This window comes from Numida meleagris, chromosome 11 (genome assembly GCF_002078875.1).
Source record: "Numida meleagris isolate 19003 breed g44 Domestic line chromosome 11, NumMel1.0, whole genome shotgun sequence".
In the NCBI taxonomy this organism is placed as follows: Eukaryota; Metazoa; Chordata; class Aves; order Galliformes; family Numididae; genus Numida; species Numida meleagris.
The window spans coordinates 13,062,481-13,133,543 of record NC_034419.1 but is presented as its reverse complement, the minus strand read 5'-3'; the positions used below and the strand labels follow the sequence as shown (position 1 = coordinate 13,133,543).

At 44.9% G+C, this 71,063-nt stretch overlaps 4 protein-coding genes across 6 annotated transcripts in view; 2 read left to right on the top strand and 2 right to left on the bottom strand.

The window, feature by feature from the left end:
- Positions 1-9,767, top strand: part of CADPS (calcium dependent secretion activator) — a gene marked incomplete at its 5' end in the record, with an annotated part of 176,719 nt that extends 166,952 nt beyond the window's left edge. Inside the window, 2 exon segments of the mRNA XM_021409345.1 lie at positions 6,598-6,702; positions 8,181-9,767. Coding sequence (XP_021265020.1) covers positions 6,598-6,702; positions 8,181-8,360 — 285 coding nt within the window. The 3' untranslated portion in view covers positions 8,361-9,767.
- FEZF2 (FEZ family zinc finger 2) lies at positions 19,373-26,670 on the top strand. 2 transcript variants are annotated; one of them, XM_021409347.1, is made up of 5 exons: positions 19,373-20,352; positions 20,666-21,519; positions 21,598-21,732; positions 21,835-21,967; positions 22,355-26,670. In XM_021409347.1, exons 2-5 carry the CDS (start codon positions 20,722-20,724, stop codon positions 22,615-22,617), a joined length of 1,329 nt encoding a protein of 442 aa, XP_021265022.1. In that variant the 5' UTR covers positions 19,373-20,352; positions 20,666-20,721; the 3' UTR covers positions 22,618-26,670. The 2 variants fall into 2 exon arrangements, with proteins under 2 accessions (XP_021265022.1, XP_021265021.1); XM_021409346.1 differs by having other exon boundaries at positions 19,373-21,519.
- C11H3orf14 (chromosome 11 C3orf14 homolog) lies at positions 29,096-43,123 on the bottom strand. Its single transcript, XM_021409348.1, has 5 exons — positions 42,966-43,123; positions 41,765-41,844; positions 40,931-41,054; positions 36,171-36,245; positions 29,096-33,474 (listed from the first exon to the last, which is right to left on the bottom strand). Exons 2-5 carry the CDS (start codon positions 41,815-41,817, stop codon positions 33,322-33,324), a joined length of 405 nt encoding a protein of 134 aa, XP_021265023.1. The 5' UTR covers positions 41,818-41,844; positions 42,966-43,123; the 3' UTR covers positions 29,096-33,321.
- PTPRG (protein tyrosine phosphatase, receptor type G) overlaps positions 64,454-71,063 on the bottom strand; it is a 379,675-nt gene continuing 373,065 nt past the window's right edge. For both annotated transcript variants that reach the window (XM_021409043.1, XM_021409044.1), the window contains exons 26-29: positions 70,528-70,674; positions 69,574-69,716; positions 66,388-66,523; positions 64,454-65,731 (exon numbers count right to left, since the gene is read on the bottom strand). In XM_021409043.1, coding sequence (XP_021264718.1) covers positions 65,585-65,731; positions 66,388-66,523; positions 69,574-69,716; positions 70,528-70,674 — 573 coding nt within the window. In that variant the 3' untranslated portion in view covers positions 64,454-65,584. The remainder of the gene's footprint in view (positions 65,732-66,387; positions 66,524-69,573; positions 69,717-70,527; positions 70,675-71,063) is intronic.

Genomic DNA, 71,063 nt, shown 5'->3' with positions numbered 1-71,063 from the left:
TTTGCTTTTGTGTGCTGTAGAGCTGTATGAAAGACGTAATCTTCAGTGTGGTTTCAACGTGCCTAGAGAGCGTGTGCGCGTCAGGAATCCCGTGTGTTGGAAAAGTGACCTAAGGATCCGCATGGCGAGCAGCAGCGGGCAGGAAGGGAGCTCTCCGGTTCCTCTTTGCAGATCCCGTTCTGTTGTTTCATGGTCTTTGGCAATAGCGAGGGAGCATCTGATCTCCACAATATTGGTGCGTATCCAATTGTTGGTGAACATCAGAAGTTTTGAAACACGGTCGTGAGAGAGAGGAATATCAGCTTAAGGCTGAAAGGCTAAAAAGCGGCGAGCCCCACACGTAAATGCCATTATGCACTTAATGAGGCAGGGCTTAAAAAAATCAGCCACACAAGTTGGTTTTATCAAAGAAAACGTATAAATAACAACCGGTGATTCAAACCGCCTCACAAAGGGAGTAGCGGGGAAGGGAAGCGAGCACTTCACTTGTGGCATTCAGATAATAGTATTTACTACACTAATCTTTCTGGCTTAGCGATTGACAATCAATATATTATCATCAACAAGCGCTAACGCAAACACAAAGCTTCCATTTCTTTTCTAACCGCGTCCCCTAAGTCCCTTCAATTTAATTAAAACCGGACAGCCCTCCTTGCGGTACAAATTAAGAGCTAAAATCATATTAAATATTTGTTCTGCGAGGAAACAAAAGTGTCAGCTTGTGCTACCGGGTTTGGCTGCTTTTTTTTTTTTTTTTTTTCCTCCTTTTTCCTTTTTTTTTTTTTTTTTTAACACGGAGGGGAAAAAAAATCCCAGCTCCTCAAAGTTAAAATAAAGTCTCTCTCCCTCCCCGTCTCCCAAGACTACTGTCTATAACATGTTGTTCCTTATAGAAAGTGGGATATGGTGGCATTTGCTTGATTAACTTGCTCAACAAAAGTGACAGCTGCTGTGGGTGCATGTAGCTAAGCTGCACAGCGCAGTTCCGCCTTTGTACATCTGTCAGCAAAAAAGGAGGAATAAAGAGTGAAAAGAGACAAATTGGTCCCAAAAGGCAATCCATTCAACTCAGGAGGTTTGCTCTATTCAAGCACTCGCTGGGAATCTCAAGTGCTAGGTAGCTTATTCAATTTCATTCATTCTTTAGAATGAGCCCACAAGTGTTTAATTTCTTATTCTGTTGAATAAAAAGGGGGAGCTTTTTTTTTTTTTTTTTTTTATTGGAAGCATTAATTGTAAGACTAGCTGATCAATGCCCGCGATATTAACTCATTGCGTGGTTTCTGTTGGCTGTGTGCTCGTGGCCCCACGGCCGTGCCGTGCCAACACCTCTGCTCCGGGGTTCCGGGTGCACCCAGAGCATCCTGCAGGGTCCCCGAGCCTTCGTCTTGCATGACGTGGTGGAGCTGCTTGGCAGCACGGTCACCCCTTTGTTCATGGTGCTGCCCATGGCCTCAAAGCCAGGGTGCTGTGAGGCACGGTGGGTTTGGTTCTGTGTGCCAGAGGGGGTTCTGTGGCCAAAATGTTGACCTGGAAGAGCGGGTTCAGGGGACCCCTCGCCATCAGCACGCAGTGATGCACAGAGAATGGCTTTTGTTGAGTAGTGGGAAGAGAATCACAGAGTTGTGGAATGGCTTAGGTTGGAAGGGACCTTAAAGCCCATCCCGTTCCAACCCCTGCCATGGGCTGGTTGCCTCCCACCAGATCAGGCTGCCCAGGGCCCCATGCAGCCTTGCCTTGGGCACCTCCAGGGATGGGACAGAGAAGTTTATGAACAAGTGTGATGGAGATGGCTGTGTGGGCAGGTCTGTGTCCCATCTGTGCCATCCCTGATCCAACATGGGAGGATCAGAGCCATGTGCGTGGGGCCATGCTGGCAGCACCACCTCTCTGACCCTGTTAGTGCAGGGCTGGGACGGGGCAGAGCACTGGACCAGCCACCGCTCCATCCTGGCAGCATCGCAGCAGGTTTTGGATCATGTTCTCAAACCCAGGTTGTCTTCACTGCAGTTTGTGTGGCAGCTTCCCAGAAACTCCCCTTTTTAAAGAAAAGAGTAGGAAACTCTGTTGGCCGCGAGTCTCTGCGCTTCTTGCTTGCTGTCATCACCGAGTTTTTAGAATTGCAATGAGTGAGTGGGACCAACAGCCAAAAAGCCATTGAAGAAGGTTGGGGAGGAAAGCCCCAGTAGTCTACATGAGCCCAGAGGGACATGCATGGTCCTTCCACTGCTGCCATTGAGCAGCCCGGGCTGTGGGTGCGCACAGTCACTCAGCTGTCATGGACCGTCAGCTGTAAGTCATGGGCCAAGCTGCTGGCCCAGGGGATGGATGCAAGGAGTTGAGGCACAAGGAGTTGGGATTTTCTAATTTATTTTTTTCTTTCCTGGCTGATCAAGTTGCTTTGAGAGCAGAATTGGTTTTCCTTTGGGAAATGAGACCCAGCGTCGACGCGTTGCTCTCTCCTCCCCTTGCCGTACCCCCGGAACACCTTGAATTCAAGGCTTCATTTCAAAGCTGCCTTTCAGCGTTGCAAAACAAGCCGGTGTCTCAGACAAAGAGAGGAGCCAGCCGGCGTTCGGGGTTTCCTTGTGCCGTGTGTGTCACGGTTTTAAATAGATTTGCCCTGCTTGGATTGGTTCTGGTTGGAAAGCGAGTACTGAAAGTAGAGGTCATAGGGGAGAGTTACTATGGTAATTGAGTAGTATCACCAGTAGTTTTGCTCTTATGAGCATTAAAGTACATAATAATAGACAAACAACAGTGGTTAAAGCTAGCAGGTAGGATTACTATGTTCTTTTGTCAGAAGTATATAATGTCTCGTAGTCAGTTTTAAAGACTTCTCAACCCCCAAATCCACCCAGCAGTCACCTGCTGAGTAATTTTGTATGCCTAATCTCTAGCCCTTAACTACAAGCTTTCTGCTAATTTGAGGCAAATGGGTATTTTTGACACTAAATAGGGCAGTAAAGAATCCCTGACCTAGAAAAACTCCATTCCGAGGCACTGAGAGCAGAAAAATATTCTTTCAGCATCCTTGTGAGACCTTTGCAATGACATAAAATAGCTTTGACTACACTGTGTTGCAGCCTTCGATTAATGGTTTGCAGAAACTTGCTGAACATCCCCACTACAACTTCCCCCATAAAACTTGTCACTTCAGATTGCCATCAGCCACCACAACAATAATCATTTCATGCCTATTGCTAATTGCAAGCACAGCTGAGGCTCAGCGGGGTGCTCTTGCACAGTCCCAGGCCTTTATACCAGCCTCAATCTGTTGTATGGCACTTGTTCACACACAAAAAAACTACCAGTAAAGGCAGAAAGAGGCAGAGTCACAGGTTCCTTGTAATCCCTCTGCTACCCTGCTGACAACCCAGCCCTATAAGCATTCCTGGTTTTGTCCCGCTCTTTACAAAAGCTGAAGTGACCTTAAGCTACTAGTATGTAAGCTTTTGAATGAAGAATACAGCTCCTTCAGGTGCCTTAAGAAGCAGTGTTGCATCTGGCTTACGAGATTCTGTTTGCCGCACCCCTGGGGTGAGCTGCGGCTTCCTGTAACATGTAAAATATGAGTGTGAACTCAAGGTTCATGGCAAGGAACAGGAGGTCATGCTTCCATTCAGCTCGCACCAAAGAGAACGGGGCCTTGCAGATGTTCCCGGCTATGTGTAATGACACCACCTCCCGGAAAGCAGGAGCCCAGCACGGGGTTGGTGGGTTTTTTTTTTGATGAAATGTGCCACACTCAGTGTGCTACTTGCAGATTTATTCATATCAATTTTTGCCATTTATATATTCAGAGACAAGCTTGCTATTTCAGCAACTTATTGATCATGCATTTGCATTCCAAAAAGGAGAAGAAAGAAACTCAGAGCGAGCCGACTGCTCGGGCAGGTTGGGATGCACGGGCAGCACTCACAGCCCTGCGGTGCTTCTGCTCCTCTGCTGCTGTCCTGCAGCATCCCAGCTGCCACGATGCACCTGGTGGTACAGGCTGCTGTGAACAGGAGGGGCAAACCCCACAGTGGGGTTACATTCCTGGCCGTGCAAATGGGACATCTGCTCGCTGTGGCCAGGCTCTGGTGCCATCCTAAGGGCATTTGTTTGCCTTTCCTCTGCTGTTACCCAGGTCACGCTGCGTCGTCCCTCGCCCCGCACCCCTTGGACTGTGTGCAGGTTATCTAGGGGATGGCAGATATCATCTGTAACAGGGTGGGTGGCTGCGAGTTACAGTTGGGCTCCATGGACCCACGGGAGCATCGCTCTTTACATTCCACATTGAGTTTTGAGAAACACATTTATACCTTGGTGCCTGGGAATGCGTTGCAGCCCCATGGGAAGGGCACATTTGGGCTGTGCCTTCTGCACCTGGCACGTGGGGACGAGCCCCAAGGAGCCCCGTGTCCTGGGAGGACATCAGAGCCCACCACTGTTGCGCTCTTTTGTCTGAAATCATCGCATTCCCATTCGGGAGCATTTGGCTTTGTTGTTGTTGTTGTGTTTTTTTTAATAATATAATCATATGCAAATGTTATCCTCTTCGGAGGGTTAGTCATGAATCAGAGGGCTTGTGCGTCTTGTAGCGCATTAACACTAGTGATAGCTAAAGGGAACATTTAATTTATGGGCTAACTTATTTTTATGAATATGCAGGGCTTAAATTCAGCAGTTGGTGCGTGCTCTATGAAGTGACGTGACGGTTTTGTGTATCAAGATCAATGAATTACACTTTGTCTTTTTTTCACAAAGCAGAAAGTCTTTGGAGTAACTCAGCTCTGAGGAGGAGAGCTCCTTCCATGCCGCTGAGCAGCACGTGGCTGAGCCCCCACAGGGTGGGATTCAGTTCTGTTTCCCATCTGTGCAGGTGTGTGTGGCACAGGACAGACGTGGCAGGACCTGCCCCTGTCCTGTTCTGGGGCTGCACAGAGCTTCATGTCACAACTGAGGCCCCACTGGCACCGGGACCTTAGGGACAGCTGGCCACAGCCGACATTGCTCCTTCTTTCCTGCCCAAATTAGCGTCATTCCTGCTCTCAGCACTCACCAGGTCACCATCCTGCAGATGAAGGGCCAGCAAAAGCCTCTGCCCTAAGCTGGCTCAGCAGGAGATCACCACTTGGAATGTCTTTGGTGGCTCTTCCATCCCTTTATTTCCTCCATTTTATTGAGAAGTGCTGTAGAAATAGAAGTACAGTTAGAGCAGCGTTTGTGGCAATAGGAGGTTAATACTTCATTCACCATCATGATATGTTCAGGTCCAGGTAGCAGACAGGACACCAGTTCCTACACTGTACAGCTCTGGGCTGATGAGGGACAGTGTAAGTGCCATGCCATAAATCATAGAATATCCCGAGTTGGAAGGGACCCATAAGGATCATCCAGTCCAACTCAAGAAATACCATAAAGGGGAAGTCTCTTCCCCATGCAGCGTGCCAGGTCCTGGAGGGGGATGGCAACTACTGGGTGTGTTGCCGTCTGGTTTGATAACCTGAGCCCACATTTTGGCTACAGTGTGCACTCTTAGCTTGTATTTGCTGTGCTCGGCCTTGTGTCAGCTTGTGCACGTGGCATGCAGAGACCGACACCAAGGAAAAGGTGCAGTGATGGGAGGAAATAATGCCTGAGACAAACTGATGCAAGGCTTTAGGTTAGTAGGGAGGAGGTTTCATTGCCAGCTAACCTGGATAGAGCTTGATTGGGATTTTTATAAATCAATCTGTGGTTTTTTTTCCTCTTTAATTGGTTCTAGATAAATTTCCACAGCGCTGCAGTACAGGGTTTTGACCTGTGCATGTGTAAGAATAAACAAGAGTCAGACCGTTCCTGTGCACACTGAGCTGTGATGGTCCCTGGGCGCAGCCCATTTGGGAGCCATCTGTGGTGCTGAGCACACGGAGAGGTGTCATGATCCCCACCACACCTGGCCCTGCTTCTGCCCCTCCCGAGGGCTGTGCCAGCCCTGCTGAGTGGGGCACTGAGCTGCATCCCGCACCGCAGGGCTGGCAGGCTGCTGCCACGCAGCTGCAAGCCTTTCTCGCAGGCAGGCAGCAAAATTTCAGCCCCTGGAGGGGCCCTGCGAGCTCAGCAGCTTGAAAACAAGCTCATTTGCTTGCCGCTTTGCCATCTTTCATAACCGTGAGGCCAAAACCAAAGCGTTTCCCGCGCCGCTCCCATAGATGCCTGCACCAGCACGCCCTTGCCCTGCAGCTCCCCAGGGCTGCTCGAGGCGACGCGCAAGCGGTAAGTACCTGAGCGTAGTCCTAAAGGCAGGGCTGCGCTCACTGGGGCAGGGAACGGGTTAAAAACCGGACCGGGCCAAACTCCCACCACTGCTGCCAAGTCAAGTCAGTGGCGAAATAGGATTAGAGAAACCGCACGGCGTTGCTGGTGGCCGCTGCCCCCGCGAGTGAGATTTGCTGTGGTTGTTACTAAAAGTTAAAAGCTCGTGCATGGCAAATCTGTGTAAAAGAGGGTGCCTGTCTCCCCCTGGAAGTCCGTCCCACCCCGTTAGCGGGCTGGCGGTGGGGAAGGTTGGTCCCGCTGCACGCTCGCTTGCAGGGCGCGGGTGCTGGAGAAGTGCTGTCTCTCTTGCAGCAATGGTACACCAGCTCGATGAACGTCGTCTGCACCTGGCTGACGGACCGCATGGACCTGCAGCTGCACATCTACCAGCTGAAAACGCTCATTAGGATAGTGAAGGTAACACCTGCCGGGCTTTCGTGACCGTCTTGCTGCTGAAAGGGGCGCGTGTGCGTGCAGTGTGTTCTGATAGGGAAGCGGGAGCCGGCAGCAAATGCAGCCCTTCGTTAAGGTGCTTAAAAATGAAGAAATTTATCAGATGGATAAGCAGGAACTTGAAAACAGAATATGCATGGAAGCAAGAGCAAAGCAAAAGAGGGAACATAGTGCTGTCCAGCCCTACCTGTACAATAAGCACACCGAAACCTTCTCGTGACTGATCCAGTTGGTCTCCGGATCTAACACGGGTTGAATCAAACCCCACGTCTTTTAACACTGCTTTCCTAGAAACATGCAAGCCCGGCTATGGCTTGTTATTAGTGTCAGGATGCAAATGAGGATTGTTCTCATAGTTAACTGAAGTTGTTTCTTTTACAATGGGTGTATATAGTCAACTCTTAAGAGAGCCCAAAGGTGAGATAACATACCCTGAAAGTAACGTTTTTTTCTCTTTGAGTGCACGTGTATGTGTGCGTGTCTTGGACTAATGATAATTATTTCAGTGTGAAATTACAGTGGTTTACATGAAATATAAGAACCTAAAATGATCAAAAATACATTTACCCCCTTCTGTGATCTATCTAATGCTTTTTTTGTCTAGTATTTTATAATGTTTATGGTCTCGTGTGCAGTGAACACATTGAAGGCATGAATAAATTAGAACTGAACAGTATTAGTGTGCTTTTCATAACTGAAAACAGCACAGGCAAATTATTTCTCCTTGTCAGCTAGCAGAGGAAAGCTTTCCTCCTGGTGCTTTATTTATACCAATATTACTCTCAGAAGCAGCTACAACACATCCAAGGACTTTCTGCAAGTGTATAGCAGTAAATAGTTTCCGCACACAGCACATAATTAATGGAACTCAGGGGCCAGAGTTTTAGCTTGTGGAGGCAAGAAGTTTTAAAACATAAATAGAAACTCAGGGACATTAACCCTAGTAATGAGGGAAGTACAGCTGACTGTGGAAATGCAACTCCAGCTTCGGCATAAGGTGAAGAAAGAGAGATTTGAGGAATGCATGCTGTGTGCTTATGTTTATACATGAACAATTTTCTCCAGTATCCTGGACTTTGCTTATTTAAATCCAATATTGTAGGCAAGATTATTTAATGCAGAGCATTCCAGGAACGTTAATCATGTCTGCAGCTATAGGCAGTGAGCGTTCTGCTGCGCGAAGAAAAATAAGTGCCATTACAGGCAGCTGAGTGCATCTAGGAGCCAGGACAGTTGCTCTGAGTAGCACTACTCTACTGCTCCCACGTGTTGCTAGACCCCAGCACGCTTTATGGAAAGCTCCACCCCAGCCTCTTCGGGTGGTGGCCCCAAAGCATGGGGACACAGGGACACGGGCTCACTCCCGTGGTACAGCCAGGGAGCTGGTACCAGCCAGAGCTCTGTGCTGCCTCCTCCTCCCCTAGTGCCTCTCTCCTCTTTAGAAAACGTACCGGGATTTCCGATTGCAAGGCGTGCTGGACTCCACCTTGAACAGCAAAACCTACGAGACCATTCGGAACCGGCTGACAGTAGAGGAGGCCACGGCGTCGGTCAGCGAGGGCGGAGGGCTCCAGGGGATCACCATGAAGGACAGCGATGAGGAGGACGAAGAGGACGACTAGGGCAGCTGGCCTGGAGACCGCCGGGCCGCCCGGCGTCCGTGCATGTACCTCGTCCATAACTCAGTTAGCCACATTAGGAATCCTCCGGTCAGCTCTAAACGCCCGTGAGAAGTTTACCAATACAAATGCCATGTTAGCTGTGTGGTAATAAGGTTAGCACCTCTCTTCGATTCATCGGTTTCCCAATTTCATATCTGTATGTTCATAAGCAATATTGGAGCACCATTGTTTAATACTGTTAATGGAGAACTACATAGAAAACATACTAGGTGTGTCCCTGTTATAATTAAAGTTTAAACAATGCTTCATTAATGTACTGTATATACATTGATGGTAAATTGTTGTGAAGATGAGTGAATCGAGTCCTTTCATTTCTTTGTTTCTCTTCTGTGGATGCCAACTGCTTAAAATTAATAAAAAAAACAGCTTTGTTTTTAAAAGAAAAATGAGGCAATTACAAATGATTTTTTGTTCTCTCTGTTCATTTAAAATCCAGAAAACAAACAAACCCAGACAGCCGTTTGAATCATTCTGCATCCTTGTTAATATCCCAGGCTCTTCCCTTCAATATGCAGTTAACTCCATGAAGGCTACATCCCAAAGGATTAGTCATTCTAATTGCCACACCAGATTAATCCTATCATTATGGATATATCACGCCACATTACAAGTCCAAAGCAGTTGTTTTATGTTGACATTTGCTCCTCTCAATGTTACACTTTTGTTTAAATTTCAAATAACCGTGTATGTACAAAGACAACTTGAATTACAACCTTAGACTATACAAATGTGTTTATAATAATATATTGAATATTTATTTCAGTAGATTGTAACCATAATTTACAACTCCTCTGTTTAACAATGGTTTTTATATATGTCATGTACATTGCATTTTGAGCAGTAACTGCATGTCCATCAGTCCCCCTTCCAGAGCTTTTCTTTCTGTGTAAAATAGTGATAATCCATCTTGCTTTTTTTGCCTTATACAAGCCGACAGTTGTAAAAGTGTGAGAACTGTGGCTTCTCAATAAATAACTATTCAGATGTCCTAAGAATAAATTATGGAGTCTTTTTATGTCTGCCTTAGAAAAAACAAAAAAGAAATAACAAGCTGAGATGTAAGAGCCCCCACCTCTCGGAATAAAGGCATTTTCTTTTCTCATGGGTGTTTTTACAGTTTATTAATTGAGAAGATGGCTTCCCAGTTTATTTCCAAAGGTCAGGATGGGACCACACTGTGTATTCCCCAGGTACACGGGCATTTTGGCTGTCAGCAACCCAGTTGTTTCCACCATTGTCTGCACACTGCACCCAATCACCTGTATTTGGACATTTAATTGATGGTCTGCTCTGGTACAGCCCCCACAATTACACGGTAATTAGCCTTGCTCAACACTTACCTTGCACAAACAGGCTTCAGTTTGTATCTTCTCCCGACAAAGCCACTGGCAGCAGCCTGCAGGGCATTTACAAACACAGGGCATATGGACAGACTCCCAGCTGAAGCTGAAAAGCAGGCAAGAGAGAAGCAGAAGAGCTGATATCCTTCACCCCCACACAAGGCAACCTGTTGCCACCATGGGGAGTGAGGACACAACTTTATCACCCACAAATGAATGATGGGCATATGCTGGAAAGCATCCTGCCTGGCATAAGGAAGCATCAAACCAAAGCATCTTCCAATGCCCAGGAGTCGCAGACACTCTCCAGACAACTGGAAGAGATGGAAGGTGTTGGGTCCCAGTTGGGGCTCAGATGGCTATGGAGCCCTGCAGTGCTGGGTTTTGGGTCCTTTCTCTCCATGGCAGAGTTTACCCAAAGCTCTGGAGGTGATCTGCTGCCCCACCTGGATCGCCATGCCTGATACATCCAACACTCACCTGCCCACAGTGACTTATGTCACCGCCTCTTTGGGACAGGGCCATCAGCAGGCTCTTTGCTCCCCTCTGGGTGGTGGCCATGCACAGTTAGTAGTGCTTGTATGGGATAAGCCATGTGGTGCACTAGCATAGAGAAGCTACAAACCCCTACTGTAACCCAACAGATCACTTACTGGTTTTTGCCCATGACACAGGCAGAGGGGAGAACCTCTGGGGACCAAGCCTTACAGACATCTATATATCTATTTTCAGGGACATGGTTTAGTGGACACAGTGGCGATGGGTTGATGGTTGAACTATGTGATGTTAGAGGTCTTTTCCAACCTTAATGATTCTGTGATTCTATCCTGACATCTCTATGCTCAGGACCTTGAAGCACACCCTGAAGCCCAACTAAAGCCAACCTCCTGAGCTATGTGTATGCACGCTTGTGTCCTCTTCTTGCTCTCCCTCTCCTGTCCCAGATATATCTATGAATAGCTTCAGCTCCAAGAAGAGGCAATGGGAAGGCCTTACTTGTGGCAGTCAACAGACCGGTAGCAAAAAGAACCAGGGAAGATACAGATTTGTAGCTCCACTCCCAGTCACGCAGAGCTGAGTGTAATGCTATAATGGGATGGAAAGCACTGCAATAATAGCAGGGCGGCAAAGTCTTTAGCTACAGGAAATGAGAATGAGCCCAAATACAGCAGCTGCAGAAATGAAGGAAAAGAGCTGCTTACCTTTGGAAGGCCTCAGGTACGCAGGGATCACCAGCAAGATACCCTTACCTCCCCTGCCAACCCTTACATGGGATCTGGCTCCACCCCTTCCAGTCACTCAGATACATTGCATTGCATGCACCTGAGCTCCCCTGGGTTGGCCCTGCCTTCCCACCAGGTGCTCCATCACTGGTTCAGGCCATGACTTAGCATTTCCGCTACAGTGAGAGAAGCAGCTTGATTCTGCTCTGGAACAGGCTCCTCCTAATTTTTTTTAATACGTGAAATATTTATTGGGTGAAAACACAGCCCACTTCCACCTGCCACCTTCCAAAACAGTGAGCCCTGCTCAGTTTTTTGAATGAAGAGTGTGGGCACAGCCTTCGGGAGCTACTCCCTGCTGTGCATCACTCCACACAGGTGCTTCCCTGAGACAGCAGTGATGGACACATGTCTCTGAGTTTCTCTGTTGTCAGAAGGGGTCCTGTGACAGCTTCTCACATGTCCTCAAACCCCAACACAGCAGCTCAGAGACTCTGCAATAACCCTGAGGATATGGCAGGTGTGAGCACATGGCCACAACAAGGAAGCATCCAAAATGGTTTGGTGTTGTCTGAACAATGTAAGCCTGGGCTTAAAGCCTCCTTGGCCACGCAGTATGCTTTGGTTCGGACTCAGGCTCCTGTAGGGTAAAGCTGCAGCTCAGGCAGCATTTAAAAGGCTTTGCTGATGGATGGGAGCACTCTGGCAAACCCAGCTAGGAAACGCAAAGGTCTGCTGCTTGTTTCACTTCAACCCATCGCTGCGACGGAACAAGATCCAACAGTCAAAGGACTTTCTGCCAGTACAACTGCACCTCGATGAAGAATCTGCCAGTACAGTTATGTCAATCAGTTTTGGGGAAAGAGGAAAATTTCATTCCTCTGCCAGCAAAATTTTAAATGATAGATCAGGCCAAAACTTCTCTCATATTTACAGGGAAGTCCAGCGAAAATATCCTTTGACAGACTTACTTAAAGCATGTGGCATGGAGACTGAAAATGCTATCAACTATTTGACTGACAAGTGTCAGCAGCTGTTCATCCAATTTGTTTTATATTTCAGCAACTAACAGATTCTTTCCCCTCTGCTGTAAAGCATGTCTCTTGGCCCATAGGCATCTTAGAAATTGCTTTTCTGCCTCTCTAGTGACCAAAACGTCAAAAATATTAGAAGACAATTTGGTTTCAGAAGCATAAATAGGCATGCAGCTAAGCAGAGATGATTTTGTCAATGTTCAGTCTGTGTTCTTTTTTAAAAAGTCACAGCAAACCCAAGGCAAAAATTACTCCTCTAAGCTTTAAAAAAAAATGCCAAAGCAAACAAAGCCCCCAATAAATCAGTACAGGTTAAACCACAAAGGAAAAAAGCACTGATGGAACGGCCAAGCAGAACACTATTGAGCTATATTCCAACCTCTGTGCTTTGTGAAGTTCAGTACTATCACCCTCATCACGTTTTTGCTCAGAAAACTTCTCCATGGTGTCACGATCCAACACAGCCACCTCCACGTCAAGCTGAGGAGAGTCCCCCACACCATTCACAAAGCTCAGCCTTCTTCCTCTCAGCTCCAGCAATGCCTTCAGGATCTATCTGATGCCCGAGTGTGTATAAGATAAGTTCCAGTTACTGAATTACAGGACAGGTTACAGTTACAAGTTCAATTCTGAACTTGGTGGGCTATAAAACTGGTGGGATACCTCTCTCCATTGAGCTGCGTTCGGCGGGATTCTCTTTATCCAAGCGCACTGAGGCTCCTGAGCTAAACACGGAGTGCTATTTTCTTCAGCCTTTCTAAAAGATACATATTCCATTGCAAGTTGTAAATCTGCATTTGTTGTAACTATGCAAAATATGGGAGAAAAAAAGTGCAGAGATTATATGCAATCTGCCAGCAGAGTTGTGTGCCATGAGGAAAATGCCTCACAGGTCAAAACAAAGAAAAACACTGAGCAACAAATTAGTTGCAGGCAGTAGCTAATATGGAGATCAAAAGATTAAAATCAACATGCAACGATGAAATCACTGGAATAATAGGAGCACTTAAGAAGATTAAGTCAATAACAGAGTCCAGCAGTAAAAAAAAAAAAAAAAGATTTTGATTATACTGTAAAATTTGATATTGGGAGAGCAAAAGCAATTACAACCACGACATGCTTTGCTCTCCCCGCCTTAGACCATCTTGGCTCATTTCCTATGCAAGGAATACAGTTGTTGAAATAAACAGAAATGTTATGACTCGAGCGCTCGATTCAAAAACAAACCAGGTGGTCAGATCAGATTGGGGACTGACAAGAGGGGCCTGCGTGGCGAGGACTTGTTGCAGATCCTGGAGGATGCGACAGCTGGGGGGGAACAAAGGCCGTCCTGCTTAGGACTGCGTTCAGCAGAGAGCTGATCCCCGGGGTCCGTCCCGGGCTATCAGAGCCTCCCTACAGCCACCTTCAGCAGGGACAGGGGTCAGCCAGCGCACAGCCCAAGGGGGATTGGGAAGGCACCGCTGATGGGTGGCTAAAGCTCACCGCAACACACCTGCCCTCGGTGGAACCAGCCAGTAGGGAGGGATGAGCCATGCTGGCCGTGGGATGTGGGCACCAGAAGTCTGAGAGCCCCTGGGGGCACTGCGATGCTCTGCGTTGTGCTAAGAGCCGGAGCAGCTCTCTGTGCTGCACAGCTGATGGCTCGCCCGCGTTTCTCTACGTTGTTTAGTTCAGTATCACTAGCCCCACTGCTGCCCCCAGCTCCAAAATCACAACCGCAGCTCGTAATTAAATCAAATAAATAAATTATTGGGTATCCTTATGGAATTTGTGGGTGTTCTTGAGCATCCAGGGAATCTTTGGGTCACAGAGTGAAGTTTTTTCCTGCAATAAACAGGTCTGGGCAGTTTGAGCTCTGATTTTTGGCAGAATGCTTCAGTGGTTCTTCCAGCTCGCATCCTGTGGGGCTGAAATCACACACACACAAAAAGAGAGATTCTTGATGCGAAGGGTTGCAAAGCAACAGCTCCACCACCCAGCTACCGTCAGCCCAAGCAAAGGCAAACGCAAATATTGACCAGTATGAACCATGGTTCAGCCAGTAGGACAACACTGAGTGGGGAGCTGCAAAATGACTGCAGAATGACAACGGTAATTGGCTTTGGAAAGGTTCTCCCTCTATTTGATTTTTTTTTCCATTGAAAAGCATGGAATTTTGAAAAGGAGATGTTTTTCTACCTCATTAAGGAGAGAATAATTCAAAACACGTGGGGGTTGCCCCACTTAGGGTTTTTTTTTTTTTTTTTTTTTTGGCCATCCCTCTTTCAAGTGAAAAAGGGAAGGAATGGAAACACAAAACAGGAGTGGGCTTCTACCCATTCTCACTGCTTTTTGCTCCTTTTTCTGAGATGTTTTCAGTAGGAAAGTGAGAACAAGGCCATCCCCCCATTATATTCTCCTTCTCTACTTCCTCCCACCTTTTCTCCTAAATAGCAAATACGGGAAAAAAAAAATAGAAAATTTTAAAAGCTCCCACTCTTTCAAAATGAAAAAGTACCACATTTCTAAACATTGGGAAGGGACATCTTTCAGTTTCAGTCTTCAGAGATGAAATACAGCACTGATCCACTACCGCAATGTGGGAATGACTCTTTCGAGCAGTAAGGGTGGCCACCACCCTATGGCATCTCCTTCCTTCCCTCGCTGGCCAAGTGAGCTCCTGGCATGGGGAGGATGCTGCTGAGTCCTGGAGCACAGCGGTCCAGCAGAGGGACCTTCACCCACGGTGCTACCATGCCTCACGGCAGCATGTGGGGCACAGAGCCCGGTCGGGATTGAGCCGTTCGTAACCATTCCTGTTGACAGCAAACTAGAATAGGTTCTGGCTCACATTCCCCGAGCTACGGAAGGAGGAATGAGCAGAGAAAGGAGTTCATTCAACTGCTTCTGTTTGGCAGCTCTGCAGGACTCTCCGCATGCACAGAAAGGGATGTGGCAAGTGGGGAGGTGCCATTTTTAGAATTACATAAGCCGCTCCGGTTGCCATCAGGGCACTCTATGTGCAGTTGGTGCCGTGGGGTCTTACCAACCGCTCTGCACTGGGGCTGCTGCCTCAGCTTTAGGAGCAGGTCGGGTAGTGGTTCCTCCAATTAGATACAGGTTAAAAATGCCAGTGCTACTGTGCCATCGCTGGCAAAGGTGACCAGCCACTGTCCTCCCAAAAATCCCATTGTGTTTGTTCTGGGACCCTCTCAGTGCCCCAAAACCTAGTCACAAGATTCCACTATGCTGCATTACAAAGGGACAAGCAGTCAAACAGGTAAGTGCCCTGTCACCCAGCTCAGCCTTTGTTCTCCTGATATCCCCATTCGTGTCTCACTAATTCATCCAAAAAGAGTCTGTCTCCGAGCATTGCAAACTGAACTCCAGATAAACACCTTGGGCCATCCCCGGGCAGTGCCTCGAGGCTACAGCCGCCGCATCGCTCAGAGGGCAGCACCACAACCCTACAGCCCAGCTCCACCCTTGGCCCTTCCTGCTGCACCTGGCACAAAGTCACCGAGACACAAAGCCACGGAGCCCCAAAGCCACAAAGATATGGAGATATGGAACCACAAAGCCACGGAGCCACTTCCGAAACTGCCTCTTGATTGGCAAAGGTAGCCCCATCCTAGCTGAGAACCGAGAGCTGGCTGTATGATTTCATGGAATGAATGCTTGGAGTAATTTTCCATAAATCCTCATATTTAAGGATCTTTTACTAGCTACTCCTCAGCTCTTCCTTGAGCTTCACATCTTGCACTGACAGCAAAGATGTGCCATAGCTCTGAAACCACAGATAAATTTACCTTTCCAAAGATCTTCCCTGACAGACTGCATTTTGCAGAGAGAGTACAGGAATAATCCCAAAACCTATCTGCGAAAAGCTGAAAACTGACCAACTTTGTCAGAACACAATTACGCCACAGTAGGAACATTTTCTACAGCATTTGGAAGGAAGAAAAAGAGCAAAAGTAATTTGGAGTGACCCACGCTGTAATCCTTATCCGCTGTACTACAAAATGATGATGCAGAAAAGCAAAGGTTCCATGGAAGGATACACAGGAAGAAATGATCACGGATCAAGACATTTAAGTAATAGGCAAATCTATGTAAAAAAAAAAACAATGAGGTGACAACAAATCCAATCTGGGTGGGCAAGGTGGCTCGTGGGGAGGAATGTGGCCCTGTGTATATATGCTATGGGCTTCACCCTGCTTCAGCTGGTAGTGAAAATGAGGGGATGACATCAGGAGCAGATTTGGACCCTGAGTGGGTTTTTAAAGACTGCTCTGCTCTGCATGGAGCGGCCTCACCTTGAGCACCGTGCATAGTTTGGGCAACACAAAATAAGGAGGACACAAAACTACCACAGAGAGCCCAGCGGAGAGTTACAGAGATGGGGAAGGGCCTGGAGGGAAGGATGTATGAGGAGTGGCTGAGGACTCTGGTTCGTTCAGTCCAGAGAAGCAGTGGCTGAGGGGAGGCCTTGTGGCAGCCTGCAGCCCCCTCATGGCTACAGGGAGAGCTGGAGCTGAGCTCTGCTCTCTGGAGACTGCGACAGGGCCAGGGGGAACAGCATGGAGCTGCATCTGAGGAGGGTCAGGTGGGGGTTGGGGAAAGGGTATGCACTAGAGGGCGGTGGGCACGGAAAGGGCTCCCCAGGGCAGTGGGCACAGCACCAGCATGCTGGAGTTGGGCACTGCTCTCAGCCACAGGGTTTGGGGCCATCCTGTGTGGGGCCTGGAGTTGGACTCAGTGATCCTTGCACCTCGGGACAACCTAGGATCCAATGATTCCGTTCTAATTGCCTGGGCTGCTGGCTCGCCCGGGTGCCCTTATCTTCTGCTCTTTAAAAAAAAAAAAAAAAAAAAAAAAACTTTTTTTAAAAAAGCACTAAAAAATGTACTGTTATGTGTACATACATATACGTACAAAGCAAAGCAGCGCAGAAATCAAAGCCACCATTTCAGAAAGAGACCGAAGCGTAACGCTAACAACTTTCGGCAGCTTCCGCTGCGGAGTTTAAGCAGCTGCCACGTTAAATAACGAGGAGGATCCCAAGTTATCTCCCAGCGGAGCAGAACCCAGCCGCGCAGGCGGGGCCGGACCGCGGGATGCCGGGCGCCCGTCGTGGGCGGTGGGACGCGGCTCGGTTCTGTTGCTGGGCGCGGCGGAGTCACCACTGGAGGATTTCGATGTCAGCGCCCGAGGAGGGTTTGGGGCCGGGGCTGCGGGGTGAGGCTGTTCCCAACACGAAAATTGGCGTTGGGTTAAAAAGGAGGGGAAAGGCAGAGAGGTTTGGGCACGGAGTCGGGCCGCCCTGTCGGGCCGGGCACCCGGAGTCGTTTTTCTCGGGAGGCAGACGCAGGAAAAAAAAAATAATAATAACTGTAAATAATAACTGTTAAAAAAATGCGTGTGTTCTAAGCGGCTTTGCGACGCGCTGTTCCCAGAGTAAAAAAAAAAAAAAAATCCTCAAACCATTTCTCTCCTGCAAATGTCGGGGGTGAGGGATGAAGCCTCCGAGGGGGAGCAGCCGGCGCGGAGAAGCGGAACGCGGCTCGAACCCCGCGTCCCATCCGACGTGCGGGACCCCCCGACCCCCAGAGCCGCTGACAGCGGCCGGAGCTCGCCCTGCAAAGAGGGCGAAGGCGCGGCGGTGGGCAGGGCGCCGTGACTGGGGCAGCTGTATCAAAGTCAGTCGTTTTTAATATGCTTGCCGGAACAGCAGAAGTCGAATCGATAGAGACAGCCTCCAGCTGTGCCTAAACCTGCGATTTCAATTAAAATACTGAGCTTCGATGCCCGGGTCTTAACCGCGATCCCGAAGCCCGGCTGCACAAGGCGTGCGGCACCCGGGCACGTCGCGGCCGGGAGCGACGGCACGGCCCGGGCCGGCCCCGGGCTCCGCGGGGGCTCCGCGAGGGCTTCCTCCGGGGCCGTGGGAAGGAGGCGGCCCCGGGGCTGCCGCTCGGGGTCCCCGCCGCGGCTCCTCGCCCCCGAGGAGCCCCGAGGCCCGCGGGTCCCGCTGCCTCCGACTGGGCGAGGTGCGGAGCTGAGAGCCGGGGGAGGCCGGGCCGGAGAGTGCCCGGGCCGGGGAAGGGCGAGGGCGGCGCGGGGAAGCTGGCAGCGAGCTCCCGGCCCCGGCTCCGCAGCCCTCTTTTATCCTGCCCGAAATCATCTCGTTTACAGAAAATATTTGTTTGCACTATTAGTTGGTACTGGAGTTAATTACTCAACGTGTGAGCGGGGAGTAATATGGATAAAAGCAGCCCCAGTGTTTATTGTGTGGGTGAGCTGTTGAGCGGTGCTTGAATAAACTGCAATTAGGGTTAGATAGAGATTAATTAACATGTGAGTGGCAAGGTGTAAAATAGTTCCCAACCCTCCACTCAGTATAATCTGCAGGCGAGGAAAAGAAGTTTGTGGAGGCTAATTAAATACTTTGCTGAAGCCGGCGAGCCCCGGCAGCGAGCGGAGCCCCGCCGCCTCCTGCCCGCCGCCCGGCTCGGGGCTCTCCCGCAGCCAAACATCGGGAGCGGATCGTCTGGCTCTCCGCAGCCCCGTCCCAAAAAGCGGGATGGCTCCCTCCATCCTTTACAACCACCGCTAGGGCAGGGACGTCGGCTGCGGGGACGCCGACACCTGGTGCTGCAGATGCGGGATGACCCCTCGATGCCGGCGGTCCCCCCCGAGCCCCGGGCACAGCGCTCGCCTCCGCCCGCCGGGAGCCCACGGGCCGCCGCTTTCAAAGTTTGTTTCTGCAGCGTGTTGTGGTTCGCAGGTGAAAAAGCCGTCTGCAAACAGCCGCCAGCGAGCTGCCCCGGCGGGGAGAGGAGGCGCGGCTTTGTCAGAGCCGCGCAAAAACCGCCGAATTCCTCCAAACTTTCTTAGGCGTGCGAGGGAGGTGGAAAAAAAAAATATATATATATATAATGTGTGTGTGTGTGTATAGGAGTCTTTTCATTGCTTGCTTTACCTCTAGCCAGGCTCAATCTAAACCCCTCGCTCCCCCCCCCCTCCGAATCCCCCCCCCAATCCCTTCCCCCGGCTAATCCTCCCCTTTATTTTAGAAACACACAAAACCAGGTTCCACGCAGCGCTATAGTGGCTCCCAGTGAAAGAGAATGGAGCGCTGTGAATCGCTGGGGGAGAATCGCTCGGGCTGAATGGCCCCGAGAGGGTCCGGCGGGGCCGGGCCCCTTCCACCAGGTGGGCGCGGGGCTCCCCAGCTCCCGCTCCTCACGTCGCAGCGTTCTGCGAACCCTCCCCTCCCGCCCCAACTCGTTCTAATTAGAGAAGAAGGGAAGGAAGGAAGCCCGGCACCCGGCCGCAATAATGTCGTGTATTTGGAGAAGGCGGGGGGGGGGAGCAGGAGGGGGGCAAGAAAATGATTAAAAGGGAAAGGGAGATGTACCCGCTTGCACGCCCAGGGGTGCGGGCTCCTCTCGGGGTGCCCGCTTGCAAAACTCCCGTTCCCAGCGCACGGCCGCTTTTCTCTTGTTGCCCTTTATTTTTTTCTCTTTTCTTTTCCCTTTTTTCTTTCTTTTTTTTTTTAAACAGCGCAAACCCAGCCCCGGAGTCGACCCCCTCCGCGTTTATTTAAGGCTAATCACCAGCCACTCTGCGAGGAGAGGGGGGTGGAATTAAACTTAGTTTAATTAACATTAATACACCGTCCTAATTAATGGGTTGGCTATTAATTTATACATGCTGGGGAGGCTCGCAGATAAGTGACAATTTATTAATTATCTTCCAGCTCGGTTGCAACGGAGCTGATTGCAGATGGGTTGCCAAAATAACTCGAGCATGGTTGCGTGGTAGTTGCTTTAGGAAAAAAAAAAAAAATTCATTCTCCCCCTTCTTCAAAAAAAATAAAAAGCAAAAAATCCTCACGCTCACTCCGAGCGGCTCCTCTAACCCCAGCGAGAACTGGAGCACTCTTTTCCACCCAACTTGTGAATCGCACTTGCCTTCTAATTTGCCACATGCAAAACGATTCCTCTGCTTTGCAAGTTGCTTTTTAAGAAGGGAGAGAGAGAGGGGAAAAAAAACCCAGCTCGCACACGAGCGATTTGAGCGTCTTAAACTGGAAGGAAATCGTGCGTGGAGGAGGGGGGGGGGCTTCTCTTCCTCTCCCTGCCCCAACCCACCGCGCTCCAGCCCGGCGCCTCGGCTCGGGGAAGATCCATGGTGGCATCCCCATGTCATCCTGCTCCAAGTGACTTCATGTGATGTCAGCTTTAAATGTACGAGGCGGTGAGCTGACGCTCGGGAAGATGTTTGCTATCAAAATGTGACTGCGGCCGCACCGCGCTGCTTGGATGCGTCTCGTCGGAGCTGGGCTAAGGTAAGGGGTCCCGAGGCTGCCCCGCGCCCCTCGCCCCGTCGGTGGGGCTGGGCAGGGCGGCAGGGGCTGGGGGAGCTTCTTCTGCCTTTTTTTTTTTCCCCTTTTAAATACTAACAAGGTCTAGCTCGCATGTTACTTTAGCGTGTTCCGCTTAATGAGCAGTAATCTGGTACCCTACGTGCCATTGTTCTTGGATATGTTCATTTGAATGTAAATAGGGAGGGGGTGCCGGTGGGGGGGGGAGTGAGTGCGGGGGGGAAGAGAACAAGGTGCTTATTAAATTGATTTGTCTCCTGGCTTTTCTGGAATGCAGAGCCGAGCGCAGGAGCGAGCGGCCGCTCAGCCCAAGTTCCCGCACGGCGCAGAGCCATGGCGAGCTCGGGGTCGCTGGAGACGGTCATGCCTTCCCCCTGCCCCCGGCACGACGGCCGGGCCGCCGCCGCTAACCCGTCCAAGAGCCTGGCCTTCTCCATCGAGCGCATCATGGCCAAGACGTCGGAGCCCAAAGCAGCCTTCGAGCAGCGGCACGGCGGTCCGGGGCCGGAGCCGGAGGCGGGCAAGAAGCCGCTCAGCCTGTGCTCGCCGCTGCCCTGCGTGATCCCCATCCCTCCGCTGGGCTACGAGGTGCCCTCCAAGACTCTCCTCAACTACTCGGAGCTGTGGAAGAGCGGCCTGCGGGGCGCCGGGGGGCTCTGCAAAGCCAACTGCGGCGTCTGCTGCAAGGCAGAGCTCGCTCTGGGCCAGCCCAGCGGGCGGCTCATCAAGCCGCAGGTCATCCACCAGGCGGGGGCCGTGCCGGCCGCCCCCCGCTCCCTCTATTACTTCAACTACCTGGATGCCGCCTACCACCCGGCCGACCTGCTGCACGGACAGCTCTTCCCCGCCGGCCTGCTGGGCCCCCCGCCGCCGGGGGGGCTCTCGGCTCACCAGAAGCTTTTCCTGCTGGAGAACGCCAAGCTGGCGGGGCTGGCGGCCGAGAAGCTGCCCCCGCCGCCGCCCTTCGCGCACAAGGAGCGGCTGCCGGGCCACCTGGACCAGGTGATGAAGGAGGCGGCGGCGGCGGAGCGCGGCGGCCCCCCCAAGGGCCACGCCAAGCTGGGGGGGGGCGGCGGCGGCGGCGCGGCGGAGGGCAAACCCAAGAACTTCACGTGCGAGGTGTGCGGCAAGGTAAGGGGAACGGGGCTGCGGGAGGGGTCGGAGCGCGCGGGAGCGGCCCCGCCGCGCCTCACCGCTGCTTCCCCGCAGGTGTTCAACGCGCACTACAACCTCACCCGGCACATGCCGGTGCACACGGGGGCTCGGCCGTTCGTGTGCAAGGTCTGCGGGAAGGGCTTCCGCCAAGCCAGCACCCTGTGCCGGCACAAAATCATCCACACGCAGGTAGGTGGGGAGGTGAGGGGCGGAATGGGGTAGGGGGCGGCTTCTCCCCGCAGCCCCTAACTGGCCTCTCGTCCCCTCCCGTCCCCCCCCCTCCCCGCGCAGGAGAAGCCCCACAAGTGCAACCAGTGTGGGAAGGCGTTCAACAGGAGCTCCACGCTCAACACCCACATCCGCATCCACGCCGGCTACAAACCCTTCGTCTGCGAGTTCTGCGGCAAGGGCTTCCACCAGAAAGGTGAGCGGGGCCGGGCCGGGCCGGGCCGGGGGGGGGCTCTGTCATCATTAGCGGGGATTAAGCGGGCCCTGCCCGGCTGCGGGAACGAGGGGTGCGGGCCGAGCCGCTGCCGCCGCCGCTCCCAATTACTCTCCTAAACCGGGCCGCAGCGCGGGGACCGTGGCTGGGGCTCCCGAAATGCTTTTTAAATGAGAGGTGCGGGGCCGCGGGCCTAATCCCGGGCCCTCTCCATTTGCCGCGGGTCACCGGGCTGACCCTGCCCTCATTTGTGGCACGGCGATGACGCGGAGTGGCTCTGACAGCGGGACGGGACGCGGGGGCTCGCTTCCTGCCCCCCTCACCTGGCGCCCTCGGTAACCCCTTTCCCACCTTCCTCCTCCCTCGCAGGCAACTACAAGAACCACAAGCTGACCCACAGCGGAGAGAAGCAGTACAAGTGCACCATCTGCAACAAAGCCTTCCACCAGATCTATAACTTGACTTTCCACATGCACACCCACAACGACAAGAAGCCCTTCACGTGCGTCACTTGCGGCAAAGGATTTTGCAGAAACTTTGATTTAAAGAAGCACGTCCGAAAGTTGCACGACAGCGTCTCCAGCGCTCCGCCGCCGCCGCCCCGGGACCCAGCGCGCAGCGGGCAGAGCTAAGGGCCGTCCGCGCTCCCGGACCGCCGCTACCCATCCCAACTGCAGCCTTCGCTTCTCTGTCTCTTCCCCAGCGAGCTCAGCCGCCGGTAGCAAGCGACCCCGAGCTGCAGCTGTATATAAGAGGAATCCTATTTAACGGCGCTGCGGGCCAAGAGGGGCCGGGCCGGCCGCCCCCCGCCAGGACAGCGCTCTTTATACGTGTCTGTAAATCTCCATTTTAAATGTACGCTCGAATAAGTGAGGAATATATATATATTATATATATATAATCTATCATGGGACAATAAACCGGCCCTTCGTAGGTGTCTCATTTCCCGCTCCGGCCCCGAAACCGGGAGGAGCGGCACAGCCCGGCCCCGTGGGGGACGCGGCATGCGGGGCCCGGAGGAGCCCGAGCGAGGGCAGGAGGGGGCCGGGCGGGGCCGCCCCCAGGAGAGGGGCGCGGAGGGGCCCGGAGCTTCCCGGGGCCGCTCTCGTTCCGGCGCGGTTCGGCCGCTCCTCGGTGCCGTTCCCCGCATGCAGATGAAGTGATCTCACGCTCGCTTTCCGAGTAATGACCCAAATTAAGAGAGAAAACACAGACCCTTCAAACCGCATTACATTAATCTAATCACTCCCAGCAGGCCTCAGAAACTCTTTTTGATCAGAATACGGATAATCAAGCACTTGGATTACACTAAATATTCCCTTCTCAGCTCCCCCCTTTCCCTACTTTTAATATGCGAGTGTCTATTCCGGCCACGTCGTTAGGAACAATATTATTCTAGCGGAGAAACGAGGCTGATCTCTGCGTGCTGCTCGGGCCGGGCTCGCCAATGAAGCGGGGAACGAGCGCGACACCCGAATGCCTGGGGACGCCGCGACGGGGAGTTCACCTTTCCCCGCTTAATGGAGCGGTTAAACGGAGGGAGGCGAGGGCGAGCACAGCTCCGCGCCGAGCGCAGGGCCGGGAGGAGACCCCGTGCTGCGCCTTTGCGGGATGCGGTGCCGGGAGCGGTGCTTCGAGCCCCCCCGGAGCCGCGCAGCGCCGCGCGTCCCCCCGAAGGGCCGGGACTGATCTCCTCCTCACTCGAGTTTTGGGTTTTTTTTCAATGCCAAAACGATCGCTTTGATGGTTTGGAGCAGGTGGGGCGCGGGGAGCAATGCGCATTGATCCTGGCAGAGGGGAAAAGATCGGGGGAAAATTTGTTTTGAAAGATTTTTGGGAGAGTTTCGGGTTAGAAAGAAATTAATAATAATAATTGGAATCCCCGTCAGCGCCGTTGGAAATCTTAGGAGCGAGAGAATCCGTCCCCAAGCGAAGGGGCTGTAGCTCAACCCCTCGCAAGCGGATCGCGGCTGCAAAGCGAGCCCGGCGCCAGCAGCCAGATGGGACGGGCCGGGAGCAGCAAGGAGGGCCCCAGAGGGGCTGCGGGAATTGGAGCCACGGCGGGACGAGGCCGGGCGTCCCGCAGCCCCGAGCCGGTCCCGCCGCCGGTGCCGGGGAAGCGCACCTCGGGGCCGAGGGGTGTGGAAAACTGGAGCCGGGTGCGGCCCCGCGCCCTTCCCGCAGCCCGGTGGGAGAGGGCAGGGCAAGAGCTGCTCCCCGCGGAGGGGCTGCAGGAAACGCTCTTTTCTCGTTTTGCTAACACGCAGCGCTGCCTGCGGAGCTGTCGGAGGGGCAGCGGCAGCCTCGTCGCGGCTCAGAACGTCCTCGGGACGCCTCGAAGGGCCGCGCCGGCCGCCCCCGGGGGGGTTTTGTCACTTTGCCCCTCCCGGGGGCGGCGGGCAGCGCTCCCAGGCCGTCCTCGCTCCGGCCTCACCGAGAAGCGGGTGGCGAGGAGTGGAGCTCCGGGAGCGCTGCCCGCCCCCGGCCGGGCTCTCGCCCCCATCCCGGCACACACAGGCGGCGGGTGGCGGGGGAGGGGCGGCTCTGTCAGACGCACACACGCCAGAGACTCCAATTATCTTCTCCCTCACAAGATGTTTCTGCTGTCCACGACTGCTCACACTTCAGCGCTCTTGCCAGCAAGCCTCAATGGTAACACAAAACCCGCACACAACCCCTCTCCCGACGCCGCAGCCGCGCACACAACAGATTGAGCGGTGCCGGTGCCTCGGGGGGGAGGGTTAGAAGTGCCTCCGGGCGGGGAGCGGCACGCGGAGCTGCCGGGTTCCCCTCTCGGCCCGGCCCGGCCCAAAGCGGACTCCCGGGCCGGGTGCGTCGCGCCGGGCACCGAGAAGCGCCCAAGCCAAAGGCAGCCGCGTTGCCCTTTTCCCTGCACTCCGCTCTCCAAACGTCTGAGCAACCAGTTTGCTGCTAGAAACATGTTAATTGCCAACGGAGCTCATTAAGGCATGCACATGCAAAACACAGCGAGGGAGATTAAATGGACAAAAGCGCAATAATGAACTGTCAACAATCGAACCCATCTACAAGACCAGGAGCACTCAAGAATGAGGCATTTAGAGGCAACAAAGGATTGTCTGGGACAGGAAGAAAGGACGACCTAGACTTTTGTTTAGTCAACACAATTGATTACAAATGAGAGATTAACAGGATAGCTTCAGAGTTTTTTTGAAGGAGGCAGAAGAGAAAAGTCCAATTAAGTGCACCGAATGTTAACTACATTGATTTCCACGGCCAGCCCTAGAGAAATTCTCATTAAACCATCCCTGGCGATCCCTTTTGGAAAGTAATTTGTCTCCCTGATGGAGCAGAGAAAGGGAGCCGCGTAAAGAGAAAGAAGCGCTAGTTCTTGGCACAATGAGCTTAGGAGACACACTGGAAAGAGCCAAAGGGGGAGTTAATGAGCATCTGACAAGCCGCTTGGACCCGGGCCTGGAGAGCAGCGATGAAAAGATGGAATTGGCCAACAACTATTCTTTATATCAAACATAAAAAGGCCAATCTGAAACAGGGCTGCTCAAAGCTGGTGGGGAAGAAAAGAAAGGCCCCCACTGGGGGGTGGAGTGGAGGGCTCAACTGCCCCATCGGGACGGGAAAAAAAATGCTCTGGCATGTCCACGTCCCAGCGAGAGGGGCTGCCCGACCTCGGCACAGCCCGGGCGGACACGCCGAAGCCGAAGCGCTGCTCTCGCAGCCTGGCACCCCCTGCACGTCCCGGGGGAGGGGAGGGGGTAGGGGGCGGCCTCCGGGCAGGGTGCGGGGCGCTGTCCCGGCCCTTCCTGGGGTGCCGGTGCCTCCCAAGCACCCGCGGCCCCGGGAGCCCCGTGCCTACTCTCTCCCCGTGTAGACACGGTTCGTTCGGAGGCTCTTAAATCAGATTAGAGCTCGTTAATAACAATTTTGGCTTAAGTCTGTATTGACTTAGGTTTAGGAATGGCTTAGCACTTTCGCTTAAGTCAACACGACGGCTGAATTGACGCATGCCTTGCCCAGCCCGCCGATCCCTGCGGGCGCCCAGGTGCCCGCCGAGCTCTGGCCTCCTGCTTTTCAGCCACACGGAGCAGCATTTGTACCATTTTTAAGTGAGACCGCGGAGCCCCGAGAGTCACCTCCGTGTGTCATCCGCAAGGGTCCCCATGGGCAGGGGCTCGGTGGGGCCCCACCACTTCCCAGGGCACCGCTTTCCCCGACGGCGCGGTCAGAACCCACTCCTTAACACCTCTCTCTCTTCAGAGTTGCACCCCGAGGACCCCAGCTACCCTTCTTCCCTCCGGGGGGAGGGACAGGTAGGCCCTGGGGTTCTGCAGGCACAGTGTCATGTGTGCCACGGCGGCTGGGACAGGCTAGGAGCGACACGCTCACCCCACGCCCTCTCCCAAGGGCTCCTGCCTCACCTAGCAGATCTCACCCTGCGGCTGGTTTTACCTTACGTCATTCACCTGCCCGCTCTGGTTATCTGGGGTGAAGCCATCCCACAGGCAAAGTACCACCACAGATTCATTTCATAAAGACGGAGGGAAAAGCCCCTCACTTACCCCCTTGTTGCTGCTGCTGCCATCCTCCCTAACTCTCCTGGTGACCTACCCTACCCAGGCATTGCTCCCATTCCCATGCTTATCACTCGCACGTGCTTAACTGATTTAATCACAGAAAGGTGAGCCCAACACGTGTCCTAAAGTAGGGGGAAAAAAAAAAAAGAAAGAAAAAAAAACAAGCAGCTCTGATTCCCTCTGCTCTCTTCTGCACCTGTGGCTGAGGGAACATGTACAGGTACTGAGAATCACCAGCTCTCTAAATGTCTGTAAGATCTGCTTTGAAGTGACTGCACTAGAGCACGTTTTGTTCCGGGAAAGCCTAATTGTCCCCAGTAGGGATGGGGACAAAACGCTGTCAGATGTGGAGCCCGGAGTTCAGAATCAAGATTATAAATCCCAAACACTGCGAAACTTGACGTTTCCTACAACTACTGCAATTTTGCCATCTTCTGTGACCACAGAAAACTGTGGCAGTGAGAAACGTTCGAAGTGATCTGCAGGCAGGGACTCAGCACCTCGCCGGGCACGCAGCGGGCACCCACGGGCACGCGTGGGGCAGCACCGCGGCCCCGCCCCCGCCGGCCCCTCCCCGAGCCCCAGAGCAGCCGGGCCCCGGCCCCACGGAGCGGTGCCGGTACCCACGGCCGGAGGCAGATTCCGGCCCCTAAATCCCACGGAGCGAAGCGCTCGCAGCCGCGCGGAAGGACCGAGCCCGGCAGCAGCCGAACGCGTCCCCAGCTCAGCGCCGCCGCCCCGCTGCAATGGGTACGTTTGTCGTGGAAAGCAAGCGGGCGTTTTGGATTGCACAAAGAGCACCTGAGCCCTGCTGCAACCGCGTTCCCCAAGTCCCGTTATCTGTCTGCGACTCCTTCTACTGTCTTCCTCAGTGCTGCCAGTTGCCAAGCTATTGCACATAAATAGCAGCTTTCTGATTTATAACCAGCCTCTTCCTTCTGATTCATTACGTTAATGAATTGAGATGTTACCAACATTGGATTAGCGCATAACTGAATGAATCCAGCGAAAGAAAGCTGATTATACAGGGGAAAGCCAATTGTGCCCACAAACTAAATAAAAAGAAATGTCCGAGCAGCAGGGTAAAGCAGCTGAAGTTGTTCCAGTTCACCCCAAACACTGCTCACAGCTGAGGGGGGGGCTGAGTCTGCCTGTTCCCATACAAAGCTCTCCCCTGTAGATTTGCAGACACGACTCCCACCGTCACGGTTCTCACTACGGGTGTTAAAGCAGACCCATAACAGCCGCCCCGAGCCGCCTCGGGGATGCCTGCGCCGCAGCCTGCGCTTCTGGGAGCGCTTCGCAGCGCGCTGCTCCGCCGGTGCGCAGCCCGAGCGCCCCGATACGACGCACCGCGCCCGTCTGTGCTCCGGGTTGGGCTTTCTGCGCGCTCATTTCAAAGTGGAAAACGGCCGAGGAATGCCCTTTCCCTCTCCTCTTTTCTCCCTCGTCTAAGCTTGGGCTTCCCTCACCCTGAGCGCCCAACCTGGAGCAGCTCCGTCCCCAGCGCGCACCCGGACCGAGCCCACAGTCCCGCGCCGGGACGAAGCTGCAGGTGCGGGGCCGCCTCGGCACCGTGCTCCGGAGCTTCTCCTGAGCAAGTGAGAGCACCAGCAATGAAGCTACTGGGGACACACACAAACTAAATGGGTAAAGGAACGCAAAGGCTGGAAACCGAAATCACGTTTCCAGCCCCGCTGTGAGGCAGGTACTAATTACTGCCACTTCAAGCTGGGCATTAGGCAAGGAGACTGTTATTTACTTAAAGGACACCGAATTTTTCCTTTTATTAATTTGCAATATATTTGTAAAATAATCTTACGGCAGCTGGCTCTGCTTGAATCTGTTTCAAAAGTGTGATGTAAATACCGTCTCACACTGTTCTGCAGCCTATTAGGGCTTTCTGGTAGGTGATACGACTGAGAGGAGAAAGAACACCACACATTTATTTTTAAGATCATCATCGCTAGTGATAAAACTTATGGGAAGAAGCGATCATACTTGCTATTTGTATGCAGTAATGACAAATGTATGCAAAGTAACTCAAATGAAAAAGATGCAACTGCAAGGATATATATACACACGCATAGTGGACACGGTTCGGGCATTTTTAAGAGCCATTTCAGCTATGTTTAAAAGCAGAAGCAAATTCCCAAATTAAATCACCCTATTTGCTGCAGGAAGACCTACAAAACTTCTTTTTTCCACATATTTCCTTTGTAAGAGCTTAACATTTATCCACATCTTGCAAATAATCGCATATTTGAAGTAATTAAGCACGCGTTATTATGAAACAACAGAGAGAGCGTAAATAATCTACCCTGGATTTGTTCCATTTTGATTTTTCATCAATCAGCTTCTGAGACGCTAATCTTCATTCAGCAGATAAACATTTCAGATCCGTCTCAAAGGAAAATTAAGGAAAATAAGCAGCACACCTAAGCAAAGCATCCATCACCTGCAGACTCAGCGCGCATCGGCTACAGCAGGCACCAGTTTACACAGTTTGTCCATGCAATACAGTACCAAAATCCACCAGTCAGTGAATGCAAGATCAAAGCTTTATTTAAACTGCATCACGTTGTATCAATGGATTATAATCCTGGAGAAAACAGATTATTACAGTAATGAAGATCTGAGCATTACAAATATGTTAAAACAGCTTGCATTTGGGGTGATATTTAAGGTCAAGTTGTATCTGAACACAACTATTAAAATATTATGAAACTTAGCATTATGGAGTAAATAATGTTTTCTTTCAGACATAACCCTCTAAAACTACATTCCTTTTTTTCCCTTATTTTTCACTATCAGCAAGCTCAAAGTGAGCACCTATCACCCTGACTGCACAACGTGAATGAAAACGAGAGGAGGAACTATAAGCTCTGCCTGGAGTCTAACTCCCAACTTCTATGAAAAAATGACCCCAAAAACATAACCGAGAGGATACCACAGTGTCAAGTATCATGTATCGAAGCCCTTCTGTTATCTCATACGTACTCTCAAATGAAACCAATAAGCTTGAGAAGGACTCTGTGGAGTAAGAAACTTCTTATCCTAGGGCAAATGAACATGCCTTCTGCTACTGCCCGCACAGCCAGAATGGCTGAGAAAATAAAATCTTTGGGAATGTGAGGGTAGAGGTGACAAGATGGGTGAGCAGGCCGTGCTCCTAGGCTAGTCCTGTGCTTACTCATCCGTGCATAAACCCAAAAAGGCTGATTAATTATTTCTTCTTCTAAGATACTTGATCATTAGCTTACAAACGGGCAAAACCACTTGTTTTCCCTACTGCTTTTCTCTCGGTTGTGTTCCCTGACCCACTAGGAAAGCAGAAGGCAACAGGCAGGACCATTGCAGCTTATGCATACATATGCTTTAGCACAAAAGGGCAGGCAGCAAGTCAAGAATGCAGAGTAACAGGTTACTTTCAGAGTAAAAAAAAAACATTGACCCAGGAACGGGTAAAAAGCCTGGGATGAGACAGTGGGATAACTGCATTGAATTCATCTTCTTGAAGCATCAGCCTTGAGACAGTGAAGAATACACATCCAAGATCTCATTTAAGGCCGGTATTAAATCATGGCGGTATAAATCAGTTTATAGTTTGTTTGTTTAGGTTTTTATTTAAATACACTTAAGCTAATACGAAGGTGCTTTCTCAAATGCAAGTCTACACAAAGGCAGGCGGCAAGCTAGCTCAGCCATAGTAGAAATGGTGCCAGGTATAACAAGAGATACCATAGAATGAAGCGCTCTGCCACTGCTTGCCCCAAGGCCTGTGACATACCAGGACACACTCAGCTTCTACCCTAGTGGCCCTGCTATGTGCCTCCATGCACCTGCTGCTTTGCTGTTTCACTCATAGGCAACTGCACCTCTGCCTTCCAGACCACAGACCAACAAAAAGGCCCTCGTCTGCCAGAGCAGATGCCTATACACACTTCTCTTTTTAAAGTTTCCTCTCTGTTTTTATTTTAATCAATTTTCTGGACCCGTTCCTGTATAACATTCCATCCGCTAGCTGTCCTGTTGCTTCTGAAGCTATAGCACAGAAAAAAACGTAATTTCCTTCTTTGAAATGAAGACAAATTTTAATCTTCACCTCTTAACCTGATGTAAGAGGAGAAAAAAACTCAGAAAAACAGCATTCAAGAATCTAATGAAGTATCTAATAATACCTGACAGTTCAAACTATATTTGTTACCAAGGGAATTGTTCTTGTCTTTATTTTTACAGCAGTTAAAGCGAGGCACAGAAACTGTACTACCACTGCTCACTGCAGAACCCTTCTCTCTCCACCTGCTATGCCCTCAGTCCACACTCAGCTTTCCTTCCACGAGAAATCAGAAGCAGCAAGGAAATGGCGAGCATCTGCATTGTGTCCCAGTGTTTAGGCGGAGTCCAAAGAGATAAAGACCCAGATTATTCACACGTATAAAGTACTTAGGGGCCCAGATTTTAGTTTAAGTGATTTCCCTTTCGATGCAAAGCCCAGGATGAGTCCTAGTCTTTGTTAGCAACAGCTCGCCCATCCCTTTTCTGGGAGAGGGGCAGTGAACGTAATAGCTTTTCCCTTTTTGTGTGTTCAACTGATTCCAATTATTTGCTTTTTTAAATTGGAGCTCAATGATTCTAAGACCCGTACACATTCCCACTAAATCAGGCTGAGTACCACGTTGCGATCTCGCAGAAGAAAATATTACCAAGTTGTCTTTGTGACAGAACACTGAGTAGGTATAAAATTGCAATGGTCTCTCTGCCAGGTTTTTTTAAGCTCTCTGCTAGTAAGATGAAAGCCTAATTTGATATTTTTGTAGTTATATAACAGTTCTAATATTTTGTGACATTTTGTATTGTGACACTATAGATGAAATTGTCATCGGACTGACACCCTTTACTGTTTATTCCTTAATTACAACTGTTAACAACACTGCAGAGAAGCGTGCTAATCTGCCATCACATATTATGAAAACAACGTTATTGTTACAAACACCAACACCCACTCAACAGGATATTTCTAAGATGGCAGTTTCTGTAAAAACTTATCAGTTTAATGGACACTTTAAAAGAAAAAGTTTTAAATGAACTCCTAGCATTCCTGTTGAAAATATACAACATTTTTTATATCATAACAGAAGTTTTAATTTTTTTTCCCTGTGTGTTAACGATACTTTGGCTAATTTAAATCCAGACAAAACTCAGTGCCTAATTTCAGGAAGAAGCGTTCATGGATGTTGGCCCTTCAAGTTTACCCAGGCTTCCTAGAGTTTCCAGCTAGAAGTCCATTCTCTAGTTCAGACAGAACCACAAACTCCCCACCAACAGCTAATCAATCTGTGACTATCTGAACTATGTTTAATGAAAAGAACACGTGTTTTTGAGTCCACAGGTCTAAGCCAATTCAGATATTTATTAATAATGTTGCTAGAAATTATCTGAGTTTCAATAAAAGTACTTTCCTACTCTAGCACAAAAAAATAATTCATATCTCTAAGTAACACGGAGATGCACAGATCAGTTCATTAATAGACTAGCAAAAATTAGTAATTATAATTTTTCCAAACCCTCAGGCACTGGCAGAAGACAACTTTTTTTATTCCTGTTCCAGGTCAGGGGGCTAAAGTATGTTGTAGCATAAAAGATTAAATTTTAACAATATATTGACTCCAGCCAGGGTTCTTCCTTCCTTCCTTCCTTCCTTCCTTTAAAAACCATCCTTTGCTTAGGAAGGGTGAATTTCTTCAGGCCAAGTCACAAATCTAGAAGGCTTTTCCAATGAACTGATGCTTTAAAACACATGCGAGCACTAGCACCGTGAAAGATGCATACAGAGTTAGCCAGCTATACAAAAAAAACTCCCAGATACCACACCTCTGTAAGAAGAGGTGGAGGAACAGCTTGGTGGCTGAGAAAGAATGTATTATCTCCACATCTTTGTGCTTGGTTGTATGACAGCCACTGCAGACGACCTTTCTGCTTGCTCCTATCAAACTTCTCATGCTTAAGTGAAAGACCTCACTAACAGAATGTCAGCATAAAGAAAATAGCATTAAGAACAGCCTAGACGTAGCAAAAAGTTTCCTACGGATTTGCTTCTTGTCTTTACTGACACATTAGGCAGGATGAGGCTGGGAAAAGCAGCAGCAGTTAAAGGAGAGAAGTGCAGAAGCAATGGAAGTGACAAAGACAAAAAAGAAAAAAAATCAGGGAAAGTAAGATGTGCAAATTCAAGGTGTTCTCCCTACATCTGCTATCGTGAATGTTTTTACACAGATTCCCGCTGCTAAACCAAGACTGATGCAAAGAGCCTGCCCTTCCCACTAATGGCAAATCCTTCCTTTCTCCCTCATCCAGAGAGGCATGCACCACAGATGAATACAGTGTAGAAAGATTATGCATGAATCTATCTTTAGTGATCACACTTAGACGGAAAAGCAGAGGATTGCAAATAACCTAAGACTCTTCTTATACTGGAGTAGTAATCACCTTGGTTGGTTTCTATCCGGCAGTGTTTCTCACTTCTGATCCAAAAAGCCCCTTTGAGCAGGACTGCTTCTCTCATTGTGAGGAATTCTAGTCTAAGCTCCCAAAAAGCAGATGCCACCATTCAAACTGAAGTTTTACACACCGAGACAACGGAAACAAATTATCCAATAGAGTTCATTTTCATTTCAAATGATTTACATTACCATGTAATGGCATGATATTCCATTCTATGACCTGGATGATATGGTCTGCTCAAGCCAGAGTTACAAAACAAAATCAGAGTATTTGTTTTTGTGAATCTTCTTCTGGGTGGCTTATGTTCTGTTTTGTAGTTTTCAGTTTCTTAAAACCAATGGGATATTCTGCTCTTCCTAAAAGAAACTCTTCCCATTTGGGAAGAGATTCTTTTACTGAAGCCCAATAGAGAGTCTGAGAAAGACATAAAAAAAAATAAAAATCAACTTTATTTCAAAGTCTGCATCAGCATGTTTACAAACAATACAGATATGCAATGAATTATCAAATCTTGCCTTATGAGCAAAGCAATTCAGAAAAGAACAATGTACTTGCACACAAAATTTTCAGTCTCTCATATGACACAAAACACCAGCCTGGAAGGATTTCATCCTGCAGCATGAACTGTGAAGTGACTGAATCTGCCCTCTTGTGGTAAGCAACAGATTAATTCAGACCCTCAACATACCCTCAATAAAATGTTTTCTGTGATCACAAGCTTCTCCAAAAACAGCTTTTGTATTTAAATACATACGTTAGTAGCATTTCAATTTGAAATGAAAAACATCTGTTCAATGTTATTAACAAAAAGTACTATGTAAATTGCTTTCTTTAGAAAAGTTTGCAGTAAGGCAATTCAAAATATTTGAGCAAAATTTCCAGTGTGATAAATCAGTGACAAAGTAACTGGCTCCAGTATTTGCATCATGAAAGGAAAAGGCTGTCTAGTTATCTCATGGTCAGAAAAGAAGACTAGGTTATCTAACTCTCTGCGTTACTCAGTGCCTCTGAGTAAGAAACATGACTTCCATTCCACACACAGAACGAACATACTATTCATCATTTCTGGTGTTAGCACTCTCAGGAGAATTTTGTTGTTTCTAGAAGTTTGAAGAAGAAATTCTAAGTGACATCTATCCTTTTATCTCCACAAAATAACATGATCAAGCGCCAGATTAGACTTACACATTCAGTTCTCCAAGGTAAGAGGAGGTATTTTTAGATACTTACATTCATTCAGTAAAAAGTAATTTTATAGCAGAAAACATCTATGGTACCATACGTATTTTTCCCCCCCCCCGTACTTGTTTAAATATATAATGTTCACTTTGTAGTACTCTTCTACATTTCTCTACAGAGTATTAGATTCCTGGCTAATCATCCTGATCTGTACATGTAACTCAGATATAACTACAGCTCTTGCAGATTTACAAAAATATTTTCTTCAACAGATTTACTCAAAGAATCTTTTCTGACAAGCATATGTGCTGTCACACAAAACTACTCTGACTTAGCAAGCTGGGGATCCATTACAGCCATAACTTTCAAAGTATATTAATACAGACACATATATGGCTGAGTGAAATATGCTCAGAAGTGTTTTGGAGCAGAGCGCACACCAGAATTTTGCACCATGAAAAAGTTTTCTTTTTCTACTATTTATAGCACTCTTCTTTAGAAGTATAAAAAAGGCTGAAATAGGATCTTCTGCTTCAAATAGTAACATCATTCTCTCAAAAATTCTACCACTATATCACTGTGCTGAAGAGCATAAAGATCTCTGCAGCTATCAGCTCTGTGCTCTCCAGTACATGTGGACTTCAGTCTACATCCCATAAGCAGCTTAAGCACCTAACACAGGACAAAGATAGAAGCCAAACGGCTGAGACTGACCCAAACAACTCCAAAAGTGCCCTGAAGTCCTCTAAGAGTCTAAAATTCTACTTCTGAGCATGGTCAGGATAGGCTCAGCCAAATACCTCAGCAACTTTCTCATTGTCTTTCAAGACGTATTTGTATCCAGGAAGAATGTTTGTTTTTTTCCTAAAATCTCTTCAAACCCCACTGAAAGGGCATTCTGAGCATGTACCTTGCCACAGTGATAGGAGTTGGCCATTTACGAACTACAATGACAGACAAAATCTTTTAACAGTAACCAAAACAAGAAATGATGTTTTTCATTTAAGTAGCAGCTTAAGTATTACAACACTTGCCCAGCAGGTGTGAAATCAACATACAATACACCTCTCCATCAGATGAAAACACTACGGTTCATACCTTTTCCCTCCTTTGACAACACACAGACTTGTGTGGGACACTCTGCTATGTTTGTGGAAACTAAATCACTGCACAATAATGAACCCACCATCACTGGTCCAAGAAACACAAGTGGGAATGTGATTTGGTGCCCCTGTGGTTAGATGTTTAATTTGTATCAGGAATAAGCTGTGCCCCTATTTCTGTTCCTAAGAATGCTCCTGTCCTCATTATTCATTCATCAGAGAATAATACTGAGAAAACAGTCCTGAGATTAGGCAACTGAAATTGGTATGTTTTATCAGAACAATATTTAGTTCTCAGAGTAGCAACTTCCTCAAAATTGCCACCTTTAAATAACGCTTTAGGGACTAGGAGTGAGAAGTAAAATTCCAGGTTTAGCACTACTTTTCCTGAGATCCTGTACAACCTGATAAAATAACTGTGAGAAGTGAAATCTTCTCTGTTCAAGTTGATAAACTGTTGACTCTGAAATGTAAAGATGACAATCTGCAGCACACTGAAAACAGGATGACCGTGTAAAACAAAGCAGCTCTGACATAACAGTCACAGTAGTCTTTATAAAAATTGAATATTGTGAATATCATATGCTTTCATTTTTATATACAAGTTTGTAAAGATCTGAAAGCTGCAAAATATTTCCACCAGAATGCTCTAGAACCTAGGGACCTTGCCCTAGAAGTTAGGTTCAGCTTGCTGCACAGTACATAGGCCTTTGGCTATACCAGTCACTGGATTTTAAAATCAATTATTTTCACTTTAAGAACATGCTTTGGGGGGGAAGCAAAATATTTGGTAAACAGCAAACAAAAAGACAGAGTTCTAGGACTTACTTCTAGCTTAACAGTATCAGGATGTGGAAGTAAATACATTCTTTCTTGCAGCTTTTTTTCTGCTGCTTCTATGTCCTAAAACACAGGCAAAGCACATTTTAAAAACACAGTGGGAATATTAAAAGGAAAATATACTCACATAAAGACATTTAGATTCATCAAATGAACTCATTAAACCTAAACAATATTCAAATAACAACACTGGAGGTTCAAACCTTCCTCTGTAGCCATTCTGAAATGTAACTTGTAAGACTAGTAACCAACAGCTTCTGAACATTTACCGTAACTTTCTGATAAAAGAATAAATGTTATTACCACATAGGTCTGTTGCGGTAAAACACTACTATTCTCTCTGAACACTAAAGATAAATTACAATTAAATTCCATTCTCTGTAACTTATGACAACAGAGGAGAATAGAATGGTTTGCTCTGTGCTGCATGAAAACTGAAGTATGTATTCTAGCTACTGTAACTGTAAAGTAACTAGGCAAATTATGTGCAAGATCTTTACTTCTCAAGACAAAGATGACTTGCTAATATGCATGCATAACATGTGCACAAAAATGTAGAGCTGCAGCAAGCTGTTCACCAGACAAACTTGGATGACAATGCACCTCACATAGCTTTCTTACAAAAATCGGTATTTGGGTTTCTGCTTGCCCAGTGGATGTGTGCTGGATTCACAAAGGCCTAAATAAATTTTAAAAATAGAAACAGCAGTGACAAACAAATAAAACTCACCACCCCAAATTAGCCCCCCTCTGCCTTTAAAGTTCTGACCCATTCTTGTGGGCTTAGTTCCATACCCAAACATTGAAGAGATTGAGTGGTGGGCAGATGAAGAGAGACAGAAAGGGACGTGGGAGTGGGGTGTGAAGAAGCCAAAGCTGAGCAGAGTGGAGGGGGAAAGAAAGTATAGCAGATGGCAGAGTTGGGAGCAGAGAGCGGGTGTGAAGAGTACAACAGAAAAACTAAATGAGAGAGGAAATTCCCCAAAGGGACTTCCCAAATATTCACCACCACTGCCGCTGAAAAGAAGAGTGAGATTCTGGAGAAGCAAATCCACAAGAGAGACCAAACACGATTACTCGTGTTGAATAATAGCCAATCTGAATACATCAAGAGTAAAGAGAGCTCAACTGAAGTTTAGTTTGAGAAATATGGCTCAAATTCAGTTGGTATGGTTAATAAAAACAGAAACTTGTTAGCTCAAGTTCAACTTAGTAACGCACTCAGTTCATTCACTCTAGAGTGTTAATCTTATTCTATTTCATTAATTCCTTTTACACCATGACTATATTCTCTGGCACATTCTTAGAAATCTAATCTAAGTAAAACCCTTCTTTCATACAAGAGAGTGTATATCCTTGTAGGAGCCAAGAGACATCTAAGAAAGAACAAGCTTAAGACTTGGATTTATCCAAATCCTGGGAAGTAGCAAGTGGCTGCCTCTTTTCAGGTGAGAAAAGAGTAACGGAATAAACACGCAGGGGGAATATGAGCAAAAACAGAAGCCACTTCAAGTCACAATGTCAAAAAGTAATGGAAGACATCACAGAATTCACAAAACTAAGTGAGGAATTTGTCTGTTGCACGTGCTTAGAAGAGACAGATCATCAGTCGCACCAAATGAAGCTCGTCTCGGCATGGCTCTGATGAAGGTGGGAGAACATACCACCACACTGAGAAGAAGAATCACTCACTAATGTTTGTTTCATATTCTTCCACAGGATTTCTCCCCTTCCTGTAGGAATTTTCACAGGAAGGAAGAGCATCAAAATAATCATTGCTTTATCTATTCAGTTAAGGGCACCAGAATGTTTATGGTGATAGGAAATTTATGTATTTCAGGCAAAAAAAATGGACAGAGCAGTTGTGCATATATGTTTAGTGGAGAAGGTCACTTTGGCATAGCCTAGATATTGGATGTGTCTTTTTGTTGCTCACTCGAGTTTGTGTTGTGCAGTCTATTGTCAGAATACTGATTTAATGACAGACAGTGAATAAAATTTTTGCTGGAAGGTGTAGTATGCTTTAGAAAAATAACTAAGATTAGATGGCATTTCTTTCATGTCTCTGCAACCAGTAAACTTTGTAGGGAAAATAAATCTCCATCATCAATATAAAAATAAATACATTGGTGTAAGCTTCTTTGCAAAAAAAAAAAAAAAAAAAAAGCAACAAAATTAATATGTCACAGTGTAGGAAAAAAACAAAGAGAGCATCTTGCAGCACTTTCCCCTGAAACTACAAGGACCAGAACAAAAACAATTCAAGACCCTTCCCCAGAGGTAAAATGGAATGCATGACACATGCATCGCTTTTAGGGGACCAAATTCAGCTGTCACTTATATTGATAAGAGTCTGGCAGAATCCCACTTAAATAATTCTGCAATTACATGCCTGTACAGGAAAGCAAATTCAGGCTAAATTACTTACAGAGTCAGTACTAAAAATTGAACAGCATATTCCCTATTTTCTATTTCATGATATAAGATGTTGCACCAAAATAACAACAAGACTGATAAACCAAAAATGTTACTGACAAACAAGTCTCATAAATTAGATTGTAAATACTGGTCTAATTTCTGGTTTTATTATGAAAACATTATATAAGCACCAGATGATACAGATTTCTCTAATCTGTAGTATCCCTCTAAAGACATTAAGTAAAATACTCTGACAATTATGTTAAAATGCTGAACAAGTGCTTATAATGCTAAAATTTCTATTAAAAAAAATGTTTAGTTCCCTGCTTCCTGCTGATTAGAAAATAAATTAATCTTGAAATGCTTTCCTGTGCATAAATATCAACTAGCATTGAGAAAGAAAAATGTCTCTTACTATGATCACATATTGAAAACAACTGATTTTGCTTACATGCAGAAAAACAGAAATGCAAATAAAAAAATAACACTTCATCATGTCCATGTATTTTTTAGTAGGCCAAATCAACAACTCTCCACATGGTAACTGTGAAATGTACAGTGCCTGGTATCAGGAACAATATTCTGAAGCTGGCACATTAATCAGTCTTGTTTTCAAGCTTCTCATCTATTATTCTGCAGAGATTTTTTTGTTCCTTTCTATTCTGTTATCAGAAAGCATCTGCAGGAGTGCACGTCTGTTAAAATCAATATAAAATAAATAGATTTAAACTGATTTATGCTACTTTATCCTGCCACAGAATTTGTTTTGATACATATGTTTTTGCTTTTTTTTTTTGTACAAACACCAACATTTTTGACACTTGAAAGGAACAATTTTGAGGATGTGACAGAAGATGGCAAATATCTGTGTAGCTGCAAAAATATTTACCCTCTGTATATGTCTAAGTTATTGTTAACGTTTCCAATACAAGTTTTCAGCACACGGGAAATATATACTGCATTTCTTACGTTTGCTTGGGTAAGTTAGCTGAGAATGCACTGGTAAAGTAAAGGTCATTTACAAAAAAATACAACTATCAATACAAATCTATAGTAATTATAAATTGGGAGTCATAATGGGTGAAATTATTAAATCAGTGGAACACGAACTGTGATGCAAGGAAACAAACATCTCATCCCTTTCTATTCAGCCTCACACTGAAGCACCTACACTTGTCCATACCCACTGCAGAGGCATTTGATTGCCCCAGCCCAGTATGCAGCCGTTGACTTAAGTCCAAGCTGAAGTCCTCTTCATCACACAATAATTAAGAAGGCAACACAGATTAACTGTTCTGCCTTACCTGCCACTCCCTAAATAGAGCTTCCATTTAAATTCAAAGAGGGCTTGCTTCAAAATCATACCCACCTGAAATGCGAATGTTTTTGAACCTTGATTAGGTTTTGCATGAAGAAACAAAAAATATTTGATGGTACAAATAAAACTTAATCTCCTACAGTAAAACTTATAATTTCAAAAGATACAATACACACAATATGGGATCTTAATAACTAAGAGTTTAAGAAAATGCCTGTGAGAGGCAGATGACCATTTTTCAAATGCAAGCTCACGTCAGTGGTCAAGTGCCATCTCTTCAAACTCAGATGCCCAAGCTAAAGGTTGAGAAGAGATTCTAGCATTCTAGTCCCTGACATCAAACTCAGATCTTAATTTCCAGTTTTCAAACATCCACTTAACTAACCTAGGAAACACAAATTGTACCTAAATATGACAACAGATACGTAGAACAGTTATTAGCATTAACAGTATCACCACTGAGAAGAGCCAGAAACAACAAGCACTGCTTTTACAGACTTGCAAGTAATATTCTTGAAGTCATTCTACCTCTCCTTAAAGAAAAACAACTGAGGACTTCTTCCATAACTTCACACAATCATAACTGGACAACAGTTCCTACCCTGGACTAAAAGCATCATAACTTGGTCAGCCCCTATTCCCAAACATACTCCCAACTCTTGAATAAAGGTGTAAAGGTATTCTGAGTCCTGTTAGACTGAGGCTGTCTTAGGCAGACATGTAATAGCACGTGTTGCATCTCTACATGTACTTAAAAAAAAAAAAAAAAAAAAAAAAGAGAGAGAGAGCAGCTGCCACCACAAGGCTCAAACAAGAAGGGCATGTAAAACAGGTAGTAGCGCCATCCAATAACAAAGACTTGTCATTTGATACTTCTGGTCAAGTTCCAGAAGACTAAAGAGAATATAGGAGAACTCTAATGATAGCAATGGAGCAAACATTTCTAAAAAAATTATCTAAGCTGCATAAGCATGACATTCCAATTCAGTTCCTGGTAGCTGCAGAAACTTACATTTAAAAGTGCTGCATTCCTTCTACGAGCTGCATCAGCTGCTTGAGTTTGCCATGTCTTTTTAGTCTTTTTGTCTCCTAGATAAGTCTCCATCTGCTGTAGCAGCGCTGATCTCTGAGACAGTCTACAAAGGAAAACATTTTGCTAAGTGGGTAGAACATTTTGCTCAGGAGCTAGAAAATAACCTTTTTACCTTACCCAGTTTTCTCAAAACCATGGGGCTAATTATGCCGGCTGTAGGGTGGGTGTGTTGGGGGAGGGAAAAGGTACAGGCAGACACCACCTGCTGTGCTTGTACGAAGCTATAATATTGCAACCAGCAGTCCTCATATGCTAAGGTGCTTAGAAGCACTGAATCTCCCAGAAGAGGAAAGACAGGGTGGGCTGGGGTGACTTGATCAGTACCACTCCTGCGCACCGGCAAGTTGTTATAACTAGCTGTTATAAGAAAAGCAGATTTTTCTGAATATTACTGTATTTGCTTAACAACCTGAGTTTACAAGGCAACAAAGCAGCAGCTCAATAATTGAGGCACAGAGTGACAATCCAAATACCCTTCCCACACAGGAGTTCAAAGGTGACAGGAGGTTAACAATGCAGATCTTAAACCAGTACCATCATCAGAAGTCAAAAACCTCATCAATCTAAATGCTCTCACCAGCAGTCAATGACACTAATTCCAGCAGTTCATGAAGGAAGAGTGCCATCTCCTGGATCACCAGCCCCTCAATAAAATACCACTGTGTTCTCTAAAGGCCTGATTAACTGTTCAAAGGATGGATATGCAAGACCCTTCTGGACCACAGCATAAACTACTGCGGGGCAGTTACTTACATCTCCTCATGTCTCCTAGCAAGATGAACTTCCTGAGCCAAATAGGACGACATCTTCTGTTTCTTGTCCAGGTTCTGTCACTGTATTAAAGGAAAACCAAGTGAAATTAGAATCTTCTAGACATATACAAACATTTACTTTTCAGTAGCAAAGCATTCCAAGTTAACAGTCGCATGCACAATATTTATATAATTTATCATCCATGTAAATAAAACCTGCTTATAAATTTTAATACCACAAGACATTGTTAACATTATGGTTTGAATACACACACACACCACAAGTGCTCACAATACACGTTAGGAAAATCTTACTGAACTCTACTTATTGAATTCTAACACTTTACTTGGGAACTAAAGTTTGAGTTTCAACCCTCAGATTTAAGTTCTCTCAAGCTTCACCTGCTTACAGCCACACATACAAAGGATGTCCTCACATAGTTTGTGCATCACTGTTCACAGCAGTGATTTCTGGCTTCTGTCTTGTTATGAACACAAAGTAACACTTGCAATTGGCATTCATACTACGCCTCACAGTGCCCCTTGTCCACAGTGAAATACCACAGAATGAAAGAGACCTTCGAGGATCATCGATTCCAACCTCTCTTCTAAAACAGGTTCCCTACACTAGGTTGCAGATATATGGGTAAGTACAGGCATGATTTAACAACTGAAGTCAGTGAACCAGCTTAAATTTTGAGCGCTTGAAAAAATTAGCTCAGCTCTTCAGTAGAGTAACAGAGTAGACAACTGAACAGGAGGTGACATTTACACCTTAATGGTTGGATTTTTTTTTTTGTTTGTTTGTTTTTGGATCTGTAGAGGAGATAAGGTGCCCATTGCCCAAATTGTGGTCCTCCAGCACTATTCAGAAGGCTGGAAGCGTTTTGCAGTCAATTCATTGTTTCCATCTCAGAAGCACATTGCTGTCATGAAAATTAGCCTAAACACCAGAAACTATCATATGAAAGGTGGGGGAAATGAAATATCAGGAAATTAGAACATTTATGAGAATCTGTCCGAGGATCACATGTAACTTTGAAGCAGGATACACGTGACTTAGGCAGAAACTGATGTGTTCTCACCTCACCCAGCAGATTCCCACCCTTCTGCTCTATTTCCAGCACTTCCCTTTCCCTTCAGGGGGTTCCCATCCCCTCCGTGCTCTTTTCCTAAAAAACCTACTCCCAAACCTAGTTTACCTTCGGCCTTTGCGGCTTGCAAAAGCAAAGCCACCTCTCACCGTGGCCTCCACGACGCCGCAGCCTCCCCCCTGCTCGCTACCATAGCGACGGCCGGAAAGGCGGGGCCTCACCGCCAGCTCGCTATGGCCGCGTCGCGTCTCGGCGCTCGGACCCGCCCCCTCGTCCGGGATTGGAGGGATTGGAGGAAGCAGGGGCCAATCAGAGCCGGGGGCGGGCAGAGGGGAGTCTCGCGCAATGACCGTTACCCGTCAGAGGGTGTGGAGGCGCCTCAGGGTGGAGCCGAGTGTGGGTGTTGCCCCTGCACGTTCGGTAGCAGTTTGGGCTTTGCATTCTGAGCTGCTGAGGGTTATTCGTTCTCTTCAGGCTTCTGTCAAAACGCGCTTCTTAAAGAGGCAGAATTAATCCACTTTTTGTGTTTTGCCCTTCTGGAAAATATGAGCCAGGAGAGTGTATGCCAAATACAAGAAAATTGTACAATACAACTCATTTTTGCTTCATTTTTTCCCATTGTTGCCTGACAAATTTAAGCACACTGAAGGTGCAGGTGATTTCTGAAGGAGCTTGTTTTCCCAGTTCAAATGTTCTCGTCCTGTTACGAGGCCTCAGCAGGAACCTTTCCTACTGCTGATCAGATTTGACTTGTGATTCTTCAGTTCTCTTTTTTTCCCTCTGATTATGTATTTCTTCTACAAACTCACATTAGTTCACTTTATGACACATAATTATGTAGAAAATGTTTAAGGTGCTTGTGAGCTCACCCCACCTTATTGCGGCACTCAGGATAGACAGTCCTCAAAATCTTCATTTTAATTTTTTTACGGTTGTGATTTGAAGGTGAGACTTTCCAATAAAGGAGATAGGGAAATAGGAGCCTCTCCTCGTTTCTGATGGTGTGAATAGTTAACAGTTTTGGTCTTACTGAATTTAATGGAAAGCCATTTCCATGTTCTACTGAGTTACCAGTTGTCCTTAATGACAGCAATCTCTCTCTCTCTTCCTTCCTTCCTTCCTTTCTTTCTTTCTTTCTTTTTTGGTAGTATTTAATGAATTTCATAAAGAATAGGCACAACTTGAACTTGGTCTTATGTAAACCACTTCATATGCTGTTTGTAGGCAGAATGCAAAGAACATTTTTGTTAAGCTACAGATACTATCAATTGCTCAGTGTTGTGGGAACAGAGGATGGAAAATCTAATTTCTTAATGACCACTTTATGTGACAGTGGGATGGAACAATATGTCATCAGTAGTTAATGAGCTATAAACGATGTATTTATTTTTTTGGTATTAATGTTCTTTTTTTTTTCATTAGAAATATAGCCTAGCCTAGTTTAGTTTTCAACTTGTCAAGAACACAAGTTCTAAACTTATTTTAAAAAGAAAACTGGTAGTAACAGTCAGAAATCCCCATAGCAGGCTGCTTTGAATAGCTGTTTCCTTGCATTGCAGAGCAGTCACGATGAAGGCCTTGAGGGGCATTGCAGAAATGGGGATTTATGGGCAGGATGGACTCACATGAGGAAAGACATTCTCTTGCAGACCTCAGTGTGCTGGCACCTAACTGAAAAGTGCTCTGTAGATTATTATGCTTTTGTCCCTCTCAGTTTCCAGTTACACAGCACATCTTACAGAACCTGATATTTAAATTTTGTTTTACTAAAAATGTTTTTTTTTCATCCCCAGGAACATTCGTCTCTTCATTAAAGACCTCTATCTTTATGTGAATTTACTGTTGCATCACTGATTAAGTAACAACAACAAAATACCTTAAAAACTAGATACCTGTAGCTGAGGCCCTGAGATCTGTTTTTCCTGCCCAGCTGTGCAGATATCTGAGTGTAGTTTAACATCAGTCTTGTTCTTGCGTGGTAGCAGCCTTATTGGAAGAGTGTTACACATGAGAGCTTTTCTAATAATCTAAATATGGATTGAGGACATACTGTTAGTACTGAAATGTGGGCATTATGACCCTATGTTTTTTCTTAGCCCACACAATTTGGTTTTACTCTGAAAATGCAGGGAAAAGGGTTTTCGGAGAGAAATTTGTGAATTATAACACTAGATGGCACTTAAACACAGCTAACAAAAGCTCTTACATGGTGCAACACACAAAACCAGTCAAACATTCTGTTATAACATGCAGTTAATTATACCCTCAAAATGATGTCTTGGATTGATATTACTAAACAAACATGTATAAAATTTAATTACAGACAAGTGAAATAAATACTGTAGGCTTGTAATTGCAAGATGTGATTTTTTTTTTTTGCCTGTGATATGCTACACACCTGTGCATAGTTTATATAGCTAGTATTTTATGTTGTCATTTTTGCTAACATTTAGAAGGGCATAGTTTAGCTTTATGTGCTTTTATTTACTGGTTCCAATTTGTGCCATATGTCAGTTAAAAAAAAAGAATGTTTTTATGTATTTGGATTTTAAAACTGGAGATTTCAAAAGGAAAACCGTAAGAAAGGAGTTTTTTTTTAATACAAAACCACTTCAAAAACTTATTTAAAAATGCATACACTTAATTTTTTTATGATTGCTTTGCTTTCCTATTCTTTCTTTGCTTGCATCTCTATTGCTATAACAGTTTAACAGCTACTTAAAGGTCCCAAGTATATCTGTTCATAAACATTTCTTATGCAATATCATTGCTAAGATATTCCAGGCCTATGGAACAGTCTAAGAGGCATGAAATCCCATCAGAGTAGCTTGTGGCCATCACCTTGGGTTCTGGCAGTTTTTCCTATCAACTACAAAGTGGAAGACGGTTGGCAGCACTTCAAGCAACTGCACAACCCCTTTGCTAAGCTACTTGAAGTTGCAAGAAGCTGAAAAGGCAAAGAAGTGCAAGGAAATGTCCTCCCAGTCAAGGAAAAAGCTAACAATGCATTAAATGTAAAAAAGTGCAAAAACTGCCTTGTGGTTCCTCTCTCTCCTCATGTTCCAGTATTCAAGGGGCTGGTCTCAGCATTACTGTTGGCAGATCCACACCATTCTCTGTTCAGGGTTACCGTTAGTTGGCTTCATTGTGGTACTAAGACTTGAGCTAAAATGAAACTTGTAAGTTGTAAACTGTAGGGCAACTAACATCATGTTCTTGTACGTGCATTCTGTTGTTTGGTAGCTCAACTGATTTCTGATATATAGGATGAAGATAATCAGCCCTCAGCTGATAATTCATTGATGTATTTGTTTATTTATTTATTTTGTGCTTTTGGGAAAGATCCTTTTTAGGTTCTGGAATTATATTTCCAGTAGCAGTTGATTCAGCTATGAAATATAAACTGGCTTAGACAGTACCTGAGACAGTTTACTGATGTACATATATGCCCTTACAAGTGCTTTCATCTTTAGTTTTTATGGCATAGCTACTTTTTTTTTTAAGATTTCAAGAAAATAGTTTGGCCCTTGAGTAATAACATTAAGCCTTCTCTTTAGAAAAAGGGAAATCAACAGGCCTCAACTGACTTTAACAGATGTACAGGTAGTAGAATGTTTTACACGTAATTATAAAAACTATTTACAGTAATTAGCTTGAATTTAATTGCTTCTCAGCATGTTAGGATAGTAAATTACAGCTTTATTTCAAACAACTCCTGTTGTCTGTTTTTCCTAAGCTGAACACAGGAAACCCAATGAAAACAAACACTTGGAGAACCACAATTCTCCGTTCCTGTTTGAAGTATGTTGAGTGGGGATGCTTCGCTCTCTTTGATCTTACAAGCAGCACTTCACTTACCCATGTAGACTACATCTAGCTTCCCTTAGCACTAAAAATGTTCTCCTGTGAGCAACAAGACACCAATCACAAGATTACCATGGAGCAAGCCAGCGCCTACTAATGTTCATGTGAATCCAATCCCATGCAAGCACTGCTGGTTATTTAAACTGTCCAACTGCTTCCAGCCGACTGCACTATTTAGTGTTTGTCCTCATTTTTTTTGCCATGCAAACCTGAGCAAGGATGTTCTATTTTTTAATTTCAGTTTAGATTTTGAATGCTTTTATTATGAATTTCTTCAACCCATGAGAGAAATTAGAGAGGCAACAATGCTTATATTATTGCATAACACCAACATTTATTGACAATAAAAATAGCAGAACTTGCACAAAAAGCCAGTTTCTAATAAACCCTTTTACTAGATTGTTGTTACAAAAGTTGAATTTTTCATTTTTTATAGAAAAAAAAAATTCTTCTTTTTAAAGAAAGGTCACTCAATCTTTTTAGAAAGATGTATTAAATGACTTTTCCCCCTTTACTAAATTTAGTCTTTTGTTGAATTGTTTCAGTTCCTATTAAACCTTCACAAAAATGTGCTTTCTATTATGTTTCTTCTAATAGGTTTCTCAGCCTTATAACTATAATAAATTTGTCAGTCTAGCTTCACTGAACACCGGACTCCTAAATCCTACCACAACAGATTATAAATATGACCATTTCTAAACCCTTTCAAGAAGTTTTACCCTTTCTTTCAACTCATTTTATGTACTCAGCAATTCAGTGAAAATAACCTTTCAGAGTCATTCTTTAAACTCTCCTTTTTGGTGATAGCACAGTCTAGTCATTTGATCAGTCAGTCAGAAAACCTAAGTTCTGCTCCCATCTCTGCCACTGTGGATTCAGAGTCAGAACCAACTCACTTAAAGTTTCCTTAGGTGTTCATTTAGAGGAAATGACCAACTTGACCCATATAGGGCCTGATTTTCAGAGCAGCTGAGTGCTCAGAACTGCAATTTAAATCATTTTGAGTGGTGCTCCTTAGCACTGCTAAAAAAATCATGCCTAAAGGCATTTTGTTAGGTATCCAGAAAGGAAAATCCTCAAATGTAGCTTTTGTAACAGATTTTTTAACGAGAGAAATATCCTAATTTCTTTCTTCTAATTTGCTTCTATAGTCTTCTTGCCTTGCCTTGCCTTTCCTTTCTTTTCCTTTTTTGTTGATGGAGGAAGAAGTTACGTTTTTTTTTTTTAGAAAATGAAATACTATATTGATAAACAGTTTTCTTCAGGACATGTTTTAAAGTTTATATGAATGAAAACAAAGCATAACAAAACCTTTAGAATGTTAATAACCACACTAAAAGCAGAAATGCAAACAGCATGGTCACATAAATCTAAGAAAAGCAGACTGAATGTAAATATCTGAAGCCCTGTATCATAAAATGAATCAACTTTGCTTTATAACACCGTATAACAAATGAACAGCAATGCATCATATTTGCTTTGTATGACTGAATAGGAAGTAGAGAGAGATAAGGGTTATCTAAGTAGTATTAAAATTGAATTAATGAAAAATTCCGGGGGACACAAATAATCAGTGCTAATCCCAAATTACAGCATACACTCTATCGTTCAATTTAAACCCCCTTGTCATGTCTACCCATAATCAGCACTCAAAGGAAAAGATGGACTACTTCCCTCGTCTTTCCCTTGGAGAGAATTAGTTAGTTGAGCTCCTTGCAAGCCAGTTAGGGTTCATTCTACTGGTTTGAACAGCTGTAACTGTTGTGCTATGTTTCTGGTCATCCAAGTTCAAGAAAAATGAATTCAACCCAAAGGGAAAACTTTTAGGATGATGAAGATAGTGGAGAAAGTTTGTTTTGTGAGAACAGGTTAAAAAGTTTGGCTTATTTATCAATACAAAATCAGGAAGAGTATCTACTCATACATGAGTAATTGACATCAGAGAAAAAAGAGCTTTTTAAGCAAAAAGATAGAGCTAGCAGAAGAACGAATGAATGTAATTAGTAAACACGCTCTTGAAGAGAGAAGTTTGAGAAAGGTACCTAAACATCAGACAAGTTAACTTCTACAACAGCCTACTAGAAAGAGGAATGATGGAGCGCAAGAAAACAGATTCATTTTAACATGGACCTCAATCGGTTTGTGACTGGCAGTCTGTGACATGGCTTCCTGAGAGACTTGTGCCTCCAAAGAGAAGTCCAGCCTGCAGAGCTTTTCCAATGGCAATATTCTGCTGAGTTGTGTTGGTGAACCTTCAAGAATGACATCACCAATGTCAATAGTGTTATAACCTGAAAGCAGTTTTTGAGAGAAAATTTGGGAGCTAAAATTCCAAGTCACCTGCTGCTATGCCTCTAGCTATGAACAGTATTGCAGAGGGAAGAGCGGCAATCAACCGCACAGTGCAGAACTTTAACAGTCTGCTTTCATTTGCCTGCCAAGGCAGCCTTCTTGCAGTTCTCACCAAAGCTATGTAAGTGTGTAGAATATTGCTTTGCTATTCAGACATTGGAAGGTTAATGTTTTTTTAAAATCTCTGTGTTGTGAACATCTTTCTGCCTGCATAGGCTTCCTAACGTAAACTTCTATTTACTGTGATCTCAATACGGGCTTTACATTACAAAGTCCTACATGACGTTGGCTGTTTGTCTGAACCTATTTCATAGCCTAAGGCACAGAAAGACAGGTGAATTTAAATCTGAGCTTTCAAGTTGGTTTTCAAATGCTTGTCAGTTTAAAATATTAAAATAACAGCAAGTTCTAACAACATTCTCAGATTTTCTTGCCCAGTTGAGTATCTTTGACTTTGCTGAACAGGGCTATATTTGTGATCAGAATTATGGACAGCACTGTAGAGTCCAGGCTTTAAAATAGCTGGATAAAAATGTCAGTGCTGCCATTGACATGAAAAGGGTCAATGCTTGGTTTTCTGGCATTTGTATTTTGGCTTAAAGTAGTATAGGAGATTTTCTTTGGAAAGGTGAAGTAGTAAGCTCAATGAGAAATACGATGAAAGAAATGTAGTCCAAGAAATGAGAAAATTACTTTCCTTAGGGAATATAATTTATTCTCTTCATTAAACCATATCACAGAAGGGTATCAGCTGGTGGCTAGATCTTCAATTACTGAAAATGGATACACCAATTTGGCAGGTTTTTTTAAGAAAATGTTTTTCTACGTAAATTTCACGCTCTGTGCATGTGTGTATACCTTTGCACATTTATGCATATCTTTCTGTAACATCTCCTTTAGCAATTTTTGAACTTGATCATCTGCAGCCAGGTTTGACTCTGAGGTTACCAGCCTCAAAGACATCACAGTCCAAAAAGTTTTGTGAAAATAGATGGCTATGCAGAGAGGAAGAAAGGCTATAAAGAGAACTTAGCACTTAACAGATGTCAAATCCTCCACATAGGATTTTTCCTAACAACACAAACCCATAGTAAACCAGGTTCTGTTATTCATAGAGCTGCATATTTACTTAAAATTTTATTGTGTTCAGAGCAATTGAAATGAAACAAGTTTATACAGGCAATCAAGCAAACTTCTGCTAAAATATGGACTGCCATATAAATCAAGCAGTTAGTGAGATGCCCTAAGTTTCCTCTCTGGAAATGGCTCTCCATAATTGGCTAATCTCTCGAAATAATTTGTGATACCTTTTTATACATTGTGCCAACTGGAATAGTCAAACAGGGCTGATTAAAATTATGCTTCCCCAGTTCTATTTAAAATATGCAGTTCATAACTTTTATATACTTTGGCTTAGGCTGTTCTAGACTTCTAGAAGCGAATTCTGTCTCTGCACTAGAGGAAGCACAGTCAAAGGAAAAAAATTGCTTTTAGTGTCTGCGTATGAGAGACTGTGGATGTTACTTGTAGGAAGTATCATGGAAACATCACTGGGATCCATGGCCCAAATCCCACACAGCAAAGTGCTGAAGGTCCCTCCCAAAAACGTAACCTCAACTGTAACCTACTTCCTTGTGTAATCATCATTTTTTGGTAAAGTGATCTGGTTAAAAATGGATTTTGAAATGTAATCCTGGCAGCAGAGGATCATTTTCAGTGTAACTTGATTATTTTGTATCAAGCCCTTCTGGGATTTCTGGGGCACATCTCCTGCTGAAGATATAGCACAGAATTAGGAGTAGAATTCATTTAAAATAAAAGACCAAATGAAGGAAGTAAACTACAGAAATTTGTTCAGTAAGTGAGTATTTTTAATAAAGAACCAGCTAATTTAATTTGGAACAGTAACTTTGGACTCATACAAGTCAAGAGCTATTCCATCTCTGAGTCTTTCTAAGGATGCACTGTGGGAGAGAACCAAAGCGAATCAGTAAAGACAGCTTTTAAAGGATGTCAGCACTCCTCCGTTGCTTTTAGCTCTTCAGCTAACTGCTCCTTTCCGTGTGCCTCCAGGCATAGCCGGTGGGCAGTAGGAGCAGATAAGAACAAGCACACTGCACTAGATGCTCTCACCAGGACCTGCCCATGCTGACCAGGAGCTGCAATGTGGATCCACTTTCTTATCCCACACGATCTCACACTGGTGTCTGTGTGTGTGTGATAAAAGCAGTGTATTGCCCTTAATCTTCATCTGGTTTTGTGCTCTGCAGGAGCAGGCACAGCTCTCACCATGCACTGGAACCAGCAACTACTACAGAATTTGCTCCTTTCAGATAAGAAAACATTAATTGCCAGTGTTCACAACAGGGCAGAAAAGAAAGATGCAGCTAATGATGTGCTCTCTACCTTGTTTTGACCCCCCTGCCTTGTTGCTCCAAGCTGAGGTGCTTTCACCTCCAAACCTCGGTAGTGCTCCTGCCTCAGCCTGACACTTAGCACCCCAGAAGGAATTACTTTCAAACGAATCATGCGTTTGCAAAACCGACACAAGTTCAGAGAAAAAAAAAAAAAGGTTTCCTTTTCCCCTGTAGTTTATTGAGAGTTTTTTGTTTGTTTATTCTCATTGCAAATGCTTGCAAGACCATGAAGAAATACAACTCTTGGAAGGCTGGGAAGATATGATAACGCGCCTTCCTTCTCATCATCTTTCTGGTGTAGTCTGCGTTTAGATTTCATTTATTTGCATACAGAAAAGTAATTGGATTAGTTTTAGAAAGTAACTCAGCACGATATGGGAGTGAAGAGAGAGAGAGACAACAAAAGATTTCAGCCACAAACCCGATCTACAGTAAATGTGGCTTCAAAAAACTATTTGTTAACTCTTTTGACTAAAACTTCTACAAAGGCATTTGGTTTACTAGCTATATCCTAGGCCCAAATATATGTCCAAAAACTAGATTAATCTCAGGGAAAGCACTACAGTTAGAATTGACTTCATTCTTTTCAAACTGTCAAAATGCTCTGCAAAGGCCCATTAGTACTTACCGAAAAAAGACACCCATTATATAAATGCTTTAGAAAGAGGCAGTCATTTGCCATCAGGGTGGAGGACTCAGGCCTGTTTGCCATGGCACGACTGGAAGTTCCAGACAAATCTTCCCAATATAACACAAAAGATCAAATCTGTATTACCAGAAGCATGAGAATATTCATCTTGTACTCTTTTCCTAAGAGCAGACAATAGAGGATATCCAGGGGACATGGTAAAGAGCAGCACACATAAATTCTTACTGATTTCTGACAGCCTGCAGATGAGGCACATCCTGAACCAGACATCATGGCCACATCTTTGTGTTTATTCCTCAGCTTGAACTCATTTGTGTAAATGTCTGAGGATAAGGTAAAGAGCATCACACATAAATAAACAGCAAACCTGTCTCTTTATTATGCATCCACACACTGCTTCTAATGATGCACATGGGTCCACAGCTAAGGTCCCAGGATACCACTACAACAGAATAATTACTGTTCATCATAAATATCTTTGTCAGAAGACTGGAATAGATATGCCTAAAATTGCTCAGGAAAAAAATGCAGTAATGCTGAAAGCCAAGAGATTTAGTGATAAGGTGACAGAAAATCTTGGCTCCGCTAAACTCAGAATGAACTTTGCCAGTGGCTTCAGAAAAGTCCAGATTTTTGCCTTAGAACCTGCCCAGACCAGCTGCTCTACCTGGATGTCCTGAGAGAGCCTCCTGCCTGAAGAGGCTCCAAGAAAAGTTGTTGTCATGAATTCAGAAAACTGGATTTTAACAAGCCCGTGTACACCACGAATGGCTCTGCCGCTCTTTTGAGAACAATCTACTCTTTCCAGTTAGCTATTAATTTTTACGAAGTCAGGCACTGCAGCGGAGCACTCACAGTGTCACACCCTTTGAGGGAGAACTGGCAAAAAACATTCGAGTACAGAGGATTTTATAAAACTTTGTTGGCTTGCTATTTGGAGAGCACCGGGAAAGGACTACTGTGAAAAATAGAAGATCTGAGCATAAACCATTTTTCCCCCCAAGTTTTCCATTGGGAAAAGGATCGCCACTATTCCTTCCGTGGCAATTTCTTTGGCCATTTTATAGTAAGGGCGGCAGCTTGTTGATTTAATACTTTACATTGTGGCCACTTCAGGGAACAAGTCTGTTAAGATCATGGCTGACAGAGACGGGAAACACTGGTTTCATTACTGGTGAAGCTGTACCTTTTGGCAGCAGACAGCTCCTGTGAGAGGGGAATTGGGGCGCTAGCTCAGAGATGGGGATGAGGACAGAGGTGGCCATCTCTGTGGCCTCTCCACCGTGGGCAGACTCACAGACCTGTGCATGGCTCTGCTTGCTTTGAAAACTGCCAGCAGACTTATTCCCAAATCTGTGCATACCAACACAATGGCAGGAGCTCAGCTTTGCTGCAGGCATCAAATGCCGTGTGGGCAAACGCAGGATGTGGATGATTGCTAATCACATCTTAGGAAGAAGTGGAACCCTCCAGAATATAACAGCGTATGATAAAATCTAAACGAGGATCACATAATGAAGCTGGGATTAGCTGCATGGGTAACTTAGAGCTGGAGCACTGCCTGTGTTGTAATCTGTCGCACTCCATACTACAACCTTATAATGAGGATAGTTTATAAATCATTAATGGATCATATAAGCTCCTAACAGATAAGGAAAACAAGGTTTACAAGCTCATCAGCAGATAATGTTATATTGCAGTAATAATCAACCTGGTGAACTCTGTAATCGCCTATAACAATTGAGACCTATTTGTGAAAGTATCTATTAATTCATATTAACTATTACACAAGGAAACTTAATATGACAGTAACGGGGATATAATATCGGAGCACTTTTTAATGCTATTTTGTCTGGCAGTGCTTGCTTATGCTTGACAAGATCCTTCTGTAAATAGGAAATGTGTCAGCTGGAACTCAGGTGGGAGGAGAGAGGAATTCATTTTCCTTCTATCGCTGCATTGTTAGGAAGCTCACTTTTAGAGCAGGGCAGAGGCAATAATGGCTTCCTGACAAAATGCTTTGTTACAGCGGTGCATAGGACAGCTTTGCAATTAGTGGGTTTCTGTCTGGAATCCCTGCCACGACAACCGTTCTGTGGGAACAAAATCATGTCCCTGCTTGCAGCCAGAGAGCTGGGATCTCCACAGGGCAGCGGCCTCCTGTGCCAGCCTGGCCACCAAGTGCTCCATGCCCTCCTTTGATCTCGGGTTCACTTGGTTCTAGAGCATGACTTCAGGTTTTGTGCGCCTGACAAGGAGATTGTAATTGTAGCAAGGCTGAACTCTCCTGAAGTTCATTGTATCCTAAATTCCCTCAAGTCTAGGGCTCAAAGTAATGCTTTTGGGAAAGCAGAACGTAAGCGATAGCAGTTTAAGTGGCACTGCGTGAAACTGATTGTCATCCTTTCCAAACCCAGTGTGGAAGAACTGACTACATCGCTTTACAGCTCTATGTATGTTCTCATCTCGTGTGAGAAGCTGAACTGCAAGGATGTACCTACACTTCACTAAGGCTGGGACAGACGTTTAGCAGTGTGGATGCAGCCTGCCTTTCGTGGAATAACCTTAGGTCTTTCTTCATATTGCTTTGCAAAATAACTTGCATCCTTTAATGAAAACCAAACTCAACAAGAAGTGGATAGGAGGGATTTGGGGGAACTAATTGGCTTATCTTCTGATATTGTAGCAGTAGGTAGAATTAAAAAAAAAAAATAAAAAAACTTGCACAAACCCCTTCCACAAACAATATTACTTCTCATTCATTATACTGGGAATAACATGCAGCAATAGGATTATGATGACTGCAAATGCACCATATTGAAATAAAATTAGTTTAAAAGGCAGGAACAATATAATCATCAGGCAGCTTTCTTGCAAGGTGGAAAATAACTTTAATATTTTTATTGTTGGATCTAGTCTAAAAAATGCTCCCCCCCCTACCCCTCCAATACAACAGAGATTGTGTTAAAAGCAGTCTCTCTGGGTCTGGAGGGCTCTTTCGGTATTGCCAACCTATGGAAAAAAAAGGGCCATGGCACGCAGCTGGAAATCAGCAATGCAGAGCATTGAAATCTCATTCAGACAGGGATGTATTTCAGAGTATGGGACCAAAGTGGAGTATTCATTATATGGAAAGTTAATGCATCATGCTGCCTAGGAAGGATGCTGAGAGCTGGCACAGAAAATAAATAAAGATTGAAGCCCCTGGAACTGCAGGCGGAATGTGGAATAAGAGCTCCAAAGGTAAGATATCCCATCACCAATGCTAATATTACCTTTTTGGAACATGTCTTTTGGACTTATTAAGAAGGAAATAACATAATGGGACTTTGCTTGCTGTTTCAGAAAGGATCTGCTGTACAGTGTAAGGAAGAGAAGAGAGTGGGAGATAATTCAGGCTGAAAATTTGGGCAGGGGTGGCTGTGTGCTCAGGAAGATGTCAGCCCTGCACAGGGCTTCTCGTTGCTGAGGCTATCATTAATTGCCCATTAAATACAAATACCTGGTCACAGCACCTGCAGTGGTGGGGTTATTTTATGCTGGTTGTGAGAGAATGGACTTTCTTAATCTGGTATATAGCTGTGAGAATACAGCTTTCCCACCAAATGCCTTGAACAATCTGAAACCCAATAGGGAGCCATAGGACAAGGTCAACACTTTGTGCCATGTTTCTGTGACTCTGTGATCATTTGCAAAATGAGCTTTATCGTATTGCAGAACATGGTCTTCATCCCAGTTATGTGCAGCAGGAGGAGATCACACGAAAGAGAATCAAAAGCAAGGGCAGGGGAGGACTGCTATTATCCCTTATTTGTGAACTTCAGTGTAATTTGACTGACTTTATGCCATTTATTTTAAATGACCGTGTTCTTTTCATTTGTCATTTTGGAGCTTATTCTTTTTCTTTTCGTCATATCTTTCATGTGACAAATTCCTGCTCAATATATTTTTTGGCAGTTACATACTTAATCTTGCTGATTCCTGTGGATACCAGCACAGCAATGTGTTTCAGACGCTGTTAGAGCTGATGAATCAGAGACCAGTCACTGCTCTGTGCTGGGGACTCAAGGTCCTGAGCCCTTGCTGATCAGGCACCCGTACCTCAAGCTGGGAAATTAAGAGGAGAATTTTGGCAAGCAGAAAAAACTGCATTGTGACAGTGCTCTGTTCATCTGACCATGTAAGCTTGAATTAGTTGTTGCTAAAACACCCTTAAAATGTTCACCCAGTTTATTGGGTGAATGTTATGAAGATAAAGCTGCATGCAAGCTGGCTATGACACACTGCTATTGTGATGCAAGAAAGATACTAGATATTTTTTAATGCATATCTAAATTGTGAACAGAGAGTGAGATAAATAAATGCTGTAAAACTGTACCAACATCCTACATGAAACCAATTAGGTATGTTACTGGTGTTCCTCATTCTTTCCAAACGCCTTAACACAATAGACTACGAGATATGTCGACCTATTAGGTGCCTGCCAGATGGATAGGACCCTATCTACTGCAAATGTACGTGGAATGACTACACAAACCAGCACTGTTCATGAGAACTCAAGTTTTACATACTGGCATTATCAATGAACACAATTGGGTTCATAATAGGCGAGCCAATTGCTGCAGGTCTGGAACCACATCACTGAGAGCAGATCAATAGCATTTCTGAACTGCATACAGAACATATGTTCTGATAGTAGACAAGCCACCTGCACCCTTTTTATTTCAGAAAAAAAAAAGGAAAAGGGAAAAAAAGGAGCTAAGATTTACTTATAGCCAATCTCACAGGCTGCAATCAATTTACAGGTCACTAGGAGACTTTCAGGCAAAGGCACAACATATGTCTAACAGGATCCAAGTAAGAGGTTTAAGTAATAAGGAAGCTTATTTAAGGCACTAAAATTCAGAAGGCAGAGCCTTTCCTAACCTAAGCTACTGAACTTTTAAGAGCTTTTATGATTTTTTTTCCACACTAATGGTATTTTTCAGCTCGAAGACTAGTACTAAGCAAAACTAGGGACGTTCTTTGCTAGTTGCTAAGTGTTCCTATACTTAGCTAAGTTAAGTGCTAAATAACCTAACCATTTTACTCTGTCACCTGTTTTTATACATCTTGCTGTATTACAGCTAGGATAATCTAGAGTTTGCTCTGCTCGCAGTCACACCCATGGCATTAACACAGAGGATGTTCTGCAACCTGATGTTCTCTACAGATGTCACTTGATAATATCATGAGTGAAATGATACTGAATTGAAATGACATCAAATTATATTTTAAATGGAAGCTACTGCTTAGAGAGTTGATCTGAAGATTGGAATCAGAGTTTGTCCAATGGTTCTGATGCTAAGCCAATACCCTGAAAGATAACGGTTTGAGCCTATTAGGAAGAATTCCTGGAAGGCAAAGTTGTGAGGTGCTGATGGTCCCATCAGGCTGCATGTAATGAAGGCTTCAACTTATTGTTTTTCTATGGTTTTCCATTCTTCTTGATCGTCTGCTGATGAAACCTGATAAGCACCTTGTTAAAAGAAATTGCTCATTTATCTAGTACATGCAGGACACCCCTGCTCCATTCCTCTTGTGTACCGGGTAGGAACTGCTTTGCAGAGAGAAAACAGACAGGCTTTATTCTAGAGATCATTTACTCCCATGCATTGGCTGAGAGTGCGCTAAAGATCTCATTTCATCCTGCAATCAAGCTCGTCAGCTCTCCCCTTACTTTTCCTTCTCAGCAAGGAGATGAAGAGGATTGCAGCCTTCATGTCTTGCAGAACGGGCACACAGCATCTCAGAGCTCTACTACTGAACCACAGAACCTGCTTTGCCACCTGCCAAATTGATAGTATTTGAAATAATCCCCCTCAAGTCTCGTTTTACAAAATTAATGGTGATTGCCATTTTTGCCAGGTTTTCCTGTCTTGCTGAAAAGTCCATCTGAGGAAAGCACCTCAAAGGATGACAACACACTGACCGTGTCTCTGACATGCTGATTTCTTACCCAAGCAGACCATGAAGGCTTTGTCTATGTCCCACAGCCTGCTGATTACCCTGTGAGAATTTAGGGTAAGATCACAGAGGTCAGGCTGCACATGGGCAGGGAGGGACTGTGAGACTGTGTGACGTATGGCTGAGAAGCCACGGCTTCTCTATTAGGATGCAAAAATACTTTTCGAGAGAATCTACTAGATTTCTTGCAGCGTTTTACTTGGACGTTGCCTTTTTTTTGTCTTAATGTCACATTTCTCCATGTCTGGCTTACAGGGAATAGCGTGGCACAATTGCACATTGCCTTCTGTATGCGTATGATAACTGTGATGAGAGAAGCTGTACTAAAAGTAGCCATCATCTGTGTGAAACCCTAGGCTGGATTTCTGTGTAGGAAAAGCTTTAGCGTTCTGCTCCCTCCTGGCTGCTGGTGTCATCCCCAGATGGACTCAGAGAAAACTGGGACCCATAGAGGCTAAATGGTGCAGAAGAACATCTGCGCCTGTGCAGGCAGAGCCTGCTGGCTCTCATCTATCAGCTAGGGCAGCCTTCTAGATCATTAAAACAGTAAAAAAGAGCTGGGGGAGGGTCATGCCACATTCCCTTCCATCAAGCCTCAGGCTTCTAGCCAGCAGCGCTATCCTTCCAAGACAAAACACACATACCTTCTGGCTTTCTTCTGATGTTGACTCAGAATCTCTCTCTTTTGGCAGCTCCTTAGACACAGGAACAAAGTATTTATATTAGATATTGTACAAGAATACCCTGTGGTATGTGACATAAGACCAACAGGATTTGAATTTAGTTGTGACAGAAATTACGAGCCATACAGCTCACAGAGACAGTGAAATCTGAAGGGCTGGAAACCGCTCCCAGAAGAGACATAGAACTAAAATGCAGAATCTTTTCAAAATTCTAAAACGTAACATAAACCAGCAGCAAAGCAGACATCAACTCCTAAACAAGGATTTCAAGACATAAGGAAGATAACAACTTTAGAAAAGAAAAGCGAGCCCAGTGACTGTCACATTAATTGAACACAGTGTCAGGAAAGATTGCTTTGTGAAGAGCTGCTTCTTAAAGCATTACAAAGTCAGAACATCAAAACCATTGATTGGCAGCAAAGGGGAAACAGAAACCGCAAGTGACCAATAAGGCAGCTGCCAGCTGGGGTGGTGACGTGACAGTGCACGAGGCCCTGCACAGAGCTCCAAGTGGCCACATAATAGGCCTGGGACCGAGCCATTGATCAAAAATATTTGTATTATTGCAAAGGTCTTGGAAGTACACCTTCTGGCATTTGAATCCATTTAATAAAATGCTGCTATTATTTGCACCTGCTTAGCATGACTGTTAGCAGCCTCTGGAAGCCTTAAAGGCTAAACTCATTAGCTATTTATTACAGAAGAAGTTGGGATCTCCTGATACCGCCAATTAATTCAGGCATGTTGTTAGTAGTGGAAAGTGCTGGTAAATCATATTTTTTTTGCCCGAGCATTAGTGACCTACTTACTGTGTGTTTCCACTGGATATAGGTCTTCTCCAGCATCGGCACAGGATCCAAGCTCTTTTCCAAGGCTTTGCCTTCCCTCCTGCCCTCCTCTCCCAGCCATCACTCACCAGGTCAGCTCAGGAGCTGGTGAGGCATCTCAGTACTGCAGGGGCTGATTCCTGTAACCACCACAGATAACCCTTTTTATGTTGTGCCACTGTCCTAGGAGGTGTTCCCACTGCCCAGCAATGGTTTGCTCACAAGCCTTGCCAGCTGGTTGTGCCTGGTCCTGCACTGCCCTGGAGCTGCCGTGCCCATCACCTGCTGCAGAACAAGAGCCCCAACCCTGAGCAGTTTTCTTACAAGGAGAACAATGTAAGTAACGTGCAACCAGCACAAAACCACAGGCAGTATGTGGAGCTGTTGAGGTTTTTTTTTTTTTTGCAAAACTGGGCACTGACAGCACAATGTGCCTGTTTCAGTGACAGCTCTTGGCTGAGGTGCAGCAAGTAGGTATGGCTTCTAATACACGCCACGGGGAATACTTGCTGCTTTGTCTCTAGGATTTGGAACATCTGTCCCTTAATACTATCCTGAGATGGGGATGAATGCTTTTCCCCGCTCCTCCACAGCTCCTGGTGAGCTGCAGTAGGTGCAGGTGACCCCAGCAAACCAAGTGACTGTGGCTGGGGGGAAGCCCCTGCTCCTGCAGGCAGACATCTGCTGATAGCTTGAACTAGGTCTGAGGAACATCACACCCAGAGATAAAGCTCCAGTTTGGAATGGAGACAATCTCCTTTCCAAAAGTGGCTTTGATGTCACAACAGTCTGGGGGGAACAGTCATGGAGAGGAAAGGGAAGCGCTGATAGTCTGAGAAAGGCAGAAAGCTCTCTGATTGTCTGAGATAATTAAGAGGGGAGAAGCAACCTCCACTGTCAAGTGACTGAGAGACAGTTCCAGGCTGAGTACTCCTTGGAAATTTGAGACCTAATTAAAGCAGGCCTTGTATCTCATCATTCTTCCTGCACGCCAGGGACAATGAAATACTGACTTGCGCATCTGTTCTGTATGTATATTTGATGCAAATAAGAAAGAAGTCTGTAAATACATCAAAAACCATACTTTATTTTATGTATAGCAATACAATTTACATATTAAATAACACTATAATAGAATGATTTGATATAGTTTTAAACATAACAAAAAGAAGATTCTTCAAGTTACAAAAAAACCCCAAACAAAAAAACCAAACCAAACCAAACCAAACGTCTCCCTCAAAATACTCCCTCCCACCCTGTCCCAAAACCAAACACCACATTTTTTTCTGAATGGATCAATGAGACAAACGTATCCAGTGACTGGCTAAGTCTAATTCCTATTGCACACACTGACAATGGAATAAAAAAAAAAATAATCTAACCTTCACAATCACTGCCCCAAAGAAATGATGTGTGGAAATCTTTTTGGAGTGTGATGATGGTGTCTCACTACCTTGATACACAGAAGGTATGTATTCACATAGCCACCACAGAACTAGGAAGGAGGTGAAACTAGAAAAAAATTAGCTTTATATGAAAATATAAAATTCTATGATTATATACCATAGATACAAAGTTCCCAGAAGATGCTTATCCAAGCAACAAAATATTTACAGTTTTAATGGTTTCGCTATTTAAAAATGAAGGAAAAAAAAATAGGAGTACACGTGAATGCTTAGGTCTTTAGAAACAATGGCTGCTTGCTCATTTCAAATGTTCTAACACAACAAAGAAGTCACTACCCCAAATGTTGGAGAGTTGTGACATTGTATAAAATTGAGTATCTCCTCTTTTGGAGACATGTTTATTCTTAAAACTCAAGACATTTTTCTTGAAATTAATTATCCTCTGTAGAAAATGCTTCCCTTTGCAAATAGTTAACAAAAACACTAAAAACAGTTTTAACAGCTACGACAAAGTAGAGGCCAAATCTCTTCATTACAGTTCCTTCTCCTTCTCTATTTTTGCATTCCTTCTCCTTTGATAAGTAAAGCCAATGTAGTTAAAATTGTTAGAATGGCATCAAAGAGAAGAAAAGCAAAGGGGTAACAATAAAAGCTGAATTAGGTTTGTCAGAAAAAATAAAAAAAGAGAAAAGAACAGCAATGCAGTGGATTAATAAATAGGCATTTTCCCTTCATATAAAAATTCACTGGCACCATTTGAACGCAAACTTCAGAACACAGGATTTGATATCGAAAGACATGAATTTGAGAAAGACTTCAATCTTTAAGACAACTACGTTTTATTATTATTTTTTTAATTATGTTGGTTTTGTTTTGCTGAGAATTAGTAGTATGTATCTTTGGTAGAATCGATATCTATATTTATAGCTTTTAAATAAAATATACCAGCTTAAAAAAAGGTTAATAAGAAGGCAGTTGTGCTGTTTCATAAAGAGTCTTCTCCTAGTGTTCCAATACATCACTCTGGGTTCAAGCAATTCAAGCAGTCAGAAATTGGAAAAACAACTGAAATGCAGCAGATCCTATCAGTGATTCCACTAACCTCGAACAGAGCCACGCTACAGAAGATTGCACGCAGGAAGGAGGATAAGGGTTTGGGATTTTTTTATCCCGTTCCTAAATTTGTATTTGGGAACAAACACTGTGAAATACTAAGGACAAACGCTGCTTTAAATTGGAAGTTCTTCAGACCACAGTCTTGCTGAAGAACCAGCTTTGCAGCCTGCGCACCTGGACAGTCTGACTGCCTCCCCCAGACCTTCCTACTGATGCCGGGTTAACCACTACAGGAGCACCACTGATTTTAGATGTTACGATGACACTTTCCCTCTTGGAAAGCTTGGCTATTATGATGGGCTCAACACACAGATGTTTATATCTTTCACATGGTCTGCAGGTGCATACCCATGCAAGATGTGGAGAAATAATACTTTACTGATGTAGACACACATGCATGCACACACTGCTGCTGCTGAGGACCACATCTTATAGCAAAGGACATACCTGTGCTCCCCTAACTTGCAGACATGCACTATGGGAACAAGCAGGGGTTACAGTATGGGGGGCTGGCATTGCAAAGCAATGGCCAGACAGGCACGTGAGAGCATCCCAATGGAGCTCCATGCCTCTGAATGCTTGCTTGGTCCTTCTGCCAGCCTCCTCCGGACCCAGGGAAAGAGGTGCACGTCCACGTAAGAGAGCAGAGCTGCATCTGCTTGCAGCAGGATGGGTTTGGCTCTTATATGCTCCTAATCCCAACCTTCATCCACTTCAAGCATAATCTATCACTACCTTCTATTGGCTATCTGACTGTTAACACAGTTCTTAATATGCAACTAATCCCCCTTAAGAAAAAAATCTATGGAGAAGTCATACAGCATCAGTGTAAATTATTTCCCCATGGACTCAGCCCCAAGCAAGTATTGAAGGTGTGGGAAAACGCCAATGCAAATACATGAATTTCCAAAGCATCTACCAAAGTTCAACCCCACAGCCTTCTTTCACTGATTTTTAAAACCTGTGTGAAGACATGAAACCAAGGATATTCAGGCAGCGTGTCATGAACCACTGTTACCTTCCATCATGCCACAGAAATGAAAGTATTCAGCTAAGGGTACTGAACAAATGCAACGCTCCTGAGGCCTGCAGTAATCTTTGCGTCACTTTGCTCTGTCAGGGTTTGAATTCCTTCCTTCTCCCTACACCTCTTGAATACTCAAGGTTGAACTCATCCAAACCATCCCCAGGGCTGGGGTCACCGCTGGGGCGTGGGGGTTTGGCAGCCGCATCTCCAGTCCGAGCTCCTGCCACGCACCACTGACTCACTCTGATGCTGGGACGTCCCAGTGCAAAGGGGAAGCAAACTACAATGCATTCTTTTGAAAAGTTTTGCACATTTTTGATTTGGACTAGCTGGTGCTGGACGTGGGATTTCCTCATAGAAACCGTGGATATATCGCACTGTTCAGCATTAGCAGTTATTTGGAGCACTTGTACTGAGGGATTCCACAAACTGTTAAATGAAGGGTAACCACGCAAAAGGTTGCTGGTGAACTCTTAAATATTTTGGTGTGAGAATTAATCAAGTCTCTCCATACTAGGAAGTCCTTCTCCTATTAAAAATAAAAGGCCAGATGTTAGCACATACCGGTTTGTATAGCTCTCTGCTCTCGCTGGGGCTGTATCACTTTGTACCTCAATGGGTTCCGAGCCAAAAGACCTACTCTCAATAGAAATGTCACTTTCAGCTTCCTTCCGCATGAAAAATCCACAGAACCTTTCCCTTAGCTAACCTTCCTCTTTGCCCTCCCCTCCACCACAAGAAGTGGTTTTTGCCTTGCTGTGTGTCTGTATTCGAGCAAGTCCCGCCGGCAGAAAGTTTTACACTGAAATGAAAAATACGCTGCAATGTTTTGACAAGTCCTGAAAAAGACAATGCATGTTTTGTGCAGTTGGAATTGAGAAGAAATTAATGCCACATGTAAAGGATGGTGCCTGTAACTGTATAGCAAACATCAGGATGGCTGACACAACATATTTCATTCTCAAGGCAGATTCCATAACCCCTCCCTATTCGGCAGAGCTATGAAGGAAATGATTAGCTTTATCTCCGGAGAATTAAGTATGTGCTTACTTCTTTTGTTAAGTAAAGATGAACGTTGTTGAATCGCAACAAAATACAAAAGAAAAGGGAGCCAATGAGAATGTATACTTAGATGCTCCAAACAATTGTTCAAATGATTTATATAATCTGGGGAAAACCATTTCATTGGTGTGGGAGGGAAAACACAATAAACTAGGTTTGTGCTAAAGAATTAGTCTGGCAAAAAAAAGAGGGAGAATGTAACTTTATAGGTAGTTTTTTTATTAGTTTGCTTCACCAGTAAATATGGATCAGTACTTTATGTTTTAGCACTAAAGTATGAAAATTACACACCTGTAAAAATGGCATCTAACAGTTATGAAATTAAGAAACGCCTGTCATCATGTAACATACCATTAGGTGTGAGGTCATATTCAAGAAATAGTAAGGAAATTAATGTGTTTAAAATATTGAATAGCTTAGTAATGTAAAATATTGCTACCTTCAATATATCTGAAAACAGGTCTGATTTGGGGCTGTAGTAGATTTCTTACTGTATCGGCTCTGAAGAAAATAAAACCAAAATACTTTCCCATCACAGGGCTGGCTAAGAGCAAAAATTGATGTTTTTCTGCATAAATGGAGAAACTTTGAAATTGTAAAATCAAAACCTATCACTGCGTCCCACACACAAATTGTATCTAGTTTATAATTATATTGTACGTACTTCATCTATTCCATGTGAAGCAAGTCTTAGGTTTCTAAGTGTACAAAACAGTAATGTGAAACAATACAGAAATAATTGTTTCCGCTCCACAAGGCTATTACACCTTCACTGTAGCTAATAATCACCTGCCACGTTTTGTCAAGAAGGATGAACGCTGCTCATCCACTCCACTGGAATGCAGAATACCATTACCAAAACTGTGACATGATAATTAAAATAATAAATATGGAATGAAGGGGTACAGTATCTGTCGTAGAAAGAATCCATCTGGCCTAGCATTCAAGATTTAAAATTCGAGGGTCGCTGTAGTTTAGCAAAACTTCACTGCATTTAAACAAAACAGAAAAAGCATGTTTGTTGTCATGGAATGTCACATCAGGGCTTGTTTTGTATTAGAATATTATAGGCAGTAACACTGATCATATAGTGCAAACTAGATAAAATTGCGTTTCACTGTGTGAAATAAACAGAGGTGCAAATGCTCAGTAGGATACCATTAAGACATAAAATGGCAAAAAATAAATATCAAAACTTTTATCAGTGTAAAAAAGTAATTGGGTTATTGTATAACCTAGAGTCTGGCAAAAAAGGCCTCAAAAAAGTTCGCTCAGTCTTCAGAAGTTCTACAAATTAAGTGCCTTTCCAGGTTTCCAATTAGACGAGAGACTCCATGCTTTCTGCGGGATCCGATTCATCACTGGCCATCACAGCACCGTTTTTGTCCAGTGTCATGGGACCGTTTCCATTTTCCTTAGTGCTGACCAAGCTTAGCATTGCCTTGTAAAGAAACTGGTACTGCTCCTGGAAAAGAAAGACAAGTTATTTCAATACTTTCATTGTACACAGGTGAGCGGCACTTACAGTTGGCATTTTTAAGGAAGGTTATGGGTGTTTGCTACTAAAGGTGTACATATATCAAAGAAAAATACTTTGAGAGTAATTGCCTGTGTTAATCTAGCTTCACATTACCACCCCAACGTGCCAACTTTGAGCATTTTATATTATTGATGATTTCCTGCCCACTGAAGAGAAAAGAAGTCTTTCTGTTGGCATTAAAAGGAAACTGCAGGAGAATCAGAATAATGTAAGGAAGCGAACAGCATGTTGCACAAACACTGCAGTACTGTTACTATTTTTCCAGCAGGAAGGACATTTGTCCAGCTGCCCTATTTTCCTCTTTATTCCATTACCATGTTGATTTTAAACAGTAACATACAATTGATGGACAATATATGATTTCATATGATGAATTCAATGCATCAATTCATCGATAAATTTTCCACATTCGCTGTTCCAAATACATAACTGTGTTAAACCAGCGGTGGGCTTAAATTCCACGAGAAGGCAGCAGAAGCAATGGGGCTTGGTAACGTACACAATGTGCGTTTCAGTTCATGCTTTTGGTCTCAAATGAAAACCTTGTAAACTCCCCATTTATATTCCATTTAAAGACTTACAATGTCTGTAAATACTCCAGGCCGCATAAGATTTATCATCTTTGCCACCTGGAAAACATCAACAGCATTTTCATTCTCCAGCTGCTGGGACAGAGTGGTAAGGGCACATAGCGTTCCCGCTGACACAGCTCCGTACCTGGAAAACCACACCAACAGGGTAAGAAACTCAGAAATGTACCTGGGCACCCTGACACACAGCCATGAAAATGTCAACATGGAATTCATTTGATGACTGCAGTTCATCTTTATATCTAGCAGACGATTGCTTTATACGGGGTTATTTTTAGTCATTTTAATTAAAAAAAAAAAAAAAGAAATTGGATGGCACCCCGTTCATCTCAGGATATCTGCACTACTCGATACGAAGAACTGTATCAGCAGAAGGATGTGAGGCTTTTAAACACACCCAGCTTGCAGAGTGTAACAGGGAAATCAGTTCTCGTGTGCCACATGTACTGAAAGCATCTGCATTATAGCTGAGCCTATTTTAAATTCATCAGTGGGAGCTCAAGCAAAACATAACTGATTAGAAAGAAATGAGAGCTGCCTGTTCCTCTGCATCTGACAATTATATACAACTAACATGGATAGGAGGTGCTCACAAGTACGTGGGGCACCTCGAAGTCTTCTTTAGGTCTGATTCTTAAGCGAAATGCAATACTCCCGAGTTGGGTACCCACGAGACATTACAGATCGCGGTAAGCTGAGCTGGGCTGTCATTTAGGAAGAGCCTATTTGTCAGGGGAATGACTCTGTGTCCTCGAGATGAGTGGCCAAGTAGAAATCTTACTGCTGCTACATCTGTGGGTATGCTGGAGTCATGCGTGCAGTTGTGGGGCAGGGGACAAAGGATCCTAAGCAGCAGCAGCCCATAATTGCTTCTGAGGAGCCGCGGCTGAACTCTGCTCTCTCAGTACTCAGGAGACTGAAACTCTGTCCCAGTTTTGTGACTTTGAGAAAGTCGGTGTCTAAACGTCCTGACCTGCAAAAGGGGACACCGGTGCTGATTTACTCCATAAACTGTTTGGAGAACTGTACATAAAAACTTAAATAATCAGCGAGCGCTGCAATGCCATCTGGTACAATAAGATTACCACTAGGATTTTTTACAGCACTCCTGTGGAAATCGAGACATATGCTGACTTAATTTCATATAATTTTTGGAAACTCAATTTGCCTAGGAATTGGAAACAGAAATCAGATCACAATAGACCGGGTATACTTGATGATAAATCTATAGGAGAAGCAGGGCTCCTGCACAGCTATAGAGACGGCTGCGCCTGATCACCTGCAGGGACACCAGGCACAGGGGCCTTTGTGCCACTGGTGGGACACAATGAAATAAATGCCTCTTGGGCCTGATGGCCTCGTTTCCACTTGGGCTGATCACCACCACCTCCCAGAACGCCCGACACTCTGAAAATTATGCAACAAATCTTCATCTAGTTGCTTGCATACGGGCAGTTATGTTTAAAGTTCTTGACAGCGGTCTCCTGTTGGAATTTCTGAGCTACTTTGAAATGCTGTTATCAAATTCATCTCACCATGTACTTCCTAAATACCATGGGCATTTGGTATCTGAAAATTCATATATTTGGAATTAATTTGCAGTTGTAATTATTAGCGGATTATGTGATATAGTAGCTGCATGTAGTAAAGGGAAATTTTCATTTTCAGCTACATTTGCTTTGGCTCCAGTGAAAAGCAGAATCCAAATTATGTATTAGGCATAAAAATAAAATCATTGAATATGACAAATAAACCAAAAAAGCAATTTACAGAAAGAATGACTCAGCACTGTTAGAAATGAGATTTTGATTTTTTTCTTTAGTTCTAATATGAATACCCAAATCAATAACGGTTCTAATTTTGTAAAACATAATCTTAAGTACTGCAAGAGCAGCAGAACCTCACTTCAGACTACCCAAAGCATGAATATTAAAACTAGCCTGGAATTAATAAGTGCTGGCAAAAGCCAACAGAGCTCACACCGTGCGGCAGCAAGGCAGGAAACAGAGGGAGGAAAACTACTTCCTGCAGCCCAAGGCACTGTTTGCAGGAACCTGCTGGGAAAAACCTGTTGCAGCAGCAATGCTCTGATACGAAGCGAGAGCTCTTTCGGCAGCAGCAGGTAGGAGCATGCAATCACACAAAGCTGATCTGACCGCTGAAATACCAGAGTATGCTAGTAACACCGTTACACAAAAGGTGAAGATTTCTAAGACTTTTCCACTAACTGTTCTGTAGCAATGGCAGAAGGGCTGACTGACTGGAGAGCAGGGGCTTGAGGGGTAGCAGTCATCTATGCTGGCTTGGTGTCTGCTCTAAGGACAACCCAAGCAGTGGCAGAAATTAGGCTGCCTTGGGATTTTAATGGCAGAGTGGCTCCAGAAAGCGCTTTGCCCACCAAGAAACGGCTTCTTCCAAAGTCAGCCCTGTGAGACTCAGGCTCTGGCTTCACAGTAACAGTATTTTGCAGCTCCATAATGAATGCAAATTAATAATATGCAATGTAGTATTTAGCATCTTTTATAACTGGGCATTCAAGCATAGCTGGCAGGACAATGCTCACCATTACAGCACAAAAGAGAGAAGTGTTGGGACATGCTGGCCCTGTGTTAACCAGCTCCCTCCCACTTGGCACCATATGGCCCTTTGGAGTGCTTTGGGAGGAAGAAAGAAGGGAGAGAAAACCGCTCGCAGAAAACCTAGAAATCCTCGTGACAAGATACTGCTGCTCATCCTGAGACACAGCCGAGCTGAGCCTGTTCTGTGCCTTACCTACACATTAAACCTGAGTTGTTGAGTTCCTCTGTTTGGAAATTGGTCTCCATAAGCCTCTACTGGGCACGCAGAGCCTTATCTGAACCTGGGCTCTGCCGGGTTCTGAAATCTGTTGTAGAATTTGTTTGAGACACTTCCATGTTCAGAAGAATGCAAATTGCATACAAAGCAAACACAGCCTCGCTTCCTAAGTCCACCCAAGCCTACAACCAACGCAAAAATGACAACAAACAAATGTAAAAGTATTTGTCCTCAGTGCCAACTGAAACCTCATTCCTGGAAATGCAATCCAGACCCTGCGCCTTAGACCACAAAACCCCCCACTCCATGCAAGAACAGACATCAGTCCTAACAAGTACCCTGTATATCTTGCACATAAATGGGAGAAAAGAGATGACATACTCATCATGAACTATGGTGGGGCCATCCCTTGTTAAGGCCTCTTCCTTAATTACATTGATAAGTTCAAAGGTACTGCTTATGGGAGCATCTGGGTTTGGCCATTTAGGACACTGAAAGTGGCGGACTTCCAGAACGTAGTCATCCTGAAATGAAAAATCAGCCTCGGCATTAGCTACTTCAGTTTCACATTTATCCACTCCAGGATGAAAGAGGAAAGAGCCTCTCTACAAAATGAAAAGAAATCATCTTCTTCCAAACAGTGTATATAAGAAGAAAAAAAATGATGCACAGCTCTAGCATCTCTGTACTGGGGAACATCCTAAAATAATACAATTTTAACAAAATTACTAATTGATAAAGATTTCATTCTTTATTTCACAGCTTATATCCATATAGACCTTCTCTCAGAGCTCTTACAGGTCAAAATTCAAACAAGAGGAAAGTAACCACGGAATCTAAACTTAAAAGGGTTTGCCAAACCAATGTTCTGCAGCAAAATCTAGCTGCAATTCTGAAATCAAACTAGAGGCAGCCTTTTAACTCAAAATAAACATGCTTGATAAATAATCCCCCTTAACTAACCCCCAAACAATTACACTATAAATACTGAATTTTATAAACAGAAACAGAACAATAAACCTTGGTGTACTTTACAAAGAATAATTCAATCTACTTTTATAATTACTGAATGACAAACAATGTTTTCACTTTTGAATATGTCAAACACTAAATACTACAGCCTCACTAGCTAGTGGAATCCACCCGGAAGTAGAAGGTGTGAGAGGGAGAAACAGTCAATGAGAACAACTTTCCCCTGTGAGCAACATGCATGCACATGCATTTACAAGTACATAGTTTTCAATACTGTTTGTGAACTTTTCTTCTGCCATGTTTAAATGACATGAATAACATTTTGGAGAAAAGCCAAGACCCATAGCTGGAGGTTTATTTTACCTGGGTAGCTTCAAGGATAAAGTCATGGATGATAATTTGCTCTTCGTTAGAGAGGCACAGTCTGTCTTTGCTGATAAGGGTCACAGTAAAGGCCTCACAGTTCATAGATTCCTCGCGACTTGGCCAGTACACAAACTCATCTTCTGCCTGGAGGAAAGGAAAAACACACTACTGCAGACTTTCAGATACCTTGCGTGTGACTGAAAAATCCAGCGGATCAAAAAATTGGTTTGATACATAGAGACGATCAGGAGCCAACATTTAAAAGATATTTTTGTCTAAAACCAACTTACTATTAGTCTACTGGAAGTCATTAAGCCTGCCAGGCCCCTCTTTTGTGAGTCCAAACAGGTAACACTTGCTTTTTAATTGGTTTCACAGGGAAATAGTTCTCTTACCTCACTCGTACTTAACCTTTGTGTTATATTACCTCCTGCCTACACAGTTTTTCATAGAAGTTAGACACTTGTTTAGAAAATAACTCATTGACCTTTACAATTAATCGCTTACTATTTTGAATTTGTATCTTTTGCGGT

Coding starts and splice junctions, on each gene's coding strand:
- FEZF2 (XM_021409347.1), top strand. CDS start 20,722: ATGGCGAGCTCGGGGTCGCTGGAGACGGTCATGCCTTCCCCCTGCCCC. Junction 21,520..21,597: donor CGTGCGAGGTGTGCGGCAAG/GTAAGGGGAACG, acceptor GCTTCCCCGCAG/GTGTTCAACGCGCACTACAA. Junction 21,733..21,834: donor ACAAAATCATCCACACGCAG/GTAGGTGGGGAG, acceptor CTCCCCGCGCAG/GAGAAGCCCCACAAGTGCAA.
- C11H3orf14 (XM_021409348.1), bottom strand. CDS start 41,817: ATGTCGTCCTATTTGGCTCAGGAAGTTCATCTTGCTAGGAGACATGAG. Junction 36,246..40,930: donor GGAATGCAGCACTTTTAAAT/GTAAGTTTCTGC, acceptor CCTGTGTTTTAG/GACATAGAAGCAGCAGAAAA. Junction 33,475..36,170: donor CTGATACTGTTAAGCTAGAA/GTAAGTCCTAGA, acceptor TGTCTTTCTCAG/ACTCTCTATTGGGCTTCAGT.